Consider the following 72089-nt stretch of genomic DNA (forward strand, 5'->3'; position numbering starts at 1 on the left):
GTATATATTATATTATATTATATTGTGTTAGTTTTAAATTTAATATAGATTAAATTTAATAACTAACATGATATGAAAGAATATCATATCAGTTTTATAATTTGAATGTATAAGATAAATTCAAATTAGATATGATATTATAAATTTTATTTATGAGATAAATTTAATTTAAATTTTGGTTGGCTCTTTAAGAGGAAGGCAAAAACTCTAATATATGTATAATAGATATAAGGGGACGTGCAAAGTGAAAGGCTTAGAAAAGTTCTGACAGCCAAACATTTAGAGAGTCACGAAACACCCTAGAGAAAGAAAACCAACGTTTAAAGAAGAACAAATGTTGGGAGCGCTAGCATACTGTTTGAATTAGAGAGTTGTTCATGTGGATGCCAATAGAGGGAGTAGATCTACATTGTTAGCTCCTGAGATGAAAACTCTTGAAGAGAACACGCATCAAGTTTGAAGAATTAGAAGGTAACTTTTCTATCCACCTTGATTTAAACAAGTTTATTTGGCTTATATTAGGATAGGAATTTTAAAATTTTAATTTTTCGTTACGCCATCCTATCCAACAGGGCTATCATAGTCTTTATTACCCCTAGCTCTACTCTTTTCCCTTTACTGCTTCCAATGTTAGGACCTGTAAAATTGTAACTACAGGGTGAGATAAACATATGAGTAACTAGAATAATCCGCATCTATCTATTAACAAAATAACTAATCAAGTAAACCAACCATCATTTTTTTCATTATTATTTCCATCATAATATACACACACATATTCATTTCTACAATCATTTTCACAATCTTGCATGATCATCAAATCCATTTGAACCTCCACATCTACCTTCAACTAAATCTGTAGGCTACCTACTAGATCAAATCTATATAGATTGACCCAAGCTCACATTTTATGGTAAAACCACATAGCCAAGGTATTATATCCCATTTTCAGGCTAAGGATTCCCCCTATAATACACGCACTCATAAATTCTAGCTCTACACACTCTAGCATGTTAAGTCTTACTTTATCATGCGCCACGGCATTCTGCCATACATCATGGGGCACATGATAGTTTTTTGTTATCATGATAGTTCACTAATTTGAAATTTTAGCATGCGCCATTTTTACATATGATGTTTGATTGAGGTGATTCAAATGCTTATACAAAGCTTATTTTGAAAACTAACTAATGATACCAGGTTCATTTCAATTTGATACTCCATTTGAAAATTAGACAACAAGATTTAAAATGACCACTTAATATCATTTTGGTTCACCTAAGTGTCTCAAATTCAAACTAAATGTCATTAGCCACTTTCAAGAGTTTGACTACATCCAATGAGATATTTATCACTTAATTGAGCAATCATATCAACAAAATCTCAAGCATACACAAATTTGGCCACTAAGTCGCCCTTTCACACAATAGAGAACTTTTTATAACAATCCATACACACTAAATTTCCCACAATCAAATCAAAACACACATTATTACACTTGTAATAGAGAATATGAGGAAGCAGTACTCTCATTTATTCCTATGAGGTGAGTTTGTGCTTTTGTATGAATTTTGGGGACAAAATTCCTTTAAATGAAGGGAGAATTATAACATCCTGAATTTTAATCCAAAAACTAGTTGCTAATCAAGGGGTAAATTAGTAATTAGTAGATTGATTGTGGTTTGAATGTTGAGTTGATAATTTGTGTTGATTGGATGTTGTATCGATAGGATTGAAGGGTATAATGACAATCCGAGGCATAGCACGCAAGCATAAGTGAGATTGGATTTACTGTACCATGCATCACAGCAAAAGCTATGTATGCCGCAGTGCATTACATAAGAATTGCTTAAGCTGACATGATCAGCTCATGAAAACATAAGTGAGAAGTTTGGAAAATGTAGCTAGAGAGGAGAAGAGGTTCTCATTTGCCAAGGCAAGAAATATCAAGAGGTTTAGTGTCTGCTTTGATTAGTAACTTTCTGGGTAAGTATTGCGTAAACCTAAGCTTCATTTCTACCCCATTTTCATTAAATTCTATTAGTTGAGAAATTGAATTATGAAATTCTAAGGTTTTGTAACCTAAAATAAAGATTTAAAACGGGCTATTGAATGTGGAACTAATATTTTGTGACTAGTATAGAGTTGAATGGTTGAGCTTTAAGAGGTTAAGCTCAAAATAGCCTAAAAAGTTAGGTTAAATGGTGAAATTGGATGGATAAATGAGTTAGGAGGTCGTTATAGTCATTTAAATGACCTATAGGGCTAATGACTATAGAAAGTGAATAAATGAATTCAAAGGGGTTTAAGTTGAACTATTTTATGTGTTAAAAGATTCAATTTAGTTGAATCATTGGTTATGTTAAGTGTTAAGAATTGACTAGGGGACACTGTGTTGTGTATATTGAGCACTGTGGCGTTGCTCGTGATAATCTACGCTCCTGGGAGCTTAGTGTGATTGGTAACCCTTAATAGCAAGGGTTAAAAGTAACTAGAGTAACCTTTTTACTTATTTGTTTGTGAAATTATTTACAAGTATTTTTATATAACTATGTGTATTGTGTTATGAACTAATAAGAGTAGCATAACTGTGAAAGAATATGCATGCAGGTGTGTGTGTATTGATTGAAATGAATTTAAGGTAGCATGTGTATTGACATGCATCGCATCTGCAAGAATACCCTAGATTATGGTGGGGGATATGGCCCTACCGTGAGGAGATCCAGGAAGTCTAGATGATCCAGAACATAGAACTTAACTCCGTCAGGATAGACCTAGGAGAAGAATCTTGATGATCTAGAGAGTAGCATTTGACTCCACCACAACAGACCTAGGATATGGAATGATCCATGAGGTTACCTTAAACTAGGGTAGGAGGTATAGTCCTACTTTATATTAGGCTAGGAAGTCTTGATAATCCAAAGTGTAGAGTTTAACTCTACCATGATGGACCTAGGAGACCACTCATATGCGAAGAGGATTACTTAGTCTAAGCAGTGGTATGGTAGGCCCTATTCCATATGATTGAAAGTTCTAGTCCAAGTATAGATATTACTCCACTAGGTGGAACCAGGAATGCATTAGCATGAGCATGATGAGATTGACAAGAATGAATTCTTATATATGCATATGATATTGCTTTGATTGAAACACATGCTACTTTATCTATTGTTTATGATTTTACTTACTAACCAATAATTAGGGTTACCTTTGAGTTATTGGGACATGTGTCTCATTCTGTTACTTGTAAATACAGCTAAAGAGAGCACAAGAAGGCTAGAGAAGGAAGTGAAAAAAGAGTAGCTTCATTTGATAGTAGTATGACTACCTTTGAGTGAAATGAATGTATAATATGTTGTTGAGTTTAAATTGCCAACTAGGATGCATTAGTGAATGTGTATATGAATTGTGTTGTGAAACAACGCTTGTATATATATGATATTGCATCTCGCCAAGGATGCCTTAGTGAGAGGGTACATAGGTAGGCTTAGATGCGAATCAAGCAAATTTGTATTGTTATGTAACTTGTTCTACTTGTATATATGTGAATTGATGTGATGATTATATTTTAAATGTGAATTGTGTATATATGTGTGACCTTGACAACAATGGTGAGGTGGAACTTCATTTAGAAGAGTCGAGTATATTGTGATTCTTGATCATATGGTGAGGCGGAGCCCCATATGTAAGAGTCAAAGCATTGAAAGTGGAACAAGTTTATTTATATATGTGTTGTATGTATTGTTCCTCATATCAGTCTACAAATATGTAATGTGGCATTGAGAGGTTCAAATGAGTATATGATGTGATATATGTGATTAGTAGTGTCAATCAGGTGTATGTAGTCCTTTTGGATTTGGTTTAAGGCCCGGAGTGGTCTAATAGGACAAGGAATGAGAATTGAGTATTTGGGGTGCAAGTTTTTGAAAGAAAAGTGACTTTTTACACTTGGGTGTCCAATTTTAGATCGGATTGTCAGATTGAATCCAAATTTATTCCATTGACTAGTATATGTTGTAAGCTTTGTATAGGTACTTAAATCACTCTAATTGGACGTTTGATATGGAAATGGCGTGCGGCGAAAGTTCATCTTCTGAGCTATCATATGACAGTAGAAACGCGGCACATGGTGTGCCACACTGTGGCTCATGACACAGACAAAAATAGAGCACATTGCTCTGTATCACATGCCGCGGTGCATAGCCCTTTTTCAGGGTTGATATACTATGTCTTGTTGACTTTTATGAATGTATTTGTGCTTTCGTTACTTCCCTTATTTGAATATAATAAATGTTTTAAGAAGCTGAGATCTTGCGATTTGAAAACAAATAAAGAACTATTATTTTGATATTAATTTGAATTAGTATTTATTAATTGTGTGATTAGGAATGGTAAAGTTTGGATTGAATTGGGACTTTAAGATAAGTATGATTCCCAAAATATTCAATAATTGACACTACTACAAAATGACTCATATGTGATGGCTCTTATTAGACAGTTAGTTATATGTACAACTATCTAATAAATAACGACAAATGAGCATATTGGACAGTTTTAAAAATAACTATCTAATATATATATATATATATATATTGAATAGTTATTTTTAAAATTATCTACTATATATTTTAAAATTTTAATATTTTTAATATTAAATGCATGTTGGACGGTTATGTGATATGACGGTCCAGTATATATTTTAAATCCCTAATTTAGAGCCATTTTAGAACTCAGCTTCTATTCTTCGCCGCCTCGCTCACAGCTCTGCGATCACCATCTTTTAGTACTTCCTTGTTGTTCCTCCCCTAATTTCACAATGGCTTATTTTTTTCTTCAGCTGAGAAATAAATTGGAGGTTACTTCGTTGATGGTTGCCAAATCTTGATCTCTGTCGTCTCCTTCTAGGCCGTCGCTTCGTACAGCTACGTTGCCCGCAGTTCAGACCTCCTCTCAACACTACTTCACTAGTTGTTCAGAGTTTTGACTCTACTTCACTGTTCAGATCTTCTCTCCGAAGTTGTTTAGTTCTAGTTCTGCACACCGTTCAGTTCCGTTCCGCTACTCGCCGCTACCGTGCACTTGCATCCTGCGATTTGCCTCTGCCTCCGCCGCTCGGTGCTTACTTCTTTCTTCCCCCTTTGTTGCTGCTCGTCGTGTCTTGCTGGCTGCCTCTTCGATCTCGCCACTACTGTGGTATTTTAAATTGAATAAACATTCATAATTTAAATTTATTGATGCCGATTTGACTCGGCTTACTAACGTGGATTGGTTTGGTGCATGAATCACAAATTCTGCGTTTATGGATTTGTTGGCTAACCGTTGATGCACACTAGTTGTTCAGGTTTGTGGTTAAATGTTTCCTCTCAGACCTTTTACATTTTGCTCCTTGTTATTTTGCATTTATGGATTTTATTGATAGTAAGTAATTCAATGCTATATGGACGAGTCTTCCTAATTTCACTTTCACAGAGAAGATAAATTTAAACTCCTCTTTGACCTCTGTGTCACTTATTGCCTAGCAAGTGCGTAGTCATGAATTAACATGTCATTGACCAATAAACTACGAACTAGAGAGGAAGACTAAAAATTTATTACTATGATGAGTTGTTATGCCTGCGGTTCATTTGGTCATCTTTATGGAGCCCCTGTATCCTTTTGTTTGACCGTGAAGAAATGCTATAATTAATCTTCTTGTGCGTGAATGCTAATGTCACGAATCAGTTCATGTCTATGCTTTTCATTGCATCTCTCTTTGGGCATCCATATATATATTTACTTGTATATATGCTGATTTGGTAGGTATTTTTGCTGCACTAGATTGTAATTATTGAGTTAAACAGAAACATCTGTAGTGATTCTGACAACAAGGATGGTCAACTATTCCCATTCTTCAATAAGCAAGGTTCTCTCTCTCGATGGGAAAGAGTTGGTATTGTTTATGGTTTCATGAATAGTATGACATGCTCTTGATTTTTTTATTATCAATAGAATGTAGATATATATATAGATAAACTTCACGTACGAGATCCGTTAATATATAACTGGTGCATATACCTCTGTCTGATTTTTAGCTTTATTTATCTCACATAATTAATGATGTTATTTTAGTATTACTTCATGTTGAATCCATAGCATTTCATCATGATCCATCTCTATCTATGAAATCTCTGCTTTGGAAAGGTTAGGTGTGAGCTCAATGCATGGAGTGATTCTTTCTCGTGCTTCCAAGCTCTATAATTTTGTAGATTGGAGAGGATATAAAGTTGTTTATAAAGAGGTATTTTACCAAGCAACCACATCCTTTCATCATATACTACTTCTCCTTTGAAAAGCACAGTCTTGACTGTGATTAATTGTATGCTAGCCTCCACTTTTGCATGTGTATTGACCAAAGATGGTAAAGAATTGGAAGTGCTTGAAATAATTCATCATTATGTTGAGATCCTTGATCAGTGTTTTGGTAGTGTGAATTCTCTAAATCTTTCTCTTTATAAGGGCACTGATTGTATTATTGAGAAATATTTCCCATCCTTTTTGGAAAGGATCTAAGAATTTCATATGTCTTCTTTATTTTAATATTATAAATATAACTTATTTTTACCCCCCACCTTTAGCAGGTATGTGAGTTGGGACTTAATATTCAATTTCCACAAGGGTTCTACAGAGTTTTATGTGTGGGGATTGTTGTTTTTACGGAGTAAATACTTTATTTGATCTTCTATGCTATCTCATATAGACACAAGGACGCATCTGTATGAAGTGAAGTCAAGAGCTATTATTTTTGGGCATTCGTATGGGTTAGGCAAATTAAGATACATATACCATCTAGTCATAGTCAAAGTTATTCTTGTTTTTTTCTAGTGTTTATGGAATTTATGTTATTACATATTCTAAATTGAGTTAATATATCCTATTATAAATTGAATTGAGTTAATATATGCTATTATAAATTTTATGTTTTATTGAGTTGTGGGGCATTTTTTTTGGATTAGAGAGAATTCTCCAATCGAAAAAATGTCCCTATTTTTTTTTAAATGGTCATCCTATATTGGATGGTTATTGTTAGAACAGTCCCATATGTGTTGTCAAATATTGGAAGGTTCACATAACCATCTAAGATATGTTTTTCGAATATATAATAGCCTCATATTAGACGGTTCATAACCGTCCAATATAGACTAAAATAACTATTTAATATAGGTTTTTTTGTAGTAGTGAATGAACCGTCTAATATAGACTAAAATAACCATTCAATATAGGTTTTTTTGTAGTAGTGAGATGACAATTGGCCCCACACTTGAAAAGCATGTTAAGAAGTCAAACTGGGCTCCACATCATTTCACATGCATAAAGCTACTTATCATTTGATGGAAGAAGATGATTTGAATTTAATTATTCAATTAAGAAAATACAAGAGGAAAATAGCTTCATAATTGGGTACCATGTGAGACATAATTACACAAGTGCCACTACCTTTTATGTACATATCAGTTAAGTCATTCCCTTACCTTTCATTTCTTCATTTCGGCCAAAGCAAGAGAGAGGGGGGGAGAGAGAGATGAGAGGAAATTGCAGAAGCTTAGAGGGAGAAGTTGTAGGTAGAAGAGAGGTCTTGAAGATCCAAGGTCAAAAGCCAAAAGTAAATGTGATTTCCTAAAGTTTTCTTCCATTCTCTCTTTGATTCTTCCATTACATGTGTGTTTTAATGGCTGAATCATTGTCTTCTCCACTTGACCAAAACTTGGAAGGGCTGTTCTTGGGAGGAATGTTAGAGTTTTAAGCACTTATGGTCTTTTATGTTGATGATCTTGATAGAAAGCATCAAGTAGGAAGCATGCATGTGATTTTTCTCTATGGTGTTGTTTTGTCTGAAATTTCTATTAAGTTTCTGGACATATATGAAGTCTTAAAAATCTTGGGAAATGTTATATAATGTTGATTTATGTGTGTATTAAAGGCTGGAAGTTTTTTTAACAAACAACTTATATTTTCAAACTGAAAGGATAATCCATGAGATACAAGCATAAATTCAACACTGTCCAATTTAAAGTCTGGTTTGTTGCGTGATACTTTCGAGATTGTGTTCTCCTATTATGGCTATGAGATTTGGATATGTTTTAATAGACATGATAAGCTTTAAAGTGAGTCTTATTTGGTAACCAAATAAGTATAGAAGAAGTTATGATCTCTCTAAGTTAAGGCCAGAAATCTGGAAGTCACTAGAAGTGAGTTTAGCCAAAGTGAAAATTTGCTTGTGATTCTAGAATTATGAGCTTACAGAATGGCCCACATGATATTTTTATATTACAATTGGGATTAATATGGATAAATGGACACCAAAATCATCCTCATATGATTAGTATTGAATGAGTTATGAATTTTTAAATATTGGGTCTGAAAACTAAAAATAACTATGTTTTAATCTAGAACAGTGGGGCTCTCGAGGCTATAAGTGGTTTCTATAGCAAAAGGGCCTTCTATAAATGATTTTTCATTTATAGAGGGCATCCCAAGGTTTATTTAGAGACCAAGATCATGGGTAAATAATTTTTTAGAATTAGTTGTGATTTTTTAAAGTTAATAAAAATTTTTAGAAAATTTAGGTATGTGGCAGAAACTTGAGAATTCCCAACATCCAAGTTACTAGTTGTATGTTCCATGTTTGGGCCTAGATTATACATGATTGTATAAGGTATTTGTTGCCACCTAAAGCTAGTCATTATGGGCCAAAGAATTTTAAATTTAAATGTTACAATTATATGTTATTAAGCCAAAGTAAGTCACATTTTTGGTCTCAGGGTCAAGCATTTAGTTAGGGTAGGTTAGGGTGCATTCTTTATTTATAAAAGAAGATTTGCATGAATGTTAACTCTAGTATTATCCTATGATAGGTGTTGGTATTTGTGAGTGAACCCAGAGTTCAAAGACTTGAAGAGATAAGGCAGTAGCGAGTAATTAACTACTACTAACTCTTGTATTTATTTTTGAGCATGTTAAGATGATGTAAACCCCTAAAATTTTTCCCAAAACAATTAATTCTATCATGGTAGAAAAGTGTTTATCATGGTAAACAAAAGTTAACTAATCCTATATTTTCTTTTTAAAACAATTATGTAACTTAAAATACTACTATGGTAGAAAATGATAAAACATAGCTTTATCAAATATTTCACCCTTTAAAATAACTATCAAAGTATAAAAGATTAAGTTAGATAAATAAGTACTATTATGGTAAATAGAATTTAAACTTCTTAAATTGTCATTTCTAAGATTTGGAATCTTAAGCAATTGAAAACAATATAAGTGTGAAAGCCCCAAAAGATCCTTTTAAAATTGAGAATATAATAAATTCAATAGAATAGAAAAAATAAAAATAGTTATGTATTTTAAGATCTTAAAATCACCTATCAACTTTACCAAATAATAAAAAATAATTTTCAATACTACTCATACAAATCTACTATCATAGTTAGGTTACAATTACTCAACACATTTTATATCAATAAATTCAATATAAAAGCATTTAATAATTGGTTTGGGTTTGCATAATTCAATATATCAAATAAATTTTAACTTCCCACATGTCATTAAGTCAACATCACATTTTTCTAACTTCATACTCCTAACAAGTGCAATCCATAAACTCACAATCAAAATAGTTTATTTGATTACTTTTCAAAACAAGCCAATTATATAGCTCAATAATCATGTCATTTCAAACTATTCAAAATAAACCAAACATCAAGGTTATAGTCATCCAAAGTGTATCAAAAGTGTAAATAGTTTGAAGGCATGATTATATCTATTGAAAATTGTGCCCTATGGTCAATCATTGTACTGTGTACATTGTTATTTAATGAATTTATCTTTTCTTATCATATCAATTGCATGTTCACTATGATAATTGTATCCTTGGATAAATTATAATGATTGTTCTAAATGTCTCTGGTCGATCATTTATGAGGGATCATAGAGGAAACAAGGCTATTATAACTTCAATTATAACGATGGAAATCGAAATCATAGGCACTTGAAAGAGTACAAGGTGTTGTATTGACTTGCTATGAGAAAGTTTCATGGTACACATTATAAGCTTATCTCATATGTAACTATATACTAAGCTCTTTGACTTGAGATCATCATGGATTTCTATATGATGAGCATTGAACTTTGACCTAATTAAAAGTCACCTTTGATCGGGTGAATATAATGGCTATGATTGAGTTTAGTAACATTCATGCAGAGGAATATGAGTGGTCAAGATGGAATTTTTTCCTCACATTAAGTGAGAGATATTACTGGGTCCCTCGATGAGTAAGATCGAGAAAATGTATGGCCATACTATAATGGAAAGGGGTTTTTTCATTGCTACAGTCAGTCTACTCAGAGATCAAGAAAGTAACGGTCAGGTAAAGGAGAATGACAATTCCATATCTCATACTTGACTGAAATATTACGTGACAAAAGGGATATGAATTGGGTAGTTGCAAATGTCTTGCTAGAGTCCACTTGTGACTTGTGGGCTAATAGTGTAATTAGCGTACTGCCAATTTCATATGGGCCTACAGAGTCGCACACAAGAATAGCCCAATTTGAGCTATAATGTTCAAGTTCATTGAATTTGAAATATGTCTAGATTCAATGAATGTAATATAGGGTGAATGAATTATATGTATATATATATATATATATTTTAAATATTTATTTGATAAATATTTATATGTATGTTTATATGAAATATGAAATATAAAATATAATTATATATATTGTTGAAATATATATGTATATGTATATTCATGTGTGTGTGTATTTGATATATATATATATATATATGTATGTATATAAAATTAAATATATATATATATAATATAATATAATATAATACAATGCAATGCGATGTATGTATGAATATGTGATATATTTTACATTACATTATATTATGTTAGTTTTAAATTTAATTTTATATGATAGATTAAATTTTATAATTTAAATTTATAAGATAAATTTAAATTAGATATGATATTAAATATTTTATTTATAAGATAAATTTAATTTAAATTTCGGTTGGCTCTTCAAGAGGAAGGCAAAAGCCCTAATCTATATATAATAGATACAAGGGGACGTGCAAAAAGAAAGTTAGAAAAATTCTGATAGCCAAATACTTTGGGAGCCATGAAACATTCTAGAGAAAGGAAAACTAACATTTAAAGAAGAACAGACATTAGAAGTGCTAGCATGTTATTTGAGTTAGAGAGCTGTTCATGTGGATACTGGTAGAGGGAGCATATCTACATTGTTGGCTCCTAAGATTTAGACTCTTGAAGAGAATGCACGTGAAGCATGAAAAGAAAAAAAGTAACTCTTCTTTCCACTTTAACTTAAACGATTTCGTTTAGTTCATATCAAAATAGGGAATTCAAAATTTTAATATTTTATTGCGCCTCCCTATCCAACAATATCATTACATTCATATAATTGTCAATAGATAAAAAGCTCTGACATAAGCAAAATAATACATTAAAAATTATAAATCAAAATAGTCAAAATAGATCTACACCACTAAGCCTCAAGGTCTTCTCCATGCACCACTCTTGGCTCTTTTTCTAAAAATTATCAATCACATAGAGGCTAAAACGTCTTAGTAATTAATGCTAATTTATAATAACGTATACAAATAGTTAAATGTGTGCTTGTTAAGTAGGGAAACAACAATCATATAATTCTAACGAAAAATATATGAAATATTGTAATACGTGACAACCAAACATTCTTTTCTCCCTCCATTAACCTCGAGTTGTAGCCTTCACTTGATGCTAAATTACTTGATAAAAGGTAGATTAGCCCGAGCCTTTATAAGTCACTTATTGGGCCTCCAATAGAGGCGTACCATAGGACACAAAAATACAATAATAATAAGTCTTCCAACACCACCTACAAAAATTAAACACTTACACATTAACATTGTATAATTATATATTATAATTTTTACAATTTTTTCATTTTCAACAATGTCATAACATAACATCCCACTTAAAAAAACATTTAAAAATATATATTTATTGTTCTATAATTTTTTTTCCATAAACATAATAAAATAATTTCCCAAAAACAATTCATAGATTTTCTCAATAATCACACAAATAACAAGAGGCAATCCTAATCATAAACTAAAGTATAGTTACTTCGTGACTTTTTTTAATAAATTATTCTTTAAAATTTCTTTTCCATCACAATTTTCACCAATAATACGATCTACAAATAATATATTATTTATAAATATTAGTTTCAATTATTGAAATTAATAAAATAACTCTAATAATAAAATTAGAGAATATAACATAATTCCTAATCTCTTTATTAATACAAATTTAAAGTTAGTATCATCAAGTAAAATTTTTAACTCTTCTTTTAATAATCAATAAACATTAAAATCAACCTCTAAATCAATTTCTATTATCAAAATTTTTCTTTTTATTTCATAAATTTACACCTAAAAATATTAAAAACTTGCAAATTTAATCTCAAGCTTAGAATCATCATTTTATAGCCATAATAATCTATTTTTCATTCTAAATAATTATCTAAACCTCAATGAATCAACATATATTTTTAGATTTAACAAAAATATATCCATAGGAGTATAGAGTTTAACTTATAAGCTTTAAATTCAAATCCCATTAATAGATTTATATTCTAGAACATTTATTATACTATTAATAACCTCAACAACCATATTTATTCAACATAAATTCATTCATCTTCCAAACTTTAAATTCTTCATCATCACAAAATCAGAAACTAAAGGAGTTAGATGACTAAAAAAATTTTTTAAAATACTTACATAGTCTTAAAAGGTTTCAAACCTCACCCAAAATATTCTATTATGGGGCATTATCATAAAAATTTCTCCTGAACTCTCCCCTTGTTGCGAGCTCATGGTGTTGTGTGAGTGAAGATGATAGAGACGAAAATGAGAAATAGAAAAATGAAATAAGGGTGTTTATTTTAAAGAAAAGGGGTGGGTCCTATACTATAAAACTTCTCTCTATTTATCATCACCACCACCACCACTATTATTATTTTAATTTTCGACTCTCTCACCTCACAACTTTTGTCTCTTCTTTTCTCTTCTTTGTTTTTTTTATATCCCCCCCCCCAACACACAAATGGATATATAATCATTTCTCCCTTGCCACCTTTTCTTTTCTTTTCTTTTTTTATTTATTTATCAATCAATCTCTCTATCTCTTTTATATTTTTTTCTTCCCCAATAATAATAGTAATAATATTTAAAAATTTTAATTTAGAATTATATCTCAACTTAAATATAATAATCTTCTCCTACTAATTTAATTACCTTTAATATTTTTTAAAATTTTCATTAACTCAAATTAACTATTAAAATTTATATTAGGATGTTACAGATGAAGTATTTGCCATGTATGCTTATGATGATGATGATGTTATGTTGGATTCTTTGGCCATTGTGAATTTCCATGCTATACTTATGATGTTTATGTACATGATTTTTCTTAGATGTTTTATGAAAAGGTGTGTATATATATCTATATCATGTTGTGAATACATAAGTAGTATAGTTGCTATTAAGATTCTTCGAATCTTACTCTCTTTGACTAACCTTTTAGGCACAAGTGGGATTGACTGAGGAAAGGCTAAGGTATAGAAGGGTGGTTTACAAGAGAGTGATCTTTTTGACTAGTTATATATATATAGATGTATAGTGGACATTTAGTCTGCCAATATTTTGAGAATATTATCAAGGCCATATGGTATATGCATATCTTGTATATAATGTTAAGGATGACTATAATGGTGTTCATAAGAACACTTTCTATGATTGAAGTTTTATGTTGTGTGGTGAGACTTGGAGAGTAATAATTGTGTTAGGTTAAAGCAAAGAAAGTAACAAGAAAGGTAAGGAATGAGATTTCACTAAGGTTCTAAGAACATAAATGATTTAAAGTAAAGAGAAGTTTCAACTAAAATTGTCTTGAACTGATTAGTGAATGATATCTCCTTAACTATATCTACTATGTATGTCAAATTACAGATAGAAAGAGAAGAATGTTTTTTGTCTTTCTTGAATCAAAGGAGTTATGTTTTAAAAGAGTAGCAAAAGTTTTTGCTATAAAGTGCTTTGATAGTGTTACATTGATTCCTTCTTTTATTAGATGGCATACTTAGAGTGTTACAAATGTTAGACAAATATCCCATGGTAACAATCCATTACATTAATGTTGCATTGGATCTCATAGTGTCATCTTGACCATATGGATTGTTACACTCCCCTAATCAAGGTGAACTCCTACCCTCTCATGATCACGCATTCTCACACCAACATATACTATCAATTCTCAATTATAGCCACATACATATAAAATAAATCACATACTTCATTAGCTTCTCAAAATAACTTTCTATAATAATATACTTTTATACTTCAAATCCTTTTCAATGTAAAGTCATACAAGTTTCCAAATCATGCCAATGATAAAATCATATACTATATTATACTATACTATACAAATTTACTTATAAATAGTAAATCTAACTAACAAATAGAATGAATTATTTAGCTACTTCAACTCTTTTATTTTTAGAAAGGTTACCTATGGTACTTATCAAGCTATCAACCTCCTTTCACACAAATCACATGCAATTCACCTCAATCTATACAAATTAGCATTATAAGTCAATTATCAAATTGACTAAAAGTACTAATTACCACAATCAATCACTATTAACCACTTAATCATTTTCACTTAACCTTCTTAGGTCCTAATCATCCTCTTTAAGCTTTATATCACTTTCATTAGCTTATACACATTTCACACCCTTTCGAGCCTAAAATCTTAAAGCTCAATTATAAACCACCAAACTAGTTACAATCTCTTAGTTTATCTCTTGAGAATTTTATTACTAAAGTATGAGAAAACAATCCCTCAAAACCCCCTGATTCAATTTCTCTATGTATTAAACTAAGAGAAATTAGGGTATAATAGGAGCATATAGTGGAACGAAACTTACTCGCCAAGTCACACATTAGAAATATCTCCTGACACCCAGAAATTGCTTGCCCTTATAAAGCCTAGTCTTCTCACCTCTCCTTTATGCTTCTTTCTTCTTTCCTCCTTCTGAAGGAGTAGTGCTACAAGCTCTAGAAGGCTTTAAGTAAAGCTAATATTGAAGAAGGTGTTGAAACTTCTATGGCCTGCTTCATTAATGGCCTAAACACCCAGTCAAAGGTAATCTAACTCACCTACAGACTATGGTTTCCCTCTTCACACACTTGTGATAGAGGCATCGTTGACTCCTAACCATACTCTAATGAGCACTAAGGAGCTGCCAGACTGTCTGGATGTCCCATAGTAACAGTCCCATAATATGTTGTATTGGATTATCCATGGTAACAGCCCATATAATGCTGCATCGAATGTCCTATAGTGCTAGCCTGATCATATGGATTTTTCACTCACTTCTCCCCACACATATCTCCACATATCTTGGGTGAACTCCTATCCCTTTTGATCATGCTCTTTTCACAATTTCTACTACTTTCCTTCACATTTCCATAATATATAATATCATAACATATGTATATCAATTGAAATTAATAACCTTTCAGATTTCATTTCATAAATTAATGTTCATGCTAAAACCATTTTCAATATTAAATCACGCATAGAAATCAAAAAAACCATAGTTACATAATTACTTCTACATAGTTATAATAGTTAACAAATATAACAAATTATATAGTTATCTCAACCCTTCTGTTTGATAGAAAGGTTTACCCATGTAATTTCCTTATTTGAATCTCTTTTCACTTATTTACTCGTTACATACTAGAGTCTACACAAAATTGACAAATCAAAGTCTATCTTACTATTGACAAAAGTGCCAATTATTGTTATTAAGCACTTAATGGATACCAATTCTACAATTCACACTCGATTATGCTACTACTACTGATTACCCCTCACTACAAGCTTTAAGCTTTACCTGGCCAAATTTCTCTCACTACTCTCTCCTTAGATTAGGTCAAATTGTACTTATAACTTTAAAACTTTATCGTTTTGACTCAAACTAGTTATAAAGTACTAGTTTAGTTCCAGAGAACCTTTTTATTATGATAGGGTAAGAAATCAATTCCTTAAAACTCTCAAATTCAATTTCTTAATAGCTAAAACTAAGAGAAAAAGGGGTAGAATCAAAGGTTAAAGTAGTATGAGACTTACCTGATAAGTAACAAGTTAGAAACATTGCTCTTGCTCTCAAAAACCAAAGCCCTAGTAGAACCCCCTTTCTCTTCTCCATGCTATACGTCTCTAATTCTATTTTTCCTTTTGTCTTAGGAGCTGTCCCACGTTTTTACTTATTCAAGTTTTACACGTGTCGTGGCGCATCTACCCTCCATTACGGTGTGTGGCATAGTGAGGGATCCTCACTATGCTCGCATGCTTTGCTCTGGATTCTACTCTTTTCCTCATATCTGTTCAAATAACATCCCAAGGAGTCAATACAACCTCTCACTATCTAGAACCCTAATCCCATATTAAATCATTAACTCGTTTCCTTAATCAATCATTAACACAGGATTAAAAATTTATGATGTTATAGTTCTCCCCTCCTTTTAAGAATTCTATCCCCAAAATTAAAATAATCATTGATGCACACTTACCTAAGGGAATAATTGAAGGTATAGCTATTGCATTTTAGCTTTTGTCTCCTAAGTTGCATCACCAGGAGTCATACCTTTCTAGAATACCTTTATCAGTTGAATAGTCTTGTTTCTTAATTGCTTATCCTTCACATCCACTATTCACTCTGGTTCTACTTTATAGGTCATATTCTCTTATAGCTCCACCTCCTCAGGTTCAATCATATGGGAAGGATCCGGTTGGTACTTCTTCAGTTGAGACATGGAATACGTCATGAATTCTGGATAATTGTGGAGGTAAGGTGATTTGATATGCAACAAGTTTGAGTCTTTCTAAGACTTTGAACAGGCCCATCAATCTAAAAGTCAATTTCTTGGCCTTAATTAATCTCCCAATTCCCATTATTAATGTAACTTTTAGAAATACATGATCACTTATTAGAAATTCCAATGGTCTTCTTTCATTGACATGACTCTTTTGCTTGCTTTGAGCTGTCAATAGCTTCTACCATATCAATTCAATCTTTTGAGTGTTCTGGTCTACAATGTCAGGCCCCATTATGCTTCTTTCACTCAGCTCGGTCCAACACAATAGCGATCTATACTTTCTTCCATACATAGCTTCATATGGTGCCATTTGAATGCTGGAATGGTAACTGTTATTAGACGTAAATTTAGCCAATGGCAAGTAATTATCCCAGCTACCACACATCTCTAGCACACAAGATTGTAGCATATCTTCTAGATTCTAAATAGCTCACTTAGTTTGCCCATCAGTTTAGGGATGATAAACAGTACTAAACTTCAAAGTGATACCTATAGTCTTTTATAATGCTCCCTAAAACTTGGATGTGAATCTTAGATTTCAATTAAAGACTATATCCTTAGGCACTTTGTGTAAATGCACAACTTAACAAATATAAGTCTCTGCCAACTTCTCAAGAGAATCACTAATCTTGATGGCTAAAAATTGAGCTGATTTCATTAACCGGTTAATAATCACCCATATAGCATCATGCCCTGACTGAGTTATTGGTAATCTAGAGATGAAATCCATTAAAATGCTGTCCTATTTTCACTCAGGTATCTCTAATGGCTGTAATGTCCTAGCCAGCCTTTGATGCTCAATCTTTACTTTCTGACAAGTCAAGCATCGTGCTATAAATTCATTTACCTCCTTTTTCATTCCTGGCCACCACTAATAACGCTTCACATCCTGATACATCTTCATAGCTCCTAGGGTGAATAGTGTATTTATTACAATGTGATTCACTTATAATCACCTTTCTCAAGTTGGCATCACTAGGCATATAGATTCTATCCTAGTATACGACAAATTCACCATCATTAAAGCTGAAGTCTTTAGACAGATATGAATCAACCTCTTCTTGAATCGTCGGAAGATACTCATATTCCAACTAGTTAATAATGGTTTAAAGAGACTAATGTAACTAATAGATCTTTGGACAACCTTAAAAGAGGGTTAGATCAAAGTACAAGTAGGCCATTGCATGGGAAAAAAATTCAAAATGAGTGTGGAGTTCTCTGTGCCATGTGTTGCAACGCATGTACAAATTTTTACTTTTATCAGATTGCAAAATTAAATGAAAAATTAAAGAAAGAAAGAGAGATACCGAGAAGGCTTCAGAGAGAGCTCGTGGTCTACTAGGGCATGCCCATGAGAATATATTGAAAGCATTTGGAGAAAGATTTAACTTTGGGTAAGCTTCCTTCACTTCTCTTTCTCCCTTTATGCGAGTTTTCTAATGATTTAGATATTTTGGGGCTATGATTTTGTGTTTTCTTGGATAATGGTTGAACCCATTGACTTAGCTAAGCTCTTAGGGAGTTAAAAGCCTATAAACTTATATTTATGGATTTCATAAAGATTTAGAGTTGTTGGTTAGGGTTTGGACAAACTCTATGTAGAAATTAGATGATTAAGAGCAACATAGATAATAGAATGGTGTTGTTTATGTGTTGAGATGTTAAATAAAGTTAATGTAGTGTGTTAAAAGGATTTTTAGGGCTAAATTGAGGTTTTAAGCATAATGGGTACCCCTAGTTGTATTATAAATAGGGTAATTAGTGAGAGTATTTGACAATTAAGGGTTTAATTATGTAGATTAACCTTGATTGGGCATTGTGGTGCTAGTGGACATGTGTGGAGCCATTGGTTGACCACAGTAACCCTTTCGTTGATAAAAAGGTTGAGGTAATTCAATTGTCTAATCTCCCTTTTTGTGTGTTTGAATGATAGTGTGTTTGATTTAGAAGTTGTTTTGATTTAATCCTAGCATATTATTAATTTGAGATTATGATTTTGAAACTATGTGAAATGGAATGAAAACTTGTTCTAATGCTTTTGTATATGGATAGCTCAATGCTCTCTTTATGTAAAATTCCTTGCAAAATTCTATGGTTTAAGTGAAAATCAGAAATTGTGATAAATGATATGTTATGGATATATGTTGGGTGTATTAAGCATGTTTGGCATGATCATTATAAGAGGGTGGGAGTTCACCCTAGTGTGTTGTCCAAAATGAGCCATTTTGGATTTGAGTTCACCTTAGGTTCCACAGCTATTGGAATTTAGTTTTGGGATTTTAGGCACCTTGGTAGTGTTTTGAACAAAATGAGTCATTTTGGATTTGGGTGTCTAAATTTCATTTGACTTAGTGTTTGAGTGTGGGACCGATACCAATAGCTAGGTGGCTCTAAGAGTTATGTGTGAATGCTTGAATTGCTCAAATTGGACGTCAGACAGTGAAATGGCCCGCTCCAGAAGTTGGCCTGTAAAGCTATCATGACAACAGTTTATTGTCATGATAGTGGTCGCGTGCTGTGGCGGACGATGCACTATGCCATGACGTACTGTGCATATATGGCTATATATTTTCTTATGCTTCTATGTCTTATTTAATTGGTTTTAAATCATATTTGAGCTCAAACGATCTTCTAAAAAGGATTTTCTTGAGATCTTATGTTTTTTAAATATTCTTTAAACCCTTGTTATAATGGCCATTTGTCTTGGGATTGGACTAATCTTAATTATCATAATAGTGTTCTATGTTTGGTGTTCTGTGTGTTTGGTAATGTTAGGATGACGTTATAATTTGGTATCAAAGTGGAGTATTGCAAGACTGGTATATGTGATTGAAGTCTTTGATTGACTTGTTTGTTGCATTCATGTGTAAAAGATGGCATATCTATTCATTATACTTACCTTTCCCTTATATAGTTGTTTAGTTTGTCCACTTACCCTTTTTGTGGTTATTTCCATCCTTAGAAGAGGAGAAAGGATGGCAAGAAGAAGAATCACCAGAACTATGGGTGGTAAACCATTTAACATAAATGTGGTACCAGAAATCAATGAGTTACCATCGGAGAAATCACATCCTAACTAGTCAGAACTTGGAGCAACCTAGAAATGAGCCACAGGGCAATGAGGCCTTGCTATTGGAGATGAGGAACTTAATGCAAGAGATCTGCAATATGGTGCGAGGTCAAGGTGTGCCCAGAAATAAAAGGGCGAGAGAAGACAGTAGAACTATTGAGAATGAAGAGGAGATGCATGAGGAAAAAGAAACATATGAAGAGAGTAGACCTAAGCAATCTAGAGTGGTGGTTGGTAGAGGTTCACCCAAGTGTTTCTATAGACTTCATCACTAGTTTTCCTAGAACTCAAGTGAGTTATGAAGCAATATGAGTGATTGTGATTAGTTAACGAAGTTAGCACATTTCTTGGTAGTAAAGACAACTTATTCGCTAGAAAAGTATGTTGAGGTTTATGTGAATGAGATCATGAGGCTTCATGGAGTACCGAAGGACATTGTCTCTGATTGTGATATGAGGTCCACATCGAATTTCTAGAGAGCGTTGCAAAGAGCAATGGATACTAGATTGAGATTTAGTATGGCTTATCATCTACAGACTGTCAGCCAGACTAAGAAGACTATCCGAATGCTAGAGGATATGTTGGAAGCATGTGCCTTAGAATTGAGGGGTAGTTGGGATACACATCTATAATTGACAAAATTTGCCTACAACAATAGCTTTCATTCTACTATTGAAATGGCTCCATATGAGGCATTGTATGGAAAAGATGTTGGTTGCCTCTGTGTTGGATAGAATTGAGTGAAAGGAGTTTGTTGGGTTCAGATTTGGTAGACCAAACTACCCAGAAGATCTAACTAATTAAACAAAAGTTATTGACATCCCAGAGTTGATAGAGGAGCTACATGGATCAGCGTAGGAGGTCATTGGAATTCTTGGTGGGTGACCATGTATTCTTGAGAGTCATGCCGGTGACTGGCATTAAGAGTTGATAAAAGCTAAGAAATTGACTCACTAGTACAAAATATGAAATTCATACCCCCATATCTACATCAGATATAGCGCTTATAGTGTAGAAATCATAGGCGGTGGCAATCTCATAAATAAAAGTTTTTTCGACCAATATCTATATCGAATCTATTTCTAAACTGGTGTAGATATACACATCTACACCAGGTTTAATCTTGACCGGTGTAAATATGTTTATATTTTTTTAAAAATAATTATCCCCTTTGTCACATCTACACCAGCTATACTTCGTACCTGATGTAGATTATTATAGTTTTTTTTGGTTTATAAATTTATCTACATCGGTTCCATTTATACCTGGTGTAGATACATTTCATATCTACACTGGTTGCTACTGTAATCGGTGTAATGTATTTCATTGTCATTTATTATATTTTTTTTCTTTTTTTATTAACTTATCTACATTAGTTTCATATATACCCGGTGTAGATGTTAAATAAAACTAGCATATCTACACTAGTCGTTGTAGCAATCGGTGTATAAATGTCTTTATTTTAAAAAATAAATTTCTGAACCCATATCTACATCGGGTTGCCTTTTTAACTGGTGTAGATATTGCATTCTCCCCCTCTTCTTCACATCACTTTTATTTCACAACTTTCATTTTTCAAAATATGCGTCACTCGCTCCGAGAGCGTTCATCATCTTCTAACCATTCTCATTCAATTTTTGTTTCCAAATCTCCATTACTCTAATGTTCCTCCCACCTATTTCGTTCCTTTGCCCTTCCTCCTTCGGCCTATGCTATCATTTCACGTTGTCAGTGGCTGTGGGTTTATTGCAGTTGGTCGAGATCATTCCCTATGCCAAATTCTTCGAAACCCCTTTCCCTTCTCTACTGAAATCTCTTGCAATTGTTTGAGATTTGCTTTCATTCTTTTGCTGTTGAAACACTATTGTCAAGACGTCCTTCACCACTAGTGACTGGTTTAATATGCGTGGATAAAGCTTCATCCTTCCTCGTTCATGGCTTGATCGTGAAATCCTCCTTCCTTTTCGTGTTGTTGGAGTTCTAAGGCCAGCAGCTTTGATCCTTTCTTTATTATTGTGGATTGAGATTAATTATTTATTGGCTGCTTGCATTATGTCTGAAATCTTGCTTATGTTATCTCTGAAATCTTTCCCTTCTTTTCTCTGCTAATCCGTGTATAACGATAAATTATGCTGCTAATTAATTTAACCTCCTCTGCTTGGATTATATTTAAACTTTCTAGTAGCTAGTGGTCACTTTTAATTTGACTTCTTGAGTTATGGCTTATTACCAGGTGGATTAACTTGTATCTTCCATCATAAAGTTGTATTTATGATCTTGGTAATTCTAGTGCCAAATTGCTATTTTGGTATTTTCATTGGAACTAAACTAGGTATTTTTACTTGATTTTGAATTTAAAGAAATTGGGTTATGCCCATATAAATTTTATTCGGCTAGTTTATTTTCTATGAATTAAATTATTATGACATCATTACTAATTTATTTTCTGTATGCTGGTGGAGTGCTGATAGAGGCCTAAGGCCATTAAGCATTGCATGTGACTTTGTTTTATTTAAATGATATTATTTTTTCCTTATATTTTTAATTGTAAATTTATTAAAAAGTCCAAACTTTAGTGGAGATTCTGCCAATTTTTTTTTAAATTATTATTTTGTCCCTTCTTCTTTCTAGAAAGGGCCAAAAATATAAAGTTGGCTTCCCTCTTAATTATTAGATAGGAGGGAAGTCAACTCTAAAAAATATTCTCAAAAGATTGAAAATTTCCAAATTAAATTGGAAATTATTGTGTTAGCATGCTTCTTTCTTATTTTTTTTAATATATAACTCTTTGTCTGACCCTATCATAATGGATTCAGTAATAATCCATGAACTTTGTTGTGTTTTAGGAAGACAAATTAAACATGGGTCGTAGCTGGATAGATGCCAAATGAACAAGCACAAAGTATGGTAATGGGGTTAAGGGATTCTTGGAATTTGCTCAAAGTAATGCTGAAGATGATAGTGTGAGGTTTTATTATCCCTGTAGGGACTGTTTGAATGAGAGGCAGCTAAGTGTAGATAAGATATATGAACATTTAATTTGTGACGGGTTTCTCAAAAGTTATAGAGTATGGATATGGCATGGTGAAAGATTGAATATGCTGATGCCGAGTACATCTCAATCGTGGCATGTTGATGTTGTTGTTGATGATGATGAAGATGATATGGTTAATCGATTAGAGAACATGATTTGTGACATGGGTAAAGAGGCTTTTGAGCAATCCTAAGCATACAATAATATATACAGTGACATAGAGACACCTTTGTATCCAGGGTGCGAGGAATTTAGTTTGTTGAAAGCAGTGTTGGAATTGGTGAACTTGAAAGCTAGATCCGGGTGGAGTGGTAAGAGTTTCACAAAAATGCTTGAGTTATTCAAATTAATGCTTCCAAGAGAAAATGTGTTACCGGTTCGTTATTATAAGGAAAAGAAAATTTTATGCCTACTAGGCATGGAGTTTAAGAAAAATACATGCATACCCAAATGATTACATATTGTACAGGAGAGAGCATAAAGAGGAGCAAAAGTGTCCTGTATGTGAAACATCAAGGTATAAAGAAAACAAAGCTTCTGTGAAGGTGTTATGGTATCTTCCAATCATACCAAGGTTTAAACGATTGTTTGCTAATGAAAATGATGCGAAGAATCTGAGATGGCATGCAGATGAGAGGATTTTAGATGGGAAGCTTTAACATCTAGCCGATTCGGAGCAATGAAAGAAAACTGACACTTTGTTTCCTAAGTTCGGCAATGATCCAAGGAACCTCGAGCTTGGACTTAGTACAGATAGCATGAATCCTTACAACAGCTTTAGCAGCATATATAGTTTATGGCCTGTTTTGTTGGTGATTTACAACTTATCTCCCATATTGTGCATGCAATGCAAGTATATCACGTTGTCTATTTTCATTTCAGGACTGAAACAGTTAGGAAATGACATTGATGTTTACTTAAGACCCTTGGTTGAAGACTTGAAAAAGCTGTAGGAAGTAGGGGTGGATGTGTTTGACGCAAATCGAAAGGAGGTATTCAAGTTGCATGCGATGATCTTTTGCACCATAAATGACTTCCCTACATATGGAAACTTGTCAAGCTACAGTGTTACGGGGCACAAAGCATGTCTGATTTGTGAAGCAGGTACATGCTATCATCAACTTCATCATGGAAAGAAAACGATCTATCTTGGCCATAGGAGGTTTCTTGAAGAGGACCACTATTATTGTAGAATGGGGAAAGCTTTCTATGGTGGTCAAGAGTGTAATGTCTACTTTGACATTACCAAAATTCACCACACAATCACAACAAACAATCATAATTAGGAACAAGTATTTGCTCCTAATTTCACATTATATATATATAAGAGTTAAAACTAATAATCTTTAGAAATAATTATGGAATATTTGGGATCTCATAAAAACCCTTCAAATTGATAGTTTGAGCTCAAACTTAATGATTTGTAAAGGTATTGGAAGCATGGAAAAGTTTTGGGAAGCAAACCACTTCAAAACAAGGCCAAAAATGTCATTTTTGAGTGTTTTGGTCTATGTGCCGCGGCTTGTGGTCCATGCGCTATGGCATGTGGCACAGAAAGCCAAGTTTTCTTACTGTACTGTGCGCCGCGGCTTGCACAAAATGCGTCGTGGCGCATGTGTCCATGACAGAAATACTGTCATGACAGCTTTTCTGGACGAACTTCGAATGCACGCCATTTTCACATCCGATGTCCGATTGGAGTGATTCAAGTGCACACGCGAAGCTTGTTCAATAAGCTAACTAATGGTATAAGTTTTGTTACAATCTAACACCGTATGAGAATTTTAGACACTTGGATGCAAAAGTCAGTTTTTAAAGAATTTTCAACCATCTAAGTACCTAAAACTCATAACTTATACCATTAACCCATTGTGACGCATGAATCAAGTCCAATGGCCCAAAATACAATTGAGTGAACATTCAAATACAAAAAAACATACCAAACAAAAAATTTGGCTACTCAATGGCCATTTCACCCAATATGGCCAAAACACACAATCAACACTACAAGCACTATTTTGCCGCTATTGCCACATAATACCTTACAATTATATTGTCACCACATAAATAAAACATTCTTTGTACTTGTATTAGTATTTTAGCCCATCACCATAAAAATTCCCACATATTCACATTATATACAATATTAGGCTAAAATACAAAATACCATAGTATGAAATAAGTGCAACCAATCAAAATGATATGCATTCCTAGTTGGCAACATATAATATCATATAACAAGTTTATGTACACCACTCAAACCAAAATTGGGCATTATTATTCGATATAACAAATCTACAAATCCTTTCCCGATTCCTTTCCTTGCTCAATCTCAGCTGTAGAACCTGTAAAATTGTAACCATGGGGTGAGATAAAAATCTCAATAACTAAGATAATCTACATTATTGATTAACAAGCTAAGTTATAAACAAGCATTAAAATAAGTAACATAATTACATTATATAAGATCGCCACAAATTGCATGCATGATCTCTAACCATTTGGTCCTCCAATACCCCTGACCGAATCGGTAGGCTATTTCACAGAACCAAACCACATGTCTGGTTTCCAAGCTCACTATCCATGATAGCACTACCTGGCCAAGGTGTCCTAAACCACTTTTGGACTACTGGTTCCTCCTATTACAAGTAATTGGGGGTGTCCTTACTCCAACACCACATGCTACGAATGTTAAGGAGTATAGTCTTCAACTCTGCACCCTTTTAGGTACTAAGAAGAGTGAGTCACCAACACCGCACCCATTTTCGAGCGCTAAAGAGCGTAAATGCTACACCTGGCATCCTGAGGTGCCAGCAATGCCATATAGACTTAATCTTCACTATCTCTACTAGGGTGACCTCGTTCTCTCTAATATGCCACATTTCAATACATATCTCTACTCGACCATGCATAAACAACTTTTCAAATAAATATAACAAATCTTACCATTTACTTCAAAAATATAGAATTTCACAAACTAATACTCTACTCATTTTCTAAAATAGTTAACCTGTAAAGAATTTATATATATATATATATATACTTAACAAATCATAGAAAAACAACTTGAGAATAACTTATACAAGGTAATAAACAATGTAAATTATCTAGTTACCTCAACCCTTTTGTTACTAAAAGGGTTACCCGTGGTACTAAATTTCTTTTTGTGTCAAGGTAAGTCTTTTCACACCGCAATCTACAATAATAAGTACTATATGTTAATTTTCAATTAACACAAGCACCATTAACTACCAATAGCCCCCCAATTCTCCCACTTCTCACTCAAATTCTCAACAAATAGGCTTATTAAGATTACAATTTGTTCACACATTTCCTTTAAGCCTCCTTCTACTCTATCACATCATAAAACTTAATATCTCAACTTATCACACTTCATCACCCTATAATCAAGTTAGGGCTTGATTTAAAATTCACCAAACAAGAAAGTAGCTTCCTATTACCACATATCCAAGATTAATAAACCTAAATTAAACCTTTAGAGTCAATAGAAACCTTCAAAACATTGACTTATAGCTTAATCCAATTAGACCAAATTCTTACTCTTCCAAATCCCACGGAAAATGAGATGAAAAGGTAGAAGAGAACGGTAGGAAACTTAACCAAGAGTTTGGAGACTCAAATTATCTTCAAAATCCTTTCAAATTGATGCCTTAGCAGTGTCCAAAGTTGCCCCCTTCGTTCTCTAGGTTTTTCACCCCAAAATCTATCAATTTCTGATCATTTCTGAAATTTTAAGTTGCCTGCTGTGCCGTGCACCACAGCACACGCCACGCAAGCCACGGCTCACGACGCAGTGAGAAACAAGTTGATTTTGCTCCCCCCAATGCCTCCTGACTTGATCCGACTTTCATCCTATCTTAATTTAGAGCCAAATATGATCTAAAAATCTAATTAGCCACTCAAAAACATAATTAAATAAATTAATCATATTTTTAACTAATTTATCCTTTAATTAATCAACTTTTCCAAATTTAAAGTTTTAGGATATTACAAAGAAGATGGAACTGCCCCAAAGCCATTGACAGGGGAGCAAGTTTATGAATTGGTGAAAGGTATTAAGGTTACATTTGGCAAGACTAAAAGAATAGTGAAAAAAGTATATGGAAAAAAAGATCTATCTTCTTTGACCTTTCATATTGGTGCTATCTTGATGTGAGACATTGTATTGATGTCATACATGTGGAGAAGAACATGTGTGATAGTATTATTGGAATGCTTCTTGATAAACCAGGCAAGTCCAAGGATGGTGTGAAGGCAAGATTGGATTTGGTGGACATGAAAATTAAAGAAGACTTACATCCAAGGCTGGTTGGTAAGAGGACTTATTGTCCTCCGGTTGAACATACTTTGTGCAAGGATGAGAAAAAAAGCTTTTGTCAGTGCTTACATGACATGAAAGTTCCCTTAGGGTATTCTTCAAATTTTAAAAAGCTCATGTCAATGAAAGATTTAAAATTAGTAGGTCTCAAGTCTAATGATTTTCATGTTTTAATGCAACAATTATACCAGTGGCTATTTGAGCCTTCTGGAAAGATGAATTGAGAGATGTCATAACCAGGATTTGCTTTTTCTTCAATGCTATATGCTGTAAAGTCCATGAGCCTGAAGAATTGGATGAATTAGAAAATGAAGCGTATCTTATCTTGTGCCAACTTGAAAAGCTCTTTCTTCATTATGATACATCTAATTGTTTATCTAGTGAGGAAGATAAAGTTGTGTGGCCCTGTGTATTTACGATGGATGTACCCAATTGAAAGAACAATGAAAGTTCTAAAAGCATATGTGAAGAGTCTACACCATCCTGAAGCATCCATTGTGCAAAAATATGTCTCTGAAGAAGTAGCAGAATTTTGCCAAGATTATTTGAACAATGTACGACCTATTGGGTTGAGACAATGTGATGTCAAAGATCATAGACGTGGCATTTCTGTGAAGACTGCTGATCCTCATGAATTGCAATAAGCATACTTACATATCTTGAATAACGTTGATCAAGTTTAAGACTATATAGATACGCATAAAGAACTCGTAAGGAAGCAAAACAGTCGAATTAGGATAACTGAGCAAAGACTAATTAGAGAGCATAACAATACTTTTGTAAAGTGGTTTAAGCAGAAGGTTGAGAAGGAAGATTGTGTTTTTGATATTGTTAAGGGGCTGGCACAAGGTCCTGAGTGTGATGTTATATGGTGGACTGCATTTGATATTAATGGGTATTTGTTCTACATGAAGCCTCTAGACAATCGGAGTAATGTGCAGAATAATGGTGTTACGCTAGTGGCATCAGGCATGCACTTCTCAAGCTCGAAAGACCAAAAATCCTTTATTCACATCTATGCCTTATTATCGGGTTATTGAAGAGATCTTGGAGGTTGACTATATTAAATTTAAAATCCCTATTTTCAAATGCAAGTGGGTTAATGTTAAAAATGGTTTTTATCAGGATAGGATGGGATTTACATTAGTTAACTTGAATACTTTAAGTTTTGGCAATGAACCTTTTATTATGGCAGACCAAGCGAAACAAGTGTTTTATGTCACGGATCCAAGAAGTGAAACATGGTCAATGGTTCTTGAAGGAAAAAGAGAGGTTAACATTAATGAGAAGGATTGTTCAAATTTCAATATTTCTGAGACTCCTTCTTTCTCGATAGGCTTGCCTGTATTGAATGTAGAAGATGAATTGGATGATGAATATAGCACGAGAGATGATCATTATGAAGGGATATGGGAGAATATTACTATTTAAAAATATCTTAAAAGTTAGTTATTTATTTACAACATGTATGATTTATTAAATTGGTTATTTATTGTGTTTTATTCATATTAGAACATGCTTTATTTATTAGTTATATCACTGATGATTTTTACTTATTGTCTAAACAGGAACATGGAGGATTAGAGTGTTAATTAGGACCAGCCTGACCTTTCTACCCTAATCGTGTCTACTAGTGGTGATGACTGTGTAACTGTTAGTCCTCAAACTATGGGTAGCAGCCAATTTACATGATCTAGGAGACTTAGAAGTGGCATGCGATTAAGAGAGTTAGCTCTAAGTCGGAGCAGAGGTGAGAAGATTTCGATCCAGTTTGATAACAATTGGAAGCCAATCGGGCTTAATGGGGCTAAGTTTACTAGTTTTTTAGGCCTCCAAACTCATAGCAAGCCAAGTATATTGGCACCCACATGGGATGATCTCCCAGAATGAGTGAAGGAACAGATATAGGAAGCCATCAAGGTTTGAGAAATGCACTTTTATCACTTGTTATCATTATTTGTTACTGATTATTATGACTATATCACTAACTATTTCAATGACATGTATTTCAGGTCACATAACATGTCCCCACGAGTATAGACTTTAAGTATAGGTTGATGACCTGGGCTTGTGATCATTGGAGGGGTTTCAAGACATCACTGGCTAAGAGATTTGTGCATATTGAGGTGCCAGAAGGATAGCTATGGCCTAATCCTTATACCCAATACAAATTTCTCGATGCAGCTACTTTTGAAGAATTTATTAGGCTTCGGATTACGCCAGATGCTCTAGTGAGTTAGTTTATTTTAATTTATTTTTTTGTTTATTTTAGCTATATGTCATTGTCTTTATTAGATAACAAATATTTTGTAATTCTGATTCACAAGAAAGGAGGAGAAAGGCATAAGAAGTTGGAAGGAAGAATAATTGCCCCTAAACAAAGTCTCGTGGTGGTTATGTGTTGGCCGACAAGGAATTGATGGTTGCCAAGAGGAGGAAGAGAGAAGAACAAGCTCAATCAGATCCTTCTATTCCACTACCTCCACCATCTCCAATACATCGTGATGAGAGATGGATTTATGCTCATAAGAAGAAGGACGGGTCCTTTTTAAGTGAGCATGCTCGTGAGGCTGCTCAGAAAATTGTAAGTACAATTGTCATTTGTAATCTTATTTTAAATATCAAATATTACTAATTAATTATATTTTATATGTTATAGGATGAGCTTAAATAGAAGCAATTCGAGGGATCATTCATCCTAGAGGGAATAAATGATATCCTGACTGTTGCTATGGGAAAAGGAGAGCATTCTGGACGTGTTCGGGGATTCGAATTAAGGGTGAGTATAAGAGATGTATTTGGACTACCTCAAAAATGCCATTCTTCAAGACTCGTGACTAAGGAGGAGTTGGATGTGATGTTAGCTCAATCAAGGGCTGAGGCAAGGGCTGACGTTGAGGCTACTCTTGAAGCTAGGCTGTAAAAGATGAAGGAAGAAATGATGATGGTGATGAGCTCAATCAAGGAGCGAAGTGGCCCACAAACTCACTCCCTTGCTTGTCATCCGAGTATTAAAGGGAGAAACATCTTTCCACTTCTTTTAGAGGATGACCCTACTCCAGAGGGTGAACTATGCTACTTGTATGTGGAGGACCTAGAAAGACGCTTAGTAGCACACGGTTACATCCACAAGGGGTTAAAATGCCACTTCCAGGAAGTTCAAGTAGATGTTGTCGAGGTCACTGTTGAAGAGGTAAAAATTGATGATGCTTCTGTCCCATTCCCTATTGATAAGATCAAGACAGTAAAAGATGCTAAGGGCACTTTTTGCTTATAGCCAAAAAGACTTGTTGGGAAGCCTCAAGATTTGATAACAAATTTTATTTATTACTTGTAATGAATTCTTTATATTTAAGAATATGTTACTAATTTTTGTATTTAACAGGCAACCCCATCATCCCATAAAGTGGGTTGAAAGCCACAATTGTTCGAGCTAAGTTTATAGGACCGATTTGCATTGATGGCATATGGTGGATCATTTCCATCTTAGTGTTTTAAAGCGAATCCTGATCTTGCTAGCTTAAACAACTATGAAATCTTTGTTGAGAATGAGGACCTTTGTCGGATTCTCATTGATACTAACCTAACCATGGCAAATATCCAAATTGGGATGATGTAAGTTTCTTCTTGTAAATTTAAATGAAATTAAACAATTCAGCTTTTTCAAACTAACTTGTTTTTATTTTTGTAGGTTTTTGCATCAATTGCTAGTTTCCTCGGGTAAAGACAAACAATATGGACTTCTTTGCCCACGTTACACTAAAGATAAAGAGACCACCAAAGAGGTAAAGGAGGTATATATGAACCATAGGCTCAGTGAAGGTGGAAAGGAGTGTTATTTTTCCATGTTTCTCAATCTGTAAGTAAATATATTTCAATTTATTCATAATGGTATCGAATATTTGCTTAAATGACTTTTTTTTGCAGTACACACTGGTAATTGATAGTGTTTTCAATGAAGAGCAATTCCATAATCTTTTTATGCTCTTTGCATCGTAAACTCAATCCTACAACGAAGAAATCTTGTGAGCAGTAAGTGTGCTTAAGGAGTCTTATAATAAAATTTTTTTAGTGATTAAGTTACTAACTATGTCATGTTAATGATAGGGCTATGAGGATTGGCCAGAACATTTAGTTGGGCAAGGCCCCATGTGATGTCAAGGATCCTACATGGATAACACCAAAGGTAATAAGTTATACATGTTTTTATTTTATGTAATTTTGATGATAGAGCCTTCTTTCAGTATAATTATGATAATGTTGTGTTATTCCATAGAGCCATCAGCAACCCCTTACTAATTTGTGCAACTTTTATGTGTTGAGACATGCATACAATATCATCACCGCTGGCTTGACTAAGTTCACTCAGGAGGTAAATGTAATTTTAGATATTATTTATTTTTTCTTCTAATTACTGATTTAATTCCCTTATCCCTAATCTTTTCAGATGTTCAATGATCCATCTCCATTTTCGGATTCAGAGATCCATCAAATAAGGCAACATTGGGGACTCTTCATGTTCGATCTTCATAATAATTTCTTTAGAAGAGTGAACTGTGTCGTTGTAACATTAGTAAATATAGTTGTGTGTAGGATTACTTAGTTGATAATTTATGTTTTATGTGTTTGGAATTATACATAATTTTAAATTTATTTGATTTGAACAATATATGATTGTCTGGCTAGTTCATTATTATCTGGCTATTATATGTTTTATTAATGTAGGATTTAAATTGCACCCTATAATGGTTGGGGTAAATGAAAAAAATGAGAGCAATTTTTTTAGAAAAACAAATATTTACACCGATTCTGGATATAACTGGTGTAGATATATTATCATTTACACCGGTTCTAAGAATAACTGGTCTAGATAATCATATATCTATACCAGTTCCATATAGAATCGGTATAGATAATAATATATCTACACCTGTTATAATAATAACTGGTGTAGATATATAGGTTATCTATACTAGTTTTGAAAATGATCAGTGTAGATATATGATTGTTTACACCTATTATATCCATAATTACATATTCATAATTAATGTTATCTACACTGAATTTATAACTGATGTAGATATATCTATTAACTACACCAGTTAAATAACTGGTGTAGATAACTTAATGATATCTACACTGGTCTTATCTACACCAGTTACTCAACTGGTGCTATTTTAACTGGTGTAGATTTACCTGTCTGTACTAGTGACTTCTAGGTTTATTGGTCCCTTTAAGGTTTTAGAGAAGTTAGGACCTGCAGCATATCAGATTACCTTGGCATTGAGTTTATCGGGTGTTCACAATGTTTTCTATGTGAGTCAGTTGGAGAAGTATCACCTAAATCTTTCTTATATCATTGAGCCAGAAGATGTAGAATTGCGAGAAAATCTGACATATCGGGCTGAACTAGAGTGGATTATGGATGTGAAAGGCCAACAGTTGAGAAATAAGACTTTCAATTGGTTAAGGTCTTTTGGAAAGGCATGCCTCTTAGTGATGTGACTTAGGACCTTGAGGATAAGATAAGGCAATCGCATCCAAACCTATTATCGAAAGTATGTCATTAAGTGAGATCGTGAATTTTGAGGGCAAAACTCTTAAAAGAAGGGGAGAATTGTAACATCCTAGATTTTTAACTTTGGGAATTGTCACTATTTATAAAGGTATTTTAATCAAATTAAGTAGATTTTTGGTTAATAATGTTTCAAGGATACTAATGTAGCTAATGGATTCTTGGACAACCTTAAAAGAGGCTAGATTGAAGTACAAGCAGGCCATGACATGGAGTGAAATTCATGAGTGTGGAGTTCTTTATGTCATGTGCTACGGCGCATGTACAAATTTCTCCTTTTATTAGATCGCAAAATTCGATGAAAAATCAGAGAAAGAAAGAGAGAAACTAGGAAGGCTTCAGAGGGAGCTCGTGGTCTACTAGGGCACAACCTTAGGAACACATTGTAAGCATTTGGAGCAACATTTAGCTTTGGAAAAGCTTCCTTCATTTCTCCCTCTCTATGCAAGTTTTCTGATGATTTAGCTATTTTGAGGCTATGATTTCATGTTTTCTTAGGTAATGGCTAAACCCATTGCCTTAGTTAAGATCTTGGGAAGTTAAATCAAGCCTCTAAATTTATATTTATGGATTTTATAAAGATTTAGAGTTGTTGGTTTGTGTTTGGATGAGCACTATATAGAAATTGGATGATTAAGAGCAATGTGGATAATGTAATGGTATTGTTTACATGTTGGGATGTTAAATAGAGTTAATGTAGTTTGTCAGAAGAATTGTTAGGGCTAAATTGAGGTTTTGAGTATAATAAGTACCCTTAGTTGTTTTATAAATGGGGTGAGAGTAGGAGGATTTTATAATTAAGGGTTTAATTGTGTAGATTAACCTTGATCGGGCATTGTAGTGCTAGTGGACACGTGTGGAGCCATTGCTTGACCATAGTAACCCTTTTAGTGACAAAAGGGTTGAGGTAATCGAATTGTCTAATCTCCCTTTTTGTGTGTTTGGATGATAGTGTGTTCGATTTAGAAGTTGTTTTGATTTAATACTAGCTTATTATTAATATGGGATTATGATTTTGAAGTTATGTGAAGAGGAATGAAAACTTGTTCTAATGCTTTTGTATTTGGAGAGCTAAATGCTATTTTTATGTAAAATTACTTGCGAAATTATATGGTTTACGTGAAAATGAGAAATTGTGATAAATAATGTTAGGGACATGTGTTGGGTGTATTATGTAACATCTAGGAAAATTAATCATGATTTGTTAACCTAATGACTTTGATTAGTGAGTTAATGAGGTGTGTGGCCAAAGGGGCCTAACTTAGTGTAATTGTTGTGATTTTAGCTCTAGAAATGGGTCTGAATTGAAGGCAGATAACTAGGTAATAAAAGAGGAAGAAAAGGTGAATGTTTGCCCTCTGTGCCACATATAGCGGCGTGTGGTCAATATGTACACATTGCAACGGCCTCTCTGTGCCATACTCCATGGTCCGAGCAGTATGCGCCTTGGCGCACGGCTAAAATTTTTGATAAATCAGTTCACATTTTGTGCAAGAAAATAGAAGAGAGGAGGAGAGAAACAAAGAGAACATTGAAGCTCTAGAAGGGCACATTGTGGGATCACATTGAGGATATATTGAAGCGTCCAAACACCCAAGGTAAGTAATTTAAGCCTTCTTCTTCCTTTCGCTCCCTTATTTATGGAGATTTATGATAAGGTTTGAGTTGGAAGATTATTTTTTGGTTCATAGGAGTATAGGTCTATTTGATTGAAATGAGTATAATGGGAGTTGTTTAAGGTTTTGAAACACCACATTAATGATTGTGGAAGTGGTAGGTCCACAGGGGTAGTAAATACCTAAAAATTGACATAAATGTGGTGGTTGGGAGAGGTTTGTGTCCATTAATGGTGGTTTGAAGAGTAATTAATGAAAATGTGTACCTAAAGAGCCCATTGGGTAGAAAAGGTTAGAAATTTATGGATTAGTAGAATAGATATGTGGAGTTTGGTATTGGTGAATCCTTAAAAATGGGATTATGATGATATTTTTGATTTTGACTGTAGTGTGAGTTAAATTTGGCACCATTCAAGCTTGGGAAAAGCTTTAGAAGTACTTTGTGTGAGGGGTAACCCTTTAACCTCTCAAAGGTTTGAGGTAACTGGGGGAAACCTAATTTTTATAGCTAAATGTTAATTGTGTTTGTAAAATGTGATTGATGATTTAAATTAATGATGCATATTGGCAATGTGTTTGACTTGTGAAATGATTTTGGAAAGGAAAATCTCAATTTTTCCACCTCTTGTGATTTGTGAACTTGATTATGGTTTGTTATTGTGGGTGGTGAATTGTGATTTGACATGTGTCGATTATGTGGAGAAAGTGAATATGAGTATGTGAAATTATTTTCCATGAATTAATTATTTGAAATGCATTTTATGTAAGGAATGTGCATAGCATGATCATTGGCGAAAGTTTACCTAGTGGGAAAAGTAGATTGGTTTAAATCCACGTGGTACTGGCAGTAACTGTTGGAATTGAGAACTTGCCTTGGCACCAACCATTAGAATCGAGAGGTAGCCTTTGTCTCATGGCTGATTCAGGACTGTTCCACTTGTTCTATGAGGGGCTTGAACCTAACTAGTCTCTATCGATTCATGAAGAGGTTAGATTAGGGGTACGACACCCTATAGTTGTTAGTATTGGGGGAAACGAGATTACATAAGTGAATGAGTTAACCCTGGCCTGATAGCTCCTTATAAGTCAAAGGTTAGGTTAGTCTGTGAAGGATGTAGCCGTGTGATAGCCACCGGTTTCATGTCAAAGGTAATAGAAGGGGATAAGGTTGGTATATGATCATGCACTGGCCACATAATTGTTAGTATTATGGTCTGGCATGTGTAAGGGCGCATGGATGGTAGTATTCCGATGCCGTATTGTGTATTGTGATTTCAAATGGATACATGTTTTTTGAGTTTGGTCACATGGTTGTTAGTTTTGTGAGCCATGGCCAAGTTCCTTATATGTGCCAATGTTATGCTTATTTGCCTATAAGCATCTATTTACAATTGATATGCAATTATATAGGTTAGGTGAAACTTGGTTACTAAGTGGTTGTACTCACCTTTTAATTCTTAATATTTTAGGGCCTAGCTCATCGGATCAGAGTCAGGAAAAAGCATTTTAAAGCATAGGATTGTGGTGAAATCCTACTTTCATGCCTCTTTATTTGCATAATAATGTTGTATAATTGCCAACTAGGATCACTTGTTATTATTTTGCACTACTTGTATTAGTTTATGTACAACTTGTGTATTTTATGCCCCGGGTTAGTGAGTTTTGGTTATAAACCTGTGGACAGGGCCAAAATACTTGTGCAAGTAGGAACATGTGTATTTTGAAAGAATTGGAATAAAAATGATGATTTTGTGCAACAATTTCCTCCCCCTTGTGTTCTATGAAAATTGAGGTTGAGTGGTGATTTTAAGATATATGTGTTTTTGATTGTGTGTGGTGCATTTCACAAGTCCGCTAGAGTCCATTAAGTGTCGTTGGATGGTTGATATAGGCTTATGGCACTTGCGCTTGAGTTGGGACACCAAAGTTATGAGATGTTTGTAAAAAGTGCTAAATTGGGTTTTGATGTCCAACTTTTTATAAAAAATAATTTGAGTGTGAAATCAGTTCCATTCGCTAGAGCTAGGAGAAAGCTTCGTATAGACACCAAAAGCACCTCAATCAAACGTTGGATGGAGATTTAGGATGTGTTGAAAGTTTTCTCCCTGTGCTATCAAATGACAGCACTGATACTATCATTTACTTGCAATACGCTGCAAAATATGGCACAGAGAAGGGAGCCGTAGTGCACATGTCACAAGCTACGGCGCATGTGTCATTTTCTACACAAAATCCATTTTTGAGTGTTAAAACTCTTTTTTTAGGTCCTATTTGATTTTCAAGCTTTTATACTATTTTCAAAACTTTGATTTAAGTCAAATAAATATTGGTTGATATTTGAAATATTGAATTTGGGATTTCATTGTAAATCATTTGAGAAAATTTTCTCTTTTATGAAATTTTATAACTTTAGTAATCCTTTGATGGTTAATCCCTTAATTACTATGATTCTGGAGTTCAACGTGGTTAAGTAAGGGAGACCTTACATATTAAGCATGTTTGGCATGATCATTGTGAGAGGGTAGGAGTTCACCCTTGTTTGTTGTCGGGACATTATTTAGAAATCTATATGGTACACTGGCACCGTGGAGGTCCCAGTGCTTAGTATTATATTATTTGGAGGTCCCAGTACTACAAGTGGTAGATTGGGCATTGACACCCCTATTAATTGTAGACATGGAGAATTTGTTGTCTATAGTAGGTGAAAGCGCTCTTGGCTAGGGCTACCTCCTACTAATGGTGAGCTTGGGCCAGTCCAGTCATATGGACTTGATCCTATTGAATTGCAACCCATAGATTTAGTAGAAAGACATAAGGAGGGTATAAGGTGGTGTGTTGATCATGCCTATCATTATAATCATATGTGTGGATTTATGAGACATGTTATATGATTTGCTATGCCACTTTACATACACACAAACTATTCTCACACACTAGTAGTTGATTAGACTATTTGATTACTGAGTCCTTAACACACCCTGTAGTTACATTTTATAGGTGAAGGCTCTAATAAGGGTAAGGGAAAGGAAGGTGCAACCGAGCATTAAGGGGACTAGGTTTTAGTTGTATAGACCTCTCACTTATTTTGGGTTTGTAATGAATATTATATGCATATACCAACTTAGGACATAAATAATTTCATGATGCTGCATGATTTCTATTGTGATTGTGGGTATCTTGACTTAGGTTTGTTATATATGTATCGTAAGGGCTGTGAGAGGTTGAGATACTCATGTAACTGTTAGTTTTACATTAATTTATGTGATAGATAGGCCATTGGATTGTTTGTGAGAAATTTTTTCCCCTTGTGAAATTTATTTTGAAATGGGGTTTTAGTGGCCAAATCTTGTCTGGACTATTGTGGTTGTGATTTAAATACTTGAATAGGTTTTTTGTGGTTCATTTGAGTTGGGTCAAGTGGTTTCAGGAATTTCGTTTTAGGATTTTGGGCACCTTGGTAGCGTTTTTGAACAAAATGAGCCAGTTTGGATTTAGGTGTTCAAATTTCATTTGACTTAGTGTTTGAGTCTGGGACTAGTATTAATAGCTAGTTGGCTCTAAGAGCTACGTGTGGACACTTGAATCGCTCAAATTAGACATCAAACAGTGAAATGGCCCGCTTTAGAAGTTGGCTTGTAGAGCTGTCATGATAGTGGTCACACACTGCGACAGACGATGCATTACGCCATGACGCACTGTACCTATATGGCTATACATTTTCTTATGCTTTTATTGTCTTATTTAATTGGTTTTAAATCATAGCTGAGCTCAAACGATATTTTAAAAAGGGTTTTCTTGAGATCTCCTTTTTCTTAAATATTATTTAAACGCTTGTTATGATGGCCATTTGTCTTGGTATCAGACTAATCCTGATTATCATAACAGTATTCTATGTTTGGTGTTCTGTGTGTTTGGTAATGTCAGGGATGACGTTACAATTAGTATCAAAGTGGAGTATTGCGAGACTGGTATATGTGATTGGAGTCTTTGATTGACTTGTTTGCTGCATTCATGTGTAGAAGATGACATATCTATTCATTACACTTACCTTTTCCTTGTATAGTTGTTTAGTTTGTCTACTTACCCTTTTTGTGGTTACTTCTATCCTTAGAAGAGGAGAAAGGATGGCAAGAAGAAGAACTGCCAGAACTGCTACGGATGGTAAACCATCTAATATGGATGTGGTACTAGAAATCAATGAGTTACCACTGAAGAAATCACATCCTAACTAGTTAGAACTTGGAGCAATCTAGAAATGAGCTGCAGGGTAATGAGGCCTTGCTATTGGAGATGAGGAACTTAATGCAAGAGATCTGTAATATGGTGCGAGGTCAAGGTGTTCCCAAAAATGAAAGGGCAAGAGGAGACAGTAGAACTATTGAGAACGAAGAGGAGATGTATGAGGAAGAAGAACCATACGAAGAGAGTACATCCAAGCAATCTAGAGCAGTGGGTGGTAGCGGTTCACAGAGTCTATGGACCTAGTTTGGAAGAGTTTCTTAAGGTTTCATCTGCCAAACTTTGGTGGAACAATGAAGGAGGGTGAAGCTGATGAATAGATTGAACGGATAGAGACAGTCTTTGAGGTTGTACCGTGTTCGGAAGAGTAAAAGGTGACTTTGGCCTTTGTGTTGTTTGTGAAAGAGGCTAAGCATTAGTGAAAGTTGCTGAGATTGACAGGTGGAGTTAAATGGACTTAGACGGGTTCAAGGAGCGACTCTTTAGCTTCTATTTCTCGATGGCCTTCAAAACTGAGAAGGAGGTTGAATTTTAAGAGTTCAAACAAGGGAACTTAGATGAAGAAGCTTTCATAGCAAAGTTTAACTAACTATCCAAGTGCTTTACTTATCTCATGGAAATTGACGACTCAAACTGGAAGGTAGAGAGGCTTCGTGAGAAGATAAAGCTTGAGTATAGACTATAGCTAGCATTATTTGAGATCACCTCTTATGGTGAAATGTGTAACAAGTTGAGGATAGCTGCAAGAAGAAGTAGAGAGGCAAAGACCAAAAAGAGAAGAGATAACCAGGGCAGGTTTTCTCAATCTTATGGCTCTACTAGTGGGGTAAGCAAGAGGTCTAGCTTTAGCTCTGGTAGTTCTGAGAGTTTTGGGAAGAAGAATACATTTTAGAAGGGATCTTAATCTTGAGGATCATTCTAGAGGAAAAGTAAACCTCAAAATAGTGTTAGGGGTTCACAGCCATCTCAGGAGGCTTCAATTGTACCTATACTAACTCTTAGCTCAGCTATGTAAGCATCACACCCTTGCTTGATCAGCATTTTAGCTTGCATAACTAACAAGAATTTGGTTGGCTCGATAGAACTAGTTCCTATCGACAACACTAGCAAAGACACTAGCTTTTTGGCATAGTCTAGTGTAGCAATATTAGCTGCTAGCCAATTCATGCCAACTATCACATCAATCCCTTTCATGGGACTGTAAATTAGATTAATCACAGATACTCAATCCTCAAATACAATTTTAATTTTCTAACATGCTCAGCTAGTAATACTCAAGGACCCTGATAGTGTTGTGACTTTAACTAACACAAGTAACTCTTTTAGCTCTAATTTCAATCTATCTACACATTCTTCTGAGATGAAAGAATGTATAGCTCTTAAGTCAAACAATGCTTCTATTCTATCACCACAAACAAAAATGATACTTTTAATCAGGTTCGAAGACTCTCTAGCCCCTTTTTAAGTTACTATGAATACTTATCCTGGAATCGTCGATCATTGCTCTGTTGCCTCAATTCTACCTTCGGTACAATACTTGGTGATATGGCTTAGCTTTCCACACTTGAAATAGGACTAACATCTTCTCGCATGAAATCTACCACAAATACTACACTAGGTTGAACTTCCAGTGTTAAAGGTAGGAGTTGATGTGTTCAAAGCTTGCCTTGAAGGTTGCTGAGGCCCAATTCTATCCCCAATACTCCTCTATATTGGCCCTCTCTGAACTGATTAGGTTTGAGAACCTCTAGCAAAGCTCCTCTTCTCAGAAGCTTTAGAATTGCTCGAGCTATATACGGGCTTCTTCGATACATTGCCTGACAGACCTGGAGAAGGATTAAATCTTCCTATAATATCTCTCTTCTTTTAAGCCTATACTTCCTTGCCTCTTCTGACAGCTATTCTCAACTTATGACACATGTCCTCATAAGTGGTGATGTCGATTAGAGCAATTTGCTACTTGTACTCTGGATGCATCTTTTTTAAAAACTATTTTGCCTTTTACTTGGTGTCATTTTGGTACTGCAGATATGTGGAATAGGTTGATAGGTCATTGATTCTCTTAATAAATTCCTCTTCATCCAAGTCCCCTTGTCTAAACACATGGAACTCTTCCTCTTTCTCAATATGAAAGGATGCTAGGAAGTAATAATCGAAGAACACCCTCTTAAACTCTTCCCAAGAATATCTCACACTACCAGATGGTCTCACTGAATCCCATCATCTCTTTGTTGCTTTGACTAGCTAGGCCATTGCTAAAGTCACTTTCTACTCTAAAGTGTAGGTCACCATTGAATATAGTCTTGAGGCACTCAATCCACTGCTTAGCTTCTCCCTCTCTCATACTATCGTCCAAAACCTCACATATGTCTTCCAAACTTAGTCAATAGATGGATTGGCAGTAATTCCCACTGTTTGTCTACTTCCTGGAGCTTGAGGCGGCTCAAGTCTGCTATAAGCTTCCTCCTGTACTGGTCTCTTATGAGCTTCTCTCTCCTCTGCTTGATCTTTACCCTACAACAACACATCACGGTCTCTTACTATTTGCTGGATATTGATCATCATATCTCTCAACTCTTCTAACAAGCCATCTCTTCTATCGACTTGTTGAGGCACATTCGATTGAAACCTCTAGCATAGGTTCATCCTCTACCAGATGCCTAGACACTCGAGTGTAATATGAAGCTCGAGTACCTTTTCTTCTCATTTTCTCCTCTCTTAAGAATGAAAGTAAAATAAAAGTAAGAAAAAGGAAAAGAATAGGTGTAATAAAAAATATATTAGTTGTCAAAAGCTAGGATGAATGCAATAAACAATTGACCAGATCTTCAAACTCGAGAAATTGATACTAACTAAACTATAATGCCCTCACTAACAATCAATTCTAATCAATTCAAAAATGTTTGCTTTGTAAACTTTAAAAACCTTGGGATCCCAAAAAAAGATTTTCAAAAATCATTTTGCAAATTTCTCAAAAACATGAAACATTACACACAATGGAAGCAATTTATAATGGTACATCCAAGTCCAAGAAAACATGTGCATTATAAACAAATTAAGTCAAATCTAGGACCTTGCAACACGGCTTATGCCACATGCACTATGGCATATAGCACAGAGACCATAGTTGCTTACTTTGTACAGTGTGCCGCTGCATATGGATACATGTGCCGCGGTGCACACACTTAAAATTGCTATCAAAATGCAGATTTCTGGTGCGAACTTTAAATGTGTGCCATTTCCACATCCAATATCCAATTAGGGTGCTCAAACGAAGCTTATCTTGAAATATAACTAATGACACTAGTTTCATTTCAATTCAATATTTCTATTAAAAATTAAAAACGTAAGTGCATTTTGATTGCTTTATGCCAAAATTTTGATCTCGATCATCGTTGAACCTAAACTCTATAACTTGACCCGCTTCAATCTCTTCTTTAATTCTCAAAAGAATTTGATCTTCTAGTTGTGCCATTCTTAACTCCTTCCAAAAATCATTGCTAATCTCAGTAGAATAGGAACTAACTAATGCCTTTAGTGATGTATCCTGCTAAGACTCAACAAATTATTCCATTAATCGATACTCTTACACTATTAGACTTGCCATATGCAAAATCTTCTGGCTCAATGCTTCAGTAACCACATTAGCTTTACCCAGATGGTATTTTAATTCAAAGTTATAATCATTAAGAAGTTCCATCCATATTCTCTGCCTCATATTCAACTCCTTCTAATCCACCAGGTATTTCAAACTTTGATGGTCAGTAAACACTATGAACACTGCACTATACAAGTAATAGCGCCAAATCTTTAGAGCAATCACTACTGCTGCAAGCTCTAAATCATGCGCATGATAGTTCTCTTAATAAGATCTCAATAGTTGTGAAGCATATGCTACAACTCGACTATCTTGCCATGAACACATGTCTAAGACCTCTCAATGATGCATCTGTGTATACCTCGTAAGGTAACCTCGGATTAGGGATAATCAACATTGGTGTTGTGATTAACTTCTCTTTCAACTTTTGAAATGCCACTTCACATCTGTCATTCCATATATAAGGCTAATCTTTTTGAGTTAGCTTAGTCAAAGAAGAAACTATTTTAGAAAATCCATGGATAAATCATTGATAATACCAAGTTAATTTAAAAAACTATGTATCTCTATGACTGAACTAGGATATTCCTACTTCAACACTATATCAACCTTATGCGGATCCAATAAAATTCCATCCATTGACACGATGTGTCCCAAAAATCTCACTTCTCTTAAACAAAACTCATACTTACTGAGTTTGGCATACAACTTCTTATCTCTTAGAATCTGAAGCACCATTCTCAAATGCTTTGCATATTGCTCCTCATTCTCATAATAGATTAGGATATCGTCTATAAAGACCATTATAAACTAATCCAAGTATAGACTAAAGATTCATTTAGTATAATCCATGAACACTATTGTATGTAAAAATCTCACTCTACTATACACAATTAACTAATATAACTCATGGTAATCAAAGGAATTAAGTTAAAGAGTGATTACCAAGGTTTATTTCAAAAGCAAAGGATCCCAGGTTTTTCATAATTACAAAGAGTTTAAAATAATCAAGATCTCTTATATTAGAGTAAAAATAAGTTACGGAAGCATGGGATACCTCAGACGAGTAAAAGAAATCAAAAATAAGTAAAAATAGTTATTTTAATGTATGATAGAGTAGTGCGCCACAGCGTGTTACTCTCTGTGCCACGTACCGCAGTTCAAGCGCCATGTACCAAGGCATGTTGCGTGAAAATTCAGCTAATTCTGCTATCATTTGACAACAAAATTGGGGAACTTTTGATGCACCTTGGTTCTCCATCTGACATCCGAATAATGTGATTTAGGTGTCTATGAAAAGCTCTTAACATGAACTAGCTAGTGGCACGAGTTTTCCTTCCAAAACAAGACATACTAGGAAGTTAAATACCTAAATACATTTTGAATACTTTTTATAACTTTCACATAAAAAGGGTGTCCAAAACCCTCAACAAGTGCTAAAAGCCTTTCCTAACACCTGGACCATGTCTATTAGACTCAAGAATACCAGTACAACACGTAACACATGCTTAAACAATAGTATAACCCAAATTTACTCCTCAATCTCTTTTTACCAAAAATAGAGGGGTCGGCAATTTGTCATTACATTGTATCCAAATCAATCAAAAGATGTTCAAATTATCATTTTTGCACTAGCACTAGAATTTTGGCCCTAAAAACATATATATCTCAACATACACAATTATTCAGGGCCCAAAATACAAATTAGACATTTACAGCAACAAAATAGTGTAAGTGAGATGGCATGCAACCTAAAATTGTTAAACATATACTATTACACAAAATGAATCTAAACTAGAGGCATACAAAAGGAATATGCTAATTCTTAGCCTCTTGAGCCTTCTCCATCTCTGTACCAGAGCTAGAGCCTGAAAAGTATTAAATGAAAGGGATAAGTCTAGTAACTCAGTAATTAAGGTAAAATCTACCCTATGCAGTTATATATCAATTATAAAACAAATGCATGCATATGAAACCATGAACTTAAAACATACTTACACATATCAAAACTCATCATCTTTCCTCTTGATAAACAACACAGGTTATGTAACATCCTAAAACTTCAAATCTAGAAAAGTTGATTAATTAAGGGATAAATTAGTTAAAAATATGATTAATTTATTTAATTATATTTTTAGGTGGTTAATTGGATTTTTTGATCATATTTGGCTATAAATTGAGATAGGATGAAAGTCGGATCAAGTTGGGAGGCATCGGGGGGAGCAAAATCAACTTGTTGCTCGCTGCGTCGTGAGCCATGGCTTGCATGGCATGTGCTTTGATCATCTTGTATAAGTTATTATCTTGAGGTAACTAGATGATTTGCATTATTTATTATCTTGTATAAGTTATTCTCAAGTTGCTTTTCTATGAATTATAGAGTATATATATATAAATTCTTTAAAGGTTAACTATTTTAGAAAATGAGTGGAGTGTTGCTTTGTGAAATTCTATATTTTTGAAGTAAATGGTAAGATTTTATTATATTTGTTTAGAAAGTTGTTTATGCATGGTCAAGTAGAGATATGTAGTGAAATGTGGCATATTAGAGGGTGGGAGGTCACCCTAGTAGAGATAGTGAAGATTAAGTCCATATGGCATTGCTGGCACCTCAGGAAGCTAGGTACAGCATTTACTTTCCTTAGTGCCTGAAAATAGGTGTGGTGTTGGAGACTTACTCTCCTTAGTACCCAACAGGGTGTGGAGTTGGAGACTATGCTCCTTAGCATCTGTAGGATGCGGTGTGACACCCTAATTACTTGTAATAAGGGGAAATAGTAGTCTAAAAATGGTTTAGGACACCTTGGCTGAGTAGTCCTACCATGGATGGTGAGCTTGGGGACCATACATGTGGTTTGGTTTTGAGAAATAGCCTATTGGTTTGGTCAGGAGCATTAGAGGACCGGATAGTTAGGGATCATGCATGCAATTTGTGGTGATCTTATATGATGTGATTATATTACTTATTTTAATGCTTGTGTATATCTTGGCTTGTTAATCAATAATGTAGATTATCTTAGTTACTGAGATTTTTATCTCACCCCGTGGTTACCACTTTATAGGTTCTACAGCTGAGACTGAGCGAAGAAAGGAATCGGGCAAGGATTTGTAGATTTACTACATCGAATAGTAATGCCAGCTTTTGTTTTGAGTGGTGTACATAAACTTGTTATATGATATTAATGTTGCTAACTAGGAATGCATATCATTTTGATTGGTTGCACTTGTTTCATACTATGTTGTTGTGTATTTTAGCCCAATATTGTATATGAGGTGAATATGTGGCAATTTTTGAGGTGATAGGCTAAAATGCTCATACAAGTGTAAGGAATGTTTTTATATGTGGTGACAATGTAATTGTAATGTATTATATGGCAATAGAAGCCAAATAGTGCATGTGTTGATTGTGTGTTTTGGCCATATTAGGTGAAATGGCCATTGAGTAGCCAAATTTTGTGTTTGGTATGTTTTTGTGTATTTGATTGGTCATTCAATTGTATTTTAGTTTATAGGACTTCGTTTAAGCCTCACAATGGGTTAATGGTATAAGTTATGAGTTTTGGGTACTTGGATGCTCAAAAACCTCTTTAAAAACTGACTTTTACATTCAAGTATCTAAAATTTTCATATGGTGTTGGATCATAACGAAACTTATACCATTAGTTAGCTTATTGAATAAGCTTCATGTGGGCACTTGAATCACTCCAATCAAACATTGGATACAAAAATGGCGAGCGTTCGAAGTTCATCCAGAAAAGCTGTCATGACAGCATTACTGTGATGGTACAGCGAGTAAACTTGGCTTTCTGTACCACATGCCGCGGCGCATGGACCACGAGCCATGGTGCATTGACCAAAACACTCAAAAATGATATTTTTGGCCTTGTTGTAAAGTGTTTTGCTTCCTAAAACTTTTTCATGCTTCCAATACCTATATAAATCATTAAGTTTGAGCTCAAACTATCAGTTTAAAGGGATTTTTAGGGGATTCCAAATATTCCACGATTATTTCTAAAGATTATTAGTTTTAACCCTTATATATAATGTGAGATTAGGAGCAAATACTTGCTTCTAATTATGATTGTTTGTTATGATGGTGTGGTGAATTTTGGTAATGTCAAGGTGGACATTATAGTTTGGTATCAGTTTCTCGGGTTATGAGATCTGGTTGTGGTGATGTGTCTATTGCATTCATTCTCATTAGTTGGAAACTTTATGTACACAACTCTTTCCCTTTGTCTCATTTCCTTTATTTCCCACTAATTCTCCTTTTCTACTTGATTTCTTCCTTAGGAGGGGAGAAAAATGGTTAGAAGAAGTACTTGAAATGTCGGTAATTTACCGGAGAATGATAGGCCTATACCAGAGGCACAGCCAGAGATACAAGTAGAACAACAACAAAGGCCCTAGGGTAATGATGCAATTCTTGAAGAATTGCAGGATATGATGAGGAACATCTAGAGAACCATTCAAGACCATGATATTCTGCTCCATAATAAAGGTCGTGAAGAGGAACAATAGAGACAAGAGGAAGCTCATAAGAGTAGATTAGAACTATCTCATGGTTCTGGTAGTAGACCTGGATCATTTGGGACGAGAACAGATGGAGATGCTCAAGGGATGGCTATTGATCGAGCATGGAGGACTTTCTCTCAGTTTAACCCTTTAACCTTTAATGGAACTATGAAGGAAGGAGAGGCAGAGAAATGGATAGAGAGAGTTGAGACTATCTTTGAGGTGGTATAGTGCTCTACAGAACAGAAAGTGATCATAGCCACAGTGTATCTTATTGAAGATGTTAAACATTAGTGGAATTTCACAAGACCAGTAAATGGATGCCAGCTTATATGGGAACAATTTAAGGAAATGTTCTTTGATTATCATTTTCCTTCATCATTTAGAGATGAGAAGGAGGCTGAGTTCCATGCATTTTGGCAGGGAGATCTTGATGAGAAAGCATTTATCCAGAAGTTTAATCAGTTATTAAAGTTTTCTACTTATCTGAATGAGACAAATGATAGTGAGTGAAAGGCCAAGAGGCTTTTGGAAAAGATGAGGCCTGAATATAGACAACAGATTGCTTTGTTAGGAGTAACCACATATGCTGACATGTGTAATCGGCTTTAAATTGCAGCAAGAAAGGGTTGAGAAGTAGAAGCAGAAAAGAGATGAGATAGTCATGGGAGGTTCTCGTCCTCCCTAGGCCTTTCTGGAGGAGTCTCTAAGAAGACAAGTTATGGCCCGAGTAGTTCTGTAGTACCAGGCAAGAAGAGTTTTGTTAGAGGATCACAGACTCAGGGAACATTTCAGAGGGATGGATTTAGGAGTTTTGGTGTTTCACAACCATCCCAACAGGCTTCTAATATGCCTACCCTAACCTTGAGTACAGCTCGACCACCACCGTGTGCTAAGTGTAGGCGGTCACATCTTGGGAGGTTCCAGGCATGTTTTAAATATAGGAAACCTGGCCATCTAGTAAGACAATGCCCTAAGGGAAGAGTGGAGATGGCAAAGTAGAGATCTACCATTCTAGGATGAGTCTACACACTATCTCAGGAGGAGGCAAGAGCATCACTAAATTTGATAAAAGGTATTATTTCTATCTACGAGTAGAAAATTGAAGCATTATTTAATTCCGGTGCTACACATTCGTTTATTTCATATAAATGTGTAGAGAGGTTGGGACTTCCTTTGCATGAATTGCCTTATATGATTAAAGTGTCTATGCCATCTGGGTCATCTGATATGACTAGTAAAGCATGTTTGAATGTAGAAGTAAGGTTTGAAAATCATTCAACTACTCTATATTTGATCTGAATTCCTATGAAGGGTTTGGACGTGATTATTGGTATGGATTGGTTGATGGTAAATAATGCCACCTTGGACTGTGTTAGGAAGATAGTTTCATTATCGGTACATACTACACTGGCTAATATTCCTAGCAAGTCTAAGCTCTTATCAGTGGTACAAGCAGAGAAATTAATGCAATAAGGGTGTATGGCTTATATGGTTTTCTTCTCAGTGCATGGGGTCTACGATGGAAGTATTGATAAGATTGGGGTAGTGAATGAATTCCCTAAGTATTTACGGATGATATATCCAGTTTACCTCCAGAAAGGAAAGTGGAGTTTACCATAGACCTAGTGCCAAGAACTTAACCAATCTCAAAAGCACTATATCAGATGTCACCAACTGAGCTAGGATTGATGACTTGTTCAATCAATTGATGGGAGCTTCAATTTTCTTAAAAATTGACCTGAGGCCAGGATACCATCAATTGAGAGTATGCTTTGAGGATGTGCCCAAGACGGCTTTTCGTACCAGGTATGGGCATTATGAGTTCCTGGTCATGCCATTTAGGTTAACAAATGCGCCTGCGGTTTCCATGGACTACATGAACTACATATTTAGGCCTTACTTGGATCAGTTTGTTGTGGTATTCATTGACGATATTCTGATATATTATGAAATTGAGGAGCAGCATGCGAAGCATTTGAGAATTGTGCTATAAATTTTAAATGACAACAAGCTCTATGCCAAGCTTAGCAAGTGTGAGTTCTGGCTATGAGAGGTTCAATTTCTAGGACATGTTGTGTCAGTAAAAGGGATTGCAGTGGATTTTCATAAAGTGGATGTAGTGTTGAAATGGGAAAGGCCTAGTTCCGTGACTGAAATATGGAGTTTTTTGGGATTGGCTGGATATTATCGAAGATTTATCCAGGGATTCTCTTAGATAGCTTCATCATTAACTAGGTTGGCTTGAAAAGATAAGCCGTTCATTTGTGATGACAAGTGTGAGATTGCATTTTAAAAGTTAAAGGAGAAACTGACTACGGCACCGGTGTTGATTATTCCTAATCCACGATTGCCATATGAAGTGTATACAGATGCATCTCTAAAAGGTCTAGGATGTGTGTTAATGCAAGATGATCGAGTAGTGGCTTATGCCTCTAGACAGCTTAGGCCACATGAAGAAAATTACCCTACCTATGACTTAAAGCTTGCTGCAGTTGTGTTTGCACTAAAGATTTGGCGACATTATTTATATGGAGCAATGTTTAGTGTTTTCAGTGACCACAAGAGCCTGAAATATTTAGTAGATCAAAAGGAACATGAGGCAAAGAAGGTGGATGGAATTCTTGAAGGACTATAGCTTTGAATTTAAATACCATCCATGGAAAGCAAATGTGGTCACAAATGCCTTAAGTCGAAAGTCATTGCATGTCACTTATCTAATGGTGCAAGAGTAGAAATTGTTGGAATCCTACTTGGATATTCAGCATGACTCACCGGAATTTACTTTATGTAGCCTACATTCCACAAAGATTACCAATGAGTTTTGGAGGGAGTTAAGGACAACACAGCTTGAGAATGAGTATCTGTTGAAAATTTGAGAAGATGTGGAGGAAAGGCGAACCACGGACTTTGGTTTTAGTGATGATGGATATGTTGTATATCGAGATTAGGTTTGTGTACTAGATGAAGGTGACTTGAGAAAGAAAATTCTGAATGAGGCACATAAGAGTAGATATACAATTCACCTTGGAGCAACTAAGATGTACTAGGATATGAAGTGGTATTGGTGGTGGCCTAGAATGAAAAGAGATGTTATAAATTTTGTGTCTCGGTGTTTAATTTGTCAAAAGGTTAAAATTGAGCATGAAAGACCAGTAGGAACCTTACAACCACTAGAGATACCAAGTGGAAGTAGGATAGTATATATATAGATTTCATTTGGGATTACTAAGAACCCAATCCAATCATGATTCTATCTGGGTGATTGTTGATAGGTTGACAAAGTCAGCCCATTTTTTATAGTGCAAATAAGTGATTCATTAGAGAAGTTGGTAGAGATCTACATTCGAGAAGTTATGCGATTGTATGGGGTGCCAAAGGACATTGTCTCTGATCATGACCCGAGATTTACCTCGAACTTTTAGAAAGTATTGTAAAGAGCAATGGGTACTGAATTAAGATTCTGCACAGCATATCATCCACAGACTGATGGACAGACAAAAAGGACTATACAGACTCTAGAGGACATGTTGAGAGCTTGTGCCTTAGAACTGAGGCAATTGGGATAGCCATCTTCCTTTGGCGGAGTTTTTCTACAATAATAGTTTTCACTCTAGTATAAGGATGGCTCCCTATGCCACATTATATGTAAGAAAATGTTGATCTCCTTTTTGTTGGGTTGAACTGAGTGAGAGAAGCATTATGGGTCCTAATATTATGGATCAAACAACGCAAAAGATTCAAATGATAAGGCAGAAACTTAAAACAGCTTAGAGTAGGTAGAAGAGTTATGCAGATAAATGGCAAAGGCCGTTAGAGTTTGTGGTTGGTGACTATGTTTTTCTAAGAGTTTCACCTGTGATGAGAATCGAGAGGTCAATTAGAGCAAAGAAATTATTTCCTTGATTCATAAGTCTATTTGAGATCCTTAGAAAAGTTGAGCCAGTTGCCTACCAAATCACCTTGCCACCACAGTTATTTAGAATTCATGATGTTTTTCATGTTTCTCAACTAAAGAAATATCAACCTGATCCATCTCATGTGATTGAACCCGAAGAGGTAGAGCTGCAAGAGAATATGACTTATCAAGTAGAGCTAGAACGAATAGTAGATGTTAAAGATAAGCAATTGTAAAATAAGACTATTCGACTGGTTAACGTGGTGTAGAAATAAATGGCTCCTGGTGATGCTACCTGGGAGACAAAGGACAAAATGAAGCAATAATATCCTTATCTATTTCCCTAGTATGTGTTGTGGTTGTTCTTGAATTTTAAGGGCAAAATTCCTTTAAAGGAGGGGAGAATTGTAACATCCTAAAACTTCAAATTTGGAAAAGTTGATTAATTAAGGGATAAATTAGTTAAAAATATGATTAATTTATTTAATTATGTTTTTGGGTGGCTAATTAGATATTTGGGTCATATTTAGCTCTAAATTGAGATTGGATAAAAGTCGGATCAAGTCGGGAGGCATCGGGGGGAGCAAAATCAACTTGTTGCTCACTACATCGTGAGCTACGGTTTGCGTGGCATGCACTGCAGTGCATGGCACATCAGGAAACTTAAAATTTCAGAAATGATTAGAAATTGATAGACTTTGAGATGGAAAACCTAGAGCACAAAGGGAAAACTTTGGGCAGTGTTAGGGCATCAATTTGGAAGGATTTTGAAGATAATTTGAGTCTCTAAACTCTTAGGTAAGTTTCCTACCCTTCTCCTCTACCTTTTCATCTCATTTTCTATAGGATTTGGAAGAGTGAGAATTTAGTCTGATTGGATTAAGCCATGAGTCAATGTTTTGAAGTTTCTATTGACTCTAAAGGTTTAATTTAGGTTTACTTAGATATGTGGTAATAGGAAGCTACTTTCTTGTTTGGTGAATTTTGGATCAAGCTTGATCATAGGGTTTTGAAGTTTTTTAAGTTGAGATATTAAGTTTTATATTGTGATAGAGTTAGAAAGAGAGTTAAAGGGGTTGTATGAACAAATTCTAATCTTGACAAGCCTATTTGTTGAGAATTTGAGTGAGAAATGGGAGAATTGGGAGGTTATTGGTAGTTAATAGTGCTTGTGTTAATTGAAAATTAACATATAGTACTTGTTGTTATAGATTGTGGTGTGGGAAGACTTATCTTGACACAAGAAGAAATTTAGTACTATGGGTAACCCTTTTAGTAATAAAAGAGTTGAGGTAACTAGATAATTTGCATTATTTATTATCTTGTATAAGTTATTCTCAAGTTGCTTTTCTATGAATTGTTGAGTTTATATGTATAAATTCTTTAAAGGTTAACTATTTTAGAAAATGAGTAGAGTGTTGCTTTGTACAATTATATATTTTTGAAGTAAATGGTAAGATTTTGTTATATTTGTTTGGAAAGTTGTTTATGCATGGCCAAGTGGAGATATGTAGTGAAATGTGGCATATTAGAGGGTGGGAGGTCACCCTAGTGGAGATAGTGAAGATTAAGTCCATATGACATTGCTGGTACCTCAGGATGCCATGTGCAGCATTTATTCTCCTTAGTGCTCGAAAATAGGTGCGGTGTTGAAGACTTACTCTCCTTAGTACCCAACAGGGTGTGAAGTTGGAGACTATGCTCTTTAGCATCCATAGGATTCGGTGTTGGAGTAACGACACTCCAATTACTTGTGATAGGGGGAAACAGTAGTCCAAAAATAGTTTAGGACACCTTGGCTGTGTAGTCCTACCATGAATGGGGAGCTTGTGGACCATACATGTGGTTTGGTTCTGGAAAATAGCCTATTGGTTTGGTCGGGAGTATTAGAGGACCGGATGGGTAGGGATCATGCATGCAATTTGTGGTGATCTTATATGATGTGATTATGTTACTTATTTTAATGCTTATGTATAACTTGGCTTGTTGATCAATAATGTAGATTATCTTAGTTACTGAGATTTTTATCTCACATCGTGGTTACCATTTTACAGGTTCAACAGCTGAGACTAAGTGAGGGAAGAAATCGGGTAAGGATTTGTAGATTTGCTACATCAAATAGTAATGCTCGATTTTGGTTTGAGTAGTGTACATAAACTTGTATGATATTAATGTTGCCAACTCGAAATGCATATCATTTTGATTGGTTACACTTGTTTCATACTATGTTGTTGTGTATTTTAGCCCAATATTGTATATGAGGTGAATATGTGGCAATTTTTGAGGTGATAGGCTAAAATGCTCATACAAGTGTAAGGAATGTTTTTATATGTGGTGACAATGTAATTGTAATGTATTATGTGGCAATAGAAGCTAAATTGTGCATGTAGTGTTGATTATGTTTTTTGATCATATTAGGTGAAATGGCCATTGAGTGGCTAAATTTTATGTTTGGTATGTTTTTATGTGTTTGATTGTTTACTCAAGTGTATTTTGTTCCATTGGACTTGGTTCACGCCTCATAATGGGTTAATGGTATAAGTTATGAGTTTTTGGTACTTGGATGCTTGAAAACCTCTTTAAAAACTGACTTTTGCATCCGAGTATCTAACATTCTCATACGGTGTCAAATCATAATGAAACTTGTACCATTAGTTATCTTATTGAATAAGCTTCGCATAGGCGCTTGAATCTCTAATCGGACATCGGATGTGAAAATGGCGCGTGTTCGAAGTTTGTCTGGAAAAGCTATCATGACAGCATTGCTGTTATGGACACGTGCATCGCGGTGCATTTTGTGCAAGCCATGGCACACAGTACAGCGAGCAAACTTGGCTTTCTGTGCCACATACCGTGGCACATGGACCACGGGCCGCGGTGTATGGACCAAAACACTCAAAAATGATATTCTTGGCCCTGCTTTAAAGTGTTTTCTTCCCAAAACTTTTCCATACTTCCAATACCTATATAAATCATTAAGTTTGAGCTCAAACTATCAATTTAAAGGGATTTTTAGGGGATCCCAAATATTCCACAATTATTTGTAAAGATTATTAGTTTTAACCCTTATATATATAATGTGAGATTAGGAGTAAATACTTGCTTCTAATTATGATTGCTTGATGTGATTGTGTGGTGAATTTTGGTAATGTCAAGGTGGACATTATAGGTTATCCCCATAATGATACACTTGGCCAGATGAATCCCTTCTCAAGCAACTCTTCTAATTGCTTCTTCAATTCTTCTAGTTTTGCAGGAGCTATGCGATACAGAGCCTTAGAGATTGGCTCAGTACCAGGTACCAAATCAATCGAGAATTCAATCTATCTTTCTGATGGCAATCCTAACATTTGGTTATCAAACACATTGGGAAACTCATTTACTACACCAATTCTATCAATTCCACCATCATACACCTTATGTGTGGAACAATAAATCATGAATGCTAGACAACCTTCTTTCACTGACTTCTTTCCTTGTAAGGCTGACAAGAACTTAGGAGTTTCACAATCCACTACTGACAATGACTTGACAAGTTCAAGATTAATAGCTGTCGTTGTGTAAACCAATAGGGAAACTGTATTTCTATTATAATCGAGTGTCACACTATTAGCAGACAACTAATCCATCCTTACTATCACATTAATGCCACTTAAAGGTAAGCACATTAAGTCAATAATGATGACTCTATCACCAAACTTCAACTCCAATTTCAAACAAGCTTGATTGGTCCTCACAGATGCATTAGCTGGCATAGACACATTTATGGAAAATCGAATTTCAAGTAAATGCAATTTTAGTCTCTTTGCACAATCATCAGATATAAAAGAGTATGTAGCACTAGAATTAAACAAAGTATCTACCTGGTAACCACAAAGTAAGATTGTACCTTTAATTAGCTTCGGTGAAGCCTTGGCCTCTTCTCTGGTCATGGCGAATACTCGCCCTAAGATAGCTGATCTCTGATCAGGAGTAAGTATGTTCTCTAGGCAAAACTTGGCTATATGCCCTACCTTGTTGCATTTGAAGCAAACCTAAAATTTTCCTTGGTAATGTTTTTAGCATTTATGGAACTATGAACCTCTTGCTAGCATCATAGTAGATGGAGCTATAGATCCCTATTAGGACATATGATTTCTAACCCCGCCCACATTTCTCAGGGCATTGCTCCTCTGGTTAGATCCCTTAGATTAGGACCCCTTTTGGAAGCTCTTCTTCTTGCTTCCACAACACTATACCTCCCAAACATACTCAGGTTAAAACCGAACTTCTTACTCACTTCACTATAAGGCCTATGTAGGAAGAAAATCTCCCTTGACCATCTCTCTTCTTTTCTTCTACCACTCAACTCCTTTTGGCTATAACTCCAAACTTATTGCACATAACTTCAAAGGAAGTGATGTCAAAGGCAGCTAATTACTAACTGAACCCAGGCCTCGTGAAGAAACTACTCGGACTTCTAATACTCATCATTATGGTGACTCAAGTAGGAGGAGTACCTAGATAGCTCATTGAACTTCACTATAAACTCCTCATTCATATTTCCTTACTGGAGTCTGTGAAATTTTTCCTCTTTCTCTACTCAAAATGAGGCTGGGAAGTAATGGGTGAAAAACCACTTGTTGAACTCTATCCATGTCAACTGTGAGCCATCCACGAGCATCACACTTTCCCACCATTGCTTCGTTGCATCTTCAAGCATAAATATGGCTAAGAGAACCCTCTACTTAGTCGTACAGGTTATGACTAAGAAGATGGTCTCAAGCCTATCAGTCCACTTCTCGATAGCTATATCCCCTATAAAAACCTCAAAGGAAGGAGGATTCAATCTCATGAATCGCTTCAAAGCCATATCAATGGAGCCTTTTGACTTGCTCGTCCTAGGGTGCACCAATCACATTGGCCTATTAGGAATGCTTTCCTCATAGTAGTCTTGATCTCTGTGTCTATGTACCACAGTGTGCACATCATTCCAAGCTTCCTCTTAATCAACCCTAACTCTTTCTACATTCTTGCTGCTCTCCCCAGGTCTTTTTCTAAGGATCTCATTATAACCATCCATTCTCCTCTATCTGTCTATCATCATATGCCTTAATTCATCCAGGACATTGTCTTTATTACCTTGTTGAGGTCCTAGTTATTGTCTTAGTTCACCAATCCTTGTTTCAGTCTTTGTACATTCTTTGGTGCATTTCTAACATTTTATAGCTCTTGTTTGCACCACATTCTCCCCTCCTAAGGGTGGAAGCAATCCCAACAAGGAAAAAGGGAGTTAATACTAGCTCGGTGAGGGAAATATCAAGTATAATAAGATATTACCAATTCTTTATATACAATGCATAACAATCTCACTCACATATTTACACAAACTATAGACTAGTTCTTAAACCAGAGAAAATGATACCAAATTGTAAAAATCTCACTCCACTATACACAATTAACCAATATAACTCATTGTAATTAAAAGAGTTAATTCAAACTATGATTACCAAGGTTTACTTCAAAAGCAAGGAATCCTAATTTTTTCATAATCATAAAGTGTTTAAAACAATCAAGATCTCTTATATCAGAGTAAAAATAAGTTACGAAAGCATGGGATACCTTGAAAGAGTGAAAGAAATCAAAAACAAGTGAAAAACTACTCTTTTAATATGTGACAAAGCAGTGTGCTGTGGCTTGTGCACACTGCGCCGCAGCATGTTGCCCTCTGTGCCATGCACTGCGGCATGTTGCACGAAAATTTAGTTGATTTTGTTGTCATTTAATAGTAGAATCAAGGAACTTTTGATGCTATCAGGTTCTCCATCCGACATCCGAATAATGTGATTTAGGTGTCCATGGAAAGCTCTTAATATGAACTAGCTAGTGGCATGAGTTTCACTTCTAAAACAAGTCACACCAGGAAGTTGGACACCTAAACACATTTTGAACACTTTTCATAACTTTCACATAAAAAAGGTGTCATCAAGTGCCAAAAGCCTTTCCTAACACCTGGACCATGTCCATTGGACTCAGGACTACCACTACAACATGTCACACACACTTAAATAACAGTTTAACCAAAATTTACTCATCAATCACTTTTTACCAAAAACAGAGGGGGAGGCAATTTATCATTGCATTGTATCCAAATCAATCAAAAGATGTTCAAATCATCTTTTTTACACTAGCACTAGAATTTTGGCCCTAAAAACATATATATCTCAACATACAAAAATACTTAGGGCTTAAAATACAAATTAGACATTTACAACAATAAAATAGTATAAGTTAGATGGCATGTAGCTTAGAATTGTTAAATATATAATATTACACAAAATGAATTTAAACTAGAGGCATACAAAAGGAATATGCTAATTCTTAACCTCTTGAGCCTTCTCCCTCTCTGCACCAGAGCTAGAGCTTGAAAAGTATTAAATGAAAGGGGTAAGTCTAGCAACTTAGTAACTAAAGTAAAATTTACTCCATGCAGTTATATATCAATTATAAAACAAGTGCATGTATATGAAACCAAGAACTTAAAACATACTCACATATATCATAACCTATTATTTCTCATTTAATAACTTTGGTATCTCACATATACTAGGTGCGTTGTCACCATATCTTTAGATATGTGACAGGACCCCTTATTCACACGATTTGCAACAACTCAACACATATGACATGTCATATATTCGTATTGGCAATGATCAACCAACCTTATATCCTCCTTATTTCCTTAGACTAAAATCGTGGGCTATAACATTGAATACGGCTCTGTCCGTGTGATTGGACTACCCAAGCTCACCAATTATGAGGTGTGACCCGACCGAAGATTACATGACTCACTCTTGGACCATGGCTTCCCCTATTCCCGAATCTCTAAGGTGTCTCATACCCTAGGCTATTCTCCTCATTAAACTGGTGGAGCTAGATAGGTTCTAGTCCCTCGATAAATTATGGGAAAGTCCCCCAACAAACTATAGGACAAAGCTATACCCTCGTGTATTAAAGGGTAGCCTAAATACCATATGGATTTTTCTCTACTCCCAATCCCTAAGCGAACTCTCACCCATTAATCATGCCATATATGATACTTAATTATTTTCACACTTTCATTTTCATTTACTGTTTATCACTATAATCACATTGGGCTCGCATCCATGCGTTACCCAAGCATGCCTTCTTATCAATTCTCAACATTATTCTTACTTATCTCAAAATCCATTTCTCATTAACACACATATATCTCAACACAATCATCACATTCATTTTCCAAAATGCATATGCATTTTCATAGTTTCAAAACCATCTTGATTTCACATTTGTATTTCAAACCAAAAATGACATTATGCACATTCAAATTTTCATACACCTATTAAAGCTAATACATGCTTTCACATTGAGGATCAATTCATGCATGCAACATTCACGATTAGAAATTAATTTACAATCTATTAACGTATAACTACCTAAAGTACTAGTTACCTCAAACCTTTGAGAGGTCAAAGGTTTACCCTTCAATACAAAGAGCTTTCAAGCTTGAATTCTTAAGCCAAATAGGTGATAAAGAGCTAAAAACTACAATTAACCAAGTTGAATTTCATCAATATTACCAACTCAAGCATTAAACCCTCAATCTCCACTTCTAAATTGCCCATCATTCACTCCACAAGAATTTAGGCCTATCCTTTGGGTTTATTAAATTACCTTTAGTCCCCAATAACATTAATGAACCATTAAATTCGCATTAATGGCATCATAATCTTCCAACCACCCATAATAAATGAAATTTTCGGATATTAATGGTGCCCAACAAGCCAACACACCAAAAATTCATTATACTAGGTTTAAATACTCTAATCTATTCCCATTAACTCTATTTGAGTCAATAAATTTGGTCTCATAACCTAAATGGACTGAAAATCATCTTCTATAATCAAACCCTAACCATGAACTCATAAATGTAAAAGAAATAGGAAGATTAATGAGTGTGGTACTTACCTTAGGTGTTTGTAGCCTCCAAAATACTCCTAATGTCATCTACAAGTAAATCCTAGTAGAGCTTGATACATCTTTTCATTTCCTCTTTTCTTTTCTCTCTTTTTCTATTTCATTTTCGCCACTGATATATGTAAAAAATGACCATGCGCCACAACGTATGGCATAGAGAGGTCCTTCTCTTATCAGAATTGTCTGTGCATCGTAGTGGAAGATCCACACTACAGAGTGTGGCACATCAACATCACTCTTCATTTTTCTTCTCCTTTTAATGCCTGAGTGGCCCGACTTGATACCTGACCTATATTTTAGATTGAAATATAATCAAATATGCTTATTAGACCTCCCTGGCAACACACACCACCTTAACTTACTTAATTACCCTAATTAGTTTAGTCAATCATGGTATTAAAAATTGAAAAGTCACACAAGTATTGGTAAAACCAAATGGCATAACAAAAAAACTGATAATGGCCATATCGAGTTTTAAAAGCTATCTTGGGTACATCTACTACACTGACTATTAAATGATGAAACCCTGACCTTAAGTCAATCTTACAAAAGACTGAGGCTCTAGCCAATTAATCTAAAAGATCATCTATCCTCAGTAAAAGATACTTGTTCTTTATAGTCACTTTGTTCAACTGTCAGTAATCGATGCATAGTCACAAACTACTGTCCTTCTTTCTCACAAACAATATCGATGAACCCTAAGGCAATACGCTCAGTTTGATGAATCATTTCTCTAGCAAATCTTCAATCTTCTTCTTTAAGTCAGCCAATTCTGATGGCGACATTCTATATGAGGCCTTTGATATTGGTTTAGTTTTATGAACTAACTTAATTGAGAACTCTACTTCCCTTTCAGGAGGTAATTCATTCATTTCTTTTGAAAATACCTTTGGAAACTCACTTACTACCCCAGTCTTCTTGATTCCACCATCATACACCGTTCTGGCTATAAAGAATACCATATAGGTGTCACAACCTTGACGAATCAACTTAGCACTTACTATCGATATGAACTTAGATTTCTCTAAAGAATTCACTGTTGCACACAACACTGGTCACATAACATTGGTAGTAAAATCACCTTTTTGGCACAATCAAGTATAGAATTATTCCCTGCTAGCTAATCCATGCCAATTATAACATCTATTCCTCTCGTAGGAATACAAATCAGATCGATATGAGAAACTCTATCCTTAAATCAAATCTCCACATTCTAACAAGCTCGGCTTGTAATACTAGATGATCCAAAATGTGTTGTCACTTTAATGAGCATAAGTAACTCTTGCAATGATAAATTCAATCTATCCATACACTCCTCAGACATAAAGGAACATGTGAAACCCAAATCAAAAGTGCCTTTACTTTGTGACCACAAACAGAAATCATACCACTGATTAGATTTGGAGATGCTCTGGCCTCTTCCTACATAACTGCAACATTCGGTTAGGAATTATCGATCTTTGCTTAGTCCCTTCAATGCTGCCTTTCAGGTATTGCCTTACTATATACCCCAACTTGCCACACTTGTAACAAGCCTAACATCTTCCTGGATGAGATCTACCATATATGTTGTACAGAGGCATCCTTCTAGTATTCAGAGTTAGAGTTGGAACATTAGACGCTTGCCTCGAAGACTGTAGAGGCCTAATTCTCACACCTCTACCTCTTTACATTGACCCTCTATGCATAGGTCGAGATTGAGATCCTCTACTAAAACCTCTCTTTCTAAAAGAACTGGAACCGTAGGCACTGAACCTAGGCCTCTTTGAAATTCCATCGGTCGGACCCAAAGAAGATGAAAACCTCTTTATACTGTCTTACTTCCTCTCAACATCTGCCTCTCTGCCACGCCTAGTTGCTACTCTCAATGTGGCACATCTTCTTGTATGAACTCACATCAAGCAATGCTATCTATTAGCAATACTCTTGTCTCATCTTTTCAAGTAATCTCTCATCTTTCCACTTTGAGTCATTACTACACTGAAGAAATGTGGAGTAAACTGATAACTCATTAAATCTCCTTATGAACTCTTCCTTATCCAGGTCTTCTTGCCTGTAAGCATGAAATTCCTCTTCCTTTTTGGTTATGAATGAGACTAAGAAATGTTGATCAAAGAATAATTTCTTGAACTCATCCCAACTTAACCAAATACCACTTGTTGGCTTCACAGAGTCCCACAACCTTTTAGCAACACTCACTAGTTGCACTATGGCCAGCATAACCTTTTGCTTTAGGGTACAAATTACTACCTCAAAGATGGTTTCCATCCGCTCAATCTAGAGTTTTTCTTCCCCTTCTCTCATGCTTCCATCAAACATCAATGAGTTAAATTGAACAAATATATTCCAAGCATGATCAATAAATGGATCAGTGCCAAGAATCTCTGGTCTGCTACCCAAATCTTGAGATGGTCTAGGTCTACTATGTGCTTTATGCATTGGGATATTTTGAACCTCTACTCTCTCTTCTTGCTCTTTACCCCTTAGGATTGTATCATGATCCCTTACAATCTATCTTATGTCAACAACTATATCCCTGAGCTCTTTAAGTAGCTCATCACATCTTTGCAGTTGAACTAGTTAAACTTTTAGCTCCTGCTCCTCTTCAATAATTCATCTAGACATTGCAATTCTAGCACGAGTACCTCCATATTGTACTACTTTCTTCCCTCTTAAAGATGAAAATATGAAACACAAAGGACATTGGGGAAAGAAATTTGTAATGAATAAGTATAAGTTGCCATATTTCTAAATGAATACACAACCACAATTAGGTTTCGAAACTTGAAAAACTGATACCAAAATGTAACCTCCTTTTATATCTACTCATTATGGGAGAAGATTACGGTGTTACTACATCACACATCAATCACAAATCAAAATACTTATTTGAAAAGCTTGGGCCCAAGATTAATTTCATAAAATCATTAAAATCATGACTTAAATCAGAGAAATACATAGCGGAAGCAAATCACACATTTCTCTAATACATAGTAGAAAAATCCTATAAGCACTCTCATCTTGATTGCATGCATTTTCATCACAAAATTCAAGTAGGAATTTGGTCGTGTGCTACAACATGTGGCACAGAGCTACATCCTCAACTTTTCTATGTCATGCATCACGACATATGACACCATGCGCCGTGATGTGCCTGTTCGATTTTTTGCTATCATTTTGACAGCAAAAATGATGAACTTTCAGCATGTACCATTTTTACATACAATGTTTGATCAAAATGATTTAAGTGCCCACATGAAGCTTAACTCATAAGTTAACTAATGACATAAGTTTTGATATGATCTAATGGTCCAATCAAAATTTAGACACCCGAGTGTAAAAAGTCACTTTTTATGAAAAATTTGCACACTCAAGCACTCAAATCGATCCCTTTCTCTCATTAAACCACACAAGGCCTTGAATCAAGTCCAAAAGGACCTAATATACCTTATTGATCAAAATTTATCACCATCACACACATATATCAAAATTTGACCCTTCTCTGGCTAATTTTCACGTTTTATAATTTTGTACAAAATGCCATTTCTTGACATAACTTAGCCTACTTGGCTATTTCTAACCACATTTAGATACATTCATGTTCACAATACAATCTTAGCCTGAAGTTACTCATTTTATCATAATTTCCTCACCTAGGCTTAAGATTCAATAGCAATCACAACCATTTCAAATCAAACATACCCAATTATAGCCCCTTGATTTATTTCATCACAAAAACATACAATTAGGTTAGATTCTACAAAATTATCATTCAAGTTATACATGCAACCCTATGACAACTCATTTACACAGATATATAAATTAGCTAGTTTAGTTCATTACACCAACTCAATACATGGCTTCACAACTCATGCTGGTCCAAACTCTCTTCCCTTACCTTGATTAATTCCTAATCTATAAACATGTAACCATGAAGATGAGATAAAAATCTCGATAACAAAATAACTCACTCTTATTGACTATTATATGCAACAATATAAAAGTAAAGTATATTACACCATTCAAATCTCATTAAAATAACATTTATATTACATATCTCATTTTTATTTGTTTTTTACATATATCATTACATTCTTAACTTTTTATCATTCACATATGATTCCATATCATCTTATAATATATCACAACATCATATAGCATGCTAGCATGATTACTACCAATCAAACCTTCAAATCATCCTGACACAAAACTATAGGCTCATCTTAGACCAATGTACACTTTTATTAACCTTGAGCTCACTTGCAGTGGTAGAATCATTTGGCCAAAAATGTCCTAACGCACATATGGACTATGGTTTGCCCCAATAAACATAATGGGATGTCGTTGACTCCATCACTATATCATATAGACACTAAGGAGTCTCTTATCTCAAACACCGCACCTTAATAGGAACTAAGGAGATCTTTTCCAGCACTGCACCTTACTAGGCACTAAAGAGAATTGTTTCCAACATCGCACCCTATCGAGTACTAAGGAAACCTTACCATATGGTTTTTATTATCTCCTCCATTTGGGTAAACTCCCACCCTATAATTATGCTTTCCAAACCATTTAAGGTTTACATTTACCATTTTACTCATTTCTCAACAGAGCTCATATATGTATATAATACATTCCATTTAAAATCACCCATTTCAATACTTTGTTTGAACTAAAAGCCATTTCACATAATAATCATACAATTCTATAAAACATGCTTAATTTAAAATTATTTCATACACTACATAGCATACTAACACAGTTACAATAAATAGTAAAACAAAGGAAGTTATTCAGTTACCTCAACCCTTATGTCACTAGAAAGGTTACTCGTGGATTTCAATAATCTCTATAGCTTATCTCAAGCTTCCTTTCTCTACTCACACATCCAATATGCCAATCTGAACATATTTAGTACATTTTGACCAAAAACTCATTTTTACTACTTATGGCTATATTTATCCATAAACTCTTTTCCATTTATCCATTTTAGGTTCATTACTAGCTAATTACTACTTTACAACTAATCTTATTTCACAAATATCAAATTTTTGCCCTAAATTTGTTGGAAATTGTGCCTTAGAGCCAGTCATTATACTATGTACATTATTATCTAATGAATTTCTCTTTTGTTATCATAACAATTGTATGTTCAATATGATAACTGTATCTCAGGATAAACTATAGTGATTGTCCTAAATGTCCTTGGTCAATCATCTTTGAGGGATCATAGATGAAACAAGACTAGTATGACTTTGATTAATTATAGAGATATAAATTAAAGTCATAGGCACTTGAAAGAGTACAAGGTGCTGGACTGACCCGCTATGAGAAAGCTGCATGGTACAAGTTATAAGCTTTCACTAAGCCCTTTAACCTGAGATCATCATAGATTCCTATATGATGAACACTGAAATTTAATCTAGTCAAAAGTCACCTTTGATCGGGTGATCATAAAGGCTATGATTGAGTTTAGTGATATTTATGCAGAGGAATATGAGTAATCAAGATGGAATTTGTCCCTCACATTAAGTGAGAGATATTACTGGGCCCCTCGATGAGTAAGATTGAGAAAATATATAGCCATATTACAATGGAAAGGGCTTTTTTCATTATTACTATAAGTCTACTCAAAGATTGAGAAATTAATGATCAGGTAAAGGAGAATGAGAATTTTATGTCTCATACTTGACTGAAATATCGCGTGACAAAAGGGATGTGATATGGTTGCATGATAGGTTACATTGGATCATCGATCCCCATGTGAATTAGGTAGTTGCAATATCTTGCTAGAGGCCACTTGTAACTTGTGGGCTAATAGTGTAATTAGCCCACTGCCAATTTCATATGGGCCTATAGGGTCAGACACAAGAATAGCTTAACTTGAGCTATAATGTCCAAGTTTATTGAATCTAGAATATGTCTAGATCAATGAATGTAATATAGGGTGAATGAATTTTATACACACGCACACACAGATATATGTATGAAATATAAAATTTAAAATATAAAAGCCTAAAAGCTAAAAGGTAGTCTAAAGCTATATTGTTTCTTTACTTTTTTATTTTGTCAAAAGTAATTTTATTTTCTTGTAATAATTAGGGTTATTTTTTATCAACAATTAACTATAGTCATGTAACCAAAGTTGGAATGCTAGCTCTATATAAAGGCTTGTAATCTCACTAGAAAGGCAAAGGTGTTCAAAGAAGCTTACTTACTTACCTTTTTAAGTTCCAATTCTCTCTTGTAATCTTGCCCTCTTACTACCAATAAAAGTATTCTATTTAATTATTTCAACATTTGTAAGTATTAAGAAGTAACAGGTATGGCTGAGTAATTTCTTTTTAAGGGTTAAGGGGGGATTATTATATGGTGCTTAATAAAGTTTTGAATTTTTGTAATGATTCTATAAGGAGAATTACTGGTTATGTGTTGTTATGGCTATGCTTCTAGTAGGAAATGAAGGAAGGTTGTGCTGTACTGGTTTGAAGGAAGTGGTTCTGTGAAAGGTCTAAAGCCAGGCTTGAGAGATTATTGGCTTCTTAATCTCAGTATGAAAGAGGACTGAGAATCTTTCATGTTCTGCTATGACTCGGATTAGTGTTGGTCAAACCCTATAGCAATACATAGCTAGCTATTTCATTTATGGTATTAGAGTAGAAGGTCAAAAATGATATTAAGAAGAAGATAATATGAACTTCTTAATCCCTAAAATTTATTGTTGTTTCACTCAGTTACCTGCTTTCTTGCTTTCTTTACTTGTTGTTTTGAACATTTGAATATTTTGATAGTTGAGTAGTTGGCTGATAGTATTTGGGAAAATAGTTGATCAAATAATTGATAAATAAATGCTCACTACTTTCTTTCAAGCTTTATATCATTGTCATTATTTGTTTGATAATTTACAAATAAACAAAACTAGATTACAACAATTAATTAGTGAATTAATTAGATTAGAAACAATAGAATTTCTAAATAAACTAGAACTAGATAGAAATCATATAGAGTACTGTTATTATCTAAGTTTTGCAATTATAGGAGCATTAGAAAATTTCCCATCATGAATATAATAAAAATAATGGAACCAAAAATGTATGAAGTAGAACAAAATAAGATTCCAGAAAGTTGTTATATTCCAGTAGAAAGTTTGTCATGTATTTTAGTACCTTTTTTATTATGAGGAGAAGGAAATAGTATAAGTAATCAATTATGGATTAAATTTATGAGATAAAGTTAATTAAATTTTCTTGAGCTTTTAAGTGGAAGATGAAAATCGTTATCTATATACTATATATAGATAGGGGCATCCTTATGAAGGAGAGAGTTAGAAAAGTTTTGATGGCAAAAACACTCTGACAGCCACAAAACACCCTATAGAAAGGAAAATTAACATTCAAAGAAGAACGGATGCTAAAAGCGCTAGCATGTTGTTCGAGTTAGAGAGTTGTTTGTGTGGATACTAGTAAAGGGAGTAGATCTACATTGTCAGCTCCTAAGATCCAAACATGCGCCAACTTCAAAGAATTATAAGGTAACTCTTCTATCCACCTTAACTTAAATGAGTTTGTTCGATCCATATCAAGATAAGGACTTTAAGGTCTGATAGAACATGGTATGATTCTTAGAGATATGGATTTTTGATTAATGAATGTCATGATGTATTGCTTATTGAACACAATGAACTGACCACCTACCAAGAAGCCATAGTGGGACCAAATTCTGAGAAATGGCTAAGTGCCATGAAGTTTGAAATGCAATCCATGTATGATAATAAGGTATATATCTTAATCGACCCACCTAAAGGAATAAAAAACCATCAGGTACAAGTGGGTTTTTTAGGAGAAAATTGACATGGATGGCAAAGTAAATATCATCAAGGTACGATTGGTTACAAAAGGATTTACCTAAACTTATGGTATAGACTATGATGAAACCTTTTCATAGGTCGCAATAGCCAAATCAATCAAAATCCTCCTTGCCATTGCAGCATATTATGACTATGAAATATGGCAGATGGATGTTAAAATAGCATTCCTTAATGGACGTCTACTTGAGGAAGTTTACATAACACAACTTGAAGGTTTTGTGCATCCAGAGGACTCTGAAAAAGTGTGCAAGCTTCAAAGATCCATTTATGGATTGAAGCAAGCATTTCGAAGCTGGAATCAATATTTTGATAAAGTAACAAATAGTTTGGATTCATTCAAAACATTGATGAACCTTATGTTTATAAAAGGGTTAATGGCAGCACAGTTATATTTCTAGTGTTATATGTAGATGATATCCTACTCATTAGGAATGACATTCCTACCTTGTAGAATGTCAAGTCTTAGTCAGGAAAATTTTACTCTATAAAGGACTTAGGTGAAGCCACTTATATCCTTAGGATTAAGATCTATAGAGATAGATCCAAAAGGCTAATAGGCTTAAATTAAAGCACATACATAGATGAGATACTGCATAGGTTTAGTATGTAGGATTCAAAAAGGGGTTTCATCTATGCCATACATGCACTCTCGACCGGATGTTTCATTTGCCTTAAGTATGACTAGCCAATACCAAGCACGTTTAGGAGAGGATCATTGGACTACTGTCAAGAATATCCTAAAGTACTTAAGAAGGACTAAGGATTTATTCTTAGTATATGGTGGATTGGATTACGAGCTAGTTGTAACAAGTTACATAAATGCAAGCTTCCAAACTAACCAGGATAACCTTAAATCATAATCAGGATATGTGGTCACCTTAAATGGTGGGGCAGTGAGTTGGAAGAGCTCAAAGCAGAGCACAATAGTTGATTTTGTAACAAAAGCTGAGTATATAGCAGCATCAGATGCAGTTAAGGAAGCCATTTAGATCAGGAAGTTCATTGCTGTACTAGAAGTGGTGCCTAGTATCTCAAATCTAATAAACTTGTTCTGTGACAATAGTGGTGCAATTGCATAAAGCATGAAGCCAAGGTCATACTAAAAGAACAAGCATATACTCAGGCATTTCTACCTTATTAGAGCAATCAATGATAGAAGTGATATAAAAATATGCAAAGTAGCAAGAGAAGACAATGTTGCTGATCCTTTTACAAAGCCTCTTGCACAGGCGAAGCATGAGTGTCATGTCAGGACAACAAAAATTAGACAAATTAATAATTGTACTTAGCGTAAGTAGGAGGATGTTGAAAATTATGCCTTGGGGCCAATCATTGTACTATGCACATTATTATTTAATGAATTTCTCTTTTGTTATCATAAGAATTGCATGTTTAATGTGATAACTGTATCCTTGGACAAACTAGTTATTGTCCTAAATGTCCTTGGTCGGTCATCTTTGAGGGATCATAAATGAAACAAGACTAGTATGACTTTGATTAATTATAGAGATACAAATTAAAGTCATAGGCACTTAAAAGAGTACAAGGTGCTGGACTGACCCGCTATGAGAAAATTGTATGATACAAGTCATAAGCTTATCTTGTATGTAACTATATCACTAAGCCCTTTGACCTGAGATCATTATGGATTCCTATATGATGACCACTGAACTTTGATCTAGTCAAAAGTTACCTTTGACTGGGTGATCATAAAGGCTGTGATTGAGTTTAGTGATATTCATGCAGATGAATATGAGTAGTCAAGATGGGATTTGTCCCTCACATTAAGTGAGAGATATTACTGGGCCCCTCGATGAGTAAGATTGAGAAAATATATAGCCATACTATAATGGAAAGGGCTTTTTTCATTACTGCTATAAGTCTACTCAAAGATTGAGAAAGCAATGATCAGGTAAAGGAGAATGACAATTTTATGTCTCATACTTGATCGAAATATCGCGTGACAAAAGAGATGTGATATGGTTGCATGATAGGTTACATTGGATCATCAATCCCTATGTGAATTAGGTAGTTGCAATGTCTTGCTAGAGGCCACTTGTAACTTATGGGCTAATAGCGTAATTAGCCCACTGCCAATTTCATATGAGCCTATAGGGTTGCACATAAGAATAGCCCAACTCAAGCTGTAATGTCCAAGTTCATTGAATCTAGAATATGTCTAGATTCAATAAATGTAATATAGGGTGAATGAATTTTATACATAAATATATTTGAATATTTATTTGATAAACATATATATATATATATGGAATATAAAATTTAAAATATAATTATATATATATATTCAAAATATATATGTATATATATTCATATATATATAATATAATATGTATATGTGATATATATTATATTATATTATATTATACTATATTATATTATATTATGTTAGTTTTAAATTTAATTTTATATGATAGATTAAATTTAATAACTAACATGATAAGAGATAATATCATGTCAGTTTTATAATTTGAATTTACAAGATAAATTTGAATTATATAAATTCAAATTAGGTATGATATTATGGACTAAATCTATGAGATAAATTTAATTAAATTTTCTTGAGCTTTTAAGTGGAAGATGAAAACCCTTATCTATATATTATATATAGATAGGGACATCCTTATGAAGGAGGAGAGAGTTAAAAAAGTTTTGATGACAAAAAACACTTTAAAAGCCACGAAACACCCTATAGAAAGGAAATTAACATTTAAAGAAGAACGGACACTAAGAGTACTAGTATGCCATTTTTAGCTTGAAATACAAATGCAAAGTCAAGAGGATTTTATTATGAAAATGCATATACTTTTGAAAAATGAATATGATGATGTGTAGAGGTATTTGTGTGTTAGTGATTAAATGTATTTGAGAAAATGACAATAATACATACTTAGGTAGCGCAAAGTCATGAGCCTAACGTGATTGTTATAATAGTAAGTAAATGAAAGCAAAAAAGTAAACTCAAGTGAGCAATGATTATGGCATGATTAATGGCGGGAGTTCGCCTAGGGATTTAGGAGTAGAGAAAATCCATATGATATTTAGGCTACCCTCTGATGCACGAGGGCTATAGCCTTATCCCATTATTTGTTGAGGGACTATCCTGTAGTTTGTTGAGGGACTAGAATCTAGCTATCTCAACCGGTTCAATGAGGAGAATAGCCTAAGGTATGAGACGCCCTAGGGATTTAAGAATGGGGGAAGTCGTAGTTCGAGAGTGAGTCCTGTGATCTTTAGCCGAGTCATACCTCACGATTGGTGAGCTTAGGTAGTCCAGTCATATGGACGGAGCCTTAACTAGTGTTATAGCTCATAGTTTCGGTCTGAGGAAATAAGGAGGATATAAGGTTAGTTGATCATTGCCTAAGTAAATATATGACGTGTCACACGTGTTAAGTTGTGGTAAGTCACATGAGTATGGGTCATGTCACATATATGAGAATATGGTAATAATACACCTAGTTATGAGAGTTAAATAAGTTATAGAATGATAAATTGTGATATTTGTAGACTTGTTATACATATTTGACTTCCTTGTGCATGTATTTAGTTTGTGATTGATATATAACTGCATAGGGTAGGTTTAACCTTGGTTATTGAGTGGCTAGACTCACCTCTTTTATTTAATATCTTTCAGGCTCTAGCTCTAGTGTTGAGAGGGAGAAGACTAAAGAGGCAGGGAATTAGCATACTCCTAATGTATGCCTCTAGTTTAGCTTTAATTGTGTAATAGTATATGGCTTGTCAATCCTAGAATGCATATCACTACACTTGTACTATTTTGGTTGTTAGAAATGTTAGAATTGTATTTTAGGCCCTTAGCCTTTGTGCCTGTTGATATATATATGTTTATAGGGCCAAAATACTAGTACAAGTGTAGAAATGAAGATTTGAGCATATTTTGAATGATTTGAGTTAAATGAAATGCTAATTTACCTCCCCTTGTATTTTTAGTAAAATGGGGTTGAGGAGTGAATTTTAGTTATAATGATGTTTTTGTGCTTGTGACGTGTTATACTGGTAATCCTAAGTCTATTGGACATGGTCTAGGTGTTAGGAAAAGTTTTTGGCACTTGTTGAGGGTTTTGGATACCCATTTTTTTGTAAAAGTATTGAAAAGTGGTTAAAATGTGTTTGGTGTCTAACTTCCTAGTGTGACTTGTTTGGAAGTGAAACTTGTGCCATTAGCTAGTTCATATAAAGAGCTTTCCACAGACAACTAGATTATGTTATTTGGACGTCAGATGGAGAATTGGTGTGAGTCAGAAGTTCCCCAAATTTTGCTGTCAAATGACAGCAAAATCAACAAAAATTTTGTGCAACACACCATGGCGCATGGTGCCTGATGTAACATTTGAAAACTTCAAATATGAAAAAATTGATTAATTAAGGGATAAATTGGTTAAAAATATGATTAATTTATTTAATTATGTTTTTGGGTTGCTAATTGGATTTTTGGGTCATATTTGGCTTTAAATTGAGTTAAGATGAAAGTCGAATCAAGTTGGGAGGCATCGGGGGGAGCAAAATCAACTTGTTGTTTGCTGTGTCAAGAGCCATAGCTTGTGTGGCGTACGCTGCGGTGCACGGCACAATAGGCAACTTAAAATTGATGGAAAACCTAGAGCATGAAAGGGGCAACTTTGGACTACTAGGGCATCATTTTAGGAGGATTTTAAAGACAAAATGAGCTTTCAAACTCTTGAGTAAGTTTCCGACCCTTCTCCTCTACCTTTTTATCTCATTTTCTATAGGATTTAGAAGAGAGAGAATTTGTTTTGATTGGATTAAGCCATGAGTCTATGTTTTAAAGGTTTCTATTGACTCTAAAGGTTTGATTTAGGTTTATTAATCTTGGATATGTGGTAATATGAAGCTACTTTGTTGGTTAGTAAAAGTTGGATCAAGCTCTAACTTGATCATGGGGTTTTGAAGTGTGATAAGTTGAGATATCAAGTGTTATGTTGTGAGAGAGTTAGAGGGAGGCTTAAAGGGATTGTGTGAACAAATTGTACCTCTTTGTTGAGAATATGAGTGAGAAGTGGGAGAATTAGGAGGTTATTAGTGGCTCATACTGCTTGTGTTAATCGAAAATTAACATATAGTACTTGTTAATGTAGATTATGGTGTGGGAAGACTTACCTTGACACAAGCAGAGATTTAGTACCACGGGTAACCCTTTTAGTAAGAAAAGGGTTGAGGTAACTAGATAATTTGCATTATTTATTACCTTGAATAAGTTATTCTCAAGTTGCTTTTCTATGATTTGTTGTGTATATATGTATAAATTTTACAAAGGTTAACTATTTTAGAAAAT

General features: G+C 34.6%; 1 long non-coding RNA gene across 23 annotated transcripts; it reads left to right on the forward strand.

Annotated features, from left to right (window-relative positions):
- Nucleotides 1–4748: 4748 nt before the first annotated feature.
- LOC129305284 (uncharacterized) lies at nt 4749–32144 on the forward strand. Of its 23 annotated transcripts, none has more exons than XR_008591965.1 (11): nt 4749–5193; nt 5334–6277; nt 29020–29371; nt 29464–29682; nt 29779–30035; nt 30111–30644; nt 30837–31066; nt 31143–31483; nt 31559–31637; nt 31728–31823; nt 31899–32144. It is a non-coding gene; the product is annotated as an uncharacterized LOC129305284 (long non-coding RNA). The 23 variants fall into 23 exon arrangements; XR_008591966.1 differs by having other exon boundaries at nt 31775–31823; XR_008591967.1 differs by having other exon boundaries at nt 31143–31310; nt 31379–31476; nt 31728–32144.
- Nucleotides 32145–72089: the final 39945 nt, after the last annotated feature.

Source organism: Prosopis cineraria, unplaced genomic scaffold (genome assembly GCF_029017545.1).
Source record: "Prosopis cineraria cultivar Desert tree isolate PC_DT_omini unplaced genomic scaffold, ASM2901754v1 PC3, whole genome shotgun sequence".
In the NCBI taxonomy this organism is placed as follows: domain Eukaryota; kingdom Viridiplantae; phylum Streptophyta; class Magnoliopsida; order Fabales; family Fabaceae; genus Prosopis; species Prosopis cineraria.